The following is a 67,437-nucleotide window of genomic DNA, read 5'->3' on the forward strand; positions in this document are numbered from 1 at the left end:
CATACAGACATACAGACATACAGACAGACAGACAGACAGACAGACAGACCGACCGATCGATAAATAATTTTATCGCAGATTATTTGGTCATTTACAATAGCCGTGAACTCTGACTTATTTTTGTCAGGTCAAATCATTCACACTCAAAGGAGATTGATTTGTTCCAAAAAGGCGTGATATGTTCTAAAAAAACGGCAACACAATAGCAATGCTAGTTAGAGTGCCAGGAGAATTTACGGCCTGTTGTGGGAGGGCAACTGAGAAGGTGTGGGGGGGGGGGGGGGCATCCTGGCTTCGTCCCTGGCTGGCCATGGCGTCGGCAGCAGTAGCGGTGGCCATTAAGTTAATGCTTGCTCGCACTGTAATGGCGCGTAAGAGGCCCACAATCGTCGGGCAATAAATCGGCGGTGGCCGAGTGACATATATCCCCCCCCCCCTTCCCGGGGGCGTCTTATGATGGTGAGAACAGCCGCTAATCGTGATGTACGCTGCATCTCGTGTTGCGGGAACGTGATGGAGAGTCCTTTTGCGCCCCCACCCCAAACTACGCATGCTGATCCCTTCCCCCCACCTCAGGGTGGCTCTGGCCTCCCCCCTGCAGCCCACACGGTAGCCTCCACCGCCAACCCATACCCGCCCCAACCTCCCCATTGCTTTGTGGGCCAGTGGCTGATAGAAATTATTGATTAAATGTGAGCAGCTTAGACTCGGTCAGGCTGGTTAACTCTTGCGTGACTACACGGCTGAATTAAAAACAACAGCCTTGTGCGTTTTTTGCTTTGAAATCACATCCGAGAGGATTTGTCATTCGTCGCCCATCGTTCAATTATGACCGAGGTACAGTTTAGTTGTATTTCACTTTAAAAACCATTATATGAACATCAAATCTTTCATGGTTTTTCAAGGCAAAAATTAGTGCATCCAAAAGATAGGCTGCCAAATGAAAAACAAAGTAATGTATAGTTTATTCAATACATTATAAGAATGAAAATTGTAAAGAGCAGTACATTGGGGAGACTAAACAAATTCTCAAACATTGCAGGGATAATACTCGTGGGCCTCAATCGACAGTACATATGCACCTAAAAGCTAGCAGGCACTCATTTGACGACAATGAGGTTAAAATCTTAGCGAAAGAACATAGAGGGTTTGAAAGGGGAGTAAAAGAAGCAATTTTCATAAAACAACTAAATCCTTCATTAAACCGGTTTGGTGGGGTGAGGTTCAATATGGATCGTTCATACAATAGCCCGCTTAGGCAACATAGGATTAGTAATACTGACGAGGTGATACCGGTCGAAGTGGGGCAATCAGGCCAGTCGTTAGTCAGAACAATAGGAACTATCAGTAAGAATGAAAATTGTAAAGAACAGTACATTGGGGAGACTAAACAAATTCTCAAAAAAACACTTTATCAATATCAGTGGGGCTGCAAGGAGTAGTACACCCCCAACCTGAGAGCAGGGACCTATCATAGCAGAGTCCGGCACCGCCATGTCTGGACAGTAGGGATATATATATAGGGCCGAAACTACCAGTAAGACTTTAGTATGCTGCCGAAGTCTCTTGGATAAAAAGCGAAACGTCCGACACCTCCAAAGAAGTACAGATAACGGCTGAAGAAACCTTCTCATCGATGTCAATATTTTTCTTGATAATACATTTTTTTACGATAGACATATCTTGATACATGGATTTAAAATTGTGTAATATAAAAAAAGTCAGTTGTTAAAAATGTAGATAAAAAGGTGTGTATATATATACACGGGCCCGGGGAGAACATGCAAACTCCACACAGGGAGGCCGGAGTGGGACGCGAGCCGGCGACCTCTGCACTGTGAAGCCGGCGTGCTAACCACTCAACGACCGGGCCGCCCGTGCAGCGTTTTTAACTATTATTATTTATTTTCTGAAGATGCAATGGGCCCAAAAAAGGTGCAGTAGGCCACAATTGTCCCTCAGACCAGACTTTGGACACAGCTCATTTTGCATTTTCCTCATCTGCTGATCCCCATACCCTCCACTTGGATTGACCGTCCCAATGGTCTCCTATAAACACTTGAGGCGTCCCCCCATATATAATTCAACCGCTAAATCCCAGGCTCACCGGTGAGGCGTGTTTGGACAAACGTCTCGGTAGATAAACGCTCATTTGACGAAACAACATCAGCGAGAAGAGAGAAAGGAGAAGCGAGAGAAGCCTTTCTCGGAATGCTAATTCCCATCTGGAAATGGCGGCCGAGGCCAGCTGCTCTTTCCCATGGTAATCAATACACACTTGTAATTAACCAAAAGCGCAATCGGCCAAGTGGGGGGTGGGGGGACAACAGTCCCCCCCATCACCATAAACACCATATCCCACTGGCAGGAAAAAGCCGGCACTCGAAAATTGCCAAGTGGGATAAAATGTTGTTTCTTCTTCTTTTTTTTTTTTTTTTTTTTAATTTAACTAGTTTGACACACAAACACACACACACACACACACACACACACACACACACACACACACACACACACACACACACACACACACACACACACACACACACACACACACACACACACACATTGAGGTCAAATGTTACTTTGTGGATAAATCACAAAGAGCATATAGACCAACGAGGTTCTAACATCCGTGATTACCTCGTACAACATTTTGTGAGCAGGATCTTTCTATTTGGAACTGAAATCCATAAGGAACATGATTCCGCAAGGAACACAAATTCAATATGGGAGAACAAGCAATGAGGAGCAACGAGTAAAAAAAGCATTTTATGAGGAACGTCCATCTATCAGGAGTATTTTTCAATGATGAACTTTAGGTCAAGAGATAAAGTCATTCTGTGAAGGGTGGGCATTCTACCAGGAGGCATCTTTAGATTTGGAACCTTAGCCCACGAGGAACCTCATTCCACGAGTAATATAATTCCACCGTATTTTAATTCTGAACAGATTTAGATCAGGAATAGCATTCACGGGGAACAACATTCTAATCGGAGAATGTTTCAATTGTATTGGTAACATAATGCCAAAACTTAGATCCCATGGTTATCATTAATCCACATTTACGTGTGTGTGTGTGTGTGTGTGTGTGTGTGTGTGTGTGTGTGTGTGTGTGTGTGTGTGTGTGTGTGTGTGTGTGTGTGTGTGTGTGTGTGTGTGTGTGTTCTCACCTTCCAGTCGAAGTGAGGCCATCCTCTGGAACTCTGGCTCCTGCAGCCATCGAGACATCCTTTTGAAGGTTTCACGTCCGGACTTCAGCTTGGCCCAGGGTTTGGGGTTCCTCAGAAGATCGGAGAGCGTCCCCTGCGAGCGGCACAGAATGCGTTCGGCGAAGATGGCCTGTGGGATGCTGTAGCGTTTCAGCTCCGTGATGATCCTCTGGGCTACATCACGGGTGTTGATCTCCTCGCCGCCTCCTCCGCCGCCTCCGCCGCCGCCTCCGCCGCCGCCCGGGGACTCGACGCCCAAGGTGCCTTCGCCCGGGGAGGATGTGAGGGAATGCAGGTGGTCGGCTATCTTGGCAGCCTGCTGGCTGGGGTGGTGGTGCGCCTGGTAGTGCTGGCTGAAGATGTGAGGGTGATGGGCCGACCCGTCCATTTTGTTCAGCTGGTGCCCCATGGACATGTCGCCGGCACCCAAACCCGGGGGTGACATCTCTCGCCCGAAGTCCGATGTCCTGCAGAAGAGACTCCCGCCGTGGACGTCGTAGCCACCGTGGAGCATCTGTCCGGCACACCCACCTCCACCCCCGCCGTTGGTACTTCCATAGCCATGCATGGACCCCAGACTTGAGGAGGGCGGCGTAAGACTCTGGCCCATGGCGAGATCTTTGGCGTAGGGGTTGTAGAAGTTGGCGGAGAGGCTGGCTCGGTCCTCGCGCATCAGCGTGAAACTCCCGATGACGTTGCTGACGGGGAGGCAGGGGTGGTGGTGATGGTGGTGATGATGGAATTTGTCATCAAAGGGCTGCAAGGGGGTCAACGTCGTGTAGGTGCTGCCCGACCCGGACGGGGAGTCGCCGCTGTAGCCCAACGCTGACATGGAGTGCTCGAAGGGCGGCGGGGGGGCCCGCGGCTCGGGTTCCAGAGGGGGTCCGGCACTAAGGGGGGGACGAGGGAAGGCGGCCGAGAGGTCCCGCGAGTGCAGCTCGGCGTGACCATGCAGCGACATCTCTCCAAGACTACCGTCCATCACGGATGGATGTATCGATGACTCCAAATGTATTGATTTGTGGCGGCTAATTAAAGATGTGAGTGGCGTTAAGTACTTCCTCGCACTCCAACGCCACCCACCGGAGGACCCTCTTCTTCTTCTTCAAGCCTCCTTTTGTGCCTGCGCGACACAACAGAACAATTAGCCACTACATAAGCCAAACAGCATTCCAGCCAAATTCATGTTCTCGATCGTTCTTAAACTTGGGTTGACAACGATGTATTTATTTTTTCAAAAGAAACAAAAAACACTTTAAAATTTGACTTCAGCCTATTCAACAACCGATCAATCATTAAGCAGTTACTTATTTTTACAAACGACTACAAGTGACAATGCAAATTGTTTCAAATTTTTAGGCTTTGGGGTGACCTGTGTCCCTGTAAGCCAGTATCAAACATAAGGCTAGTGTGCCAGATCTGGCCTGCCACATGATTTTTTTTTTTTTTTGGGTGGCCCGTGACAGCAAAACAACTCCCACGATGCTAGCTAAAATCGCAACCAAAATTTACAATACTTGTATGTAATAATTAAGACACATATTGTAAGCATTTTCTTGTAACCAAAACCATTATTATTGACTCAGAAGTAAACGGTAATTAAAATGTGGACCACGTCAAAAAATTAGTTTGACACCCCTGCATTAAATATGATCCCACTGAGCACTAGCCAAATCGCATCCCGACATTCAGAGTCCAAAACGATATCAATTCCAACTAAAATGACCAGACTTGAGAACACTTCATGTGATGTCTTCACAAATTGACCTTGACACAAAGAAGAACATGGTGGAATCTGTTTTTGTCTGAAGTCCAATTAGCTCTGGGAGAAATTCCGTCTACTACTTTAACTGTAAATGTATTTTTATCACTTGCCTGGTTACAAAAACATGTACTGGTGGTACTCCCCATTACATGCACTGGTTTAGCCTCATTGCTATGTATTATTAAATCGAAGACTTTCTGTGACACCCTTGGTTAATATATGAGTTGAATTTTGTTAAGACTACGGGTGGACGGCCAAGAGTAGGAATCACATGGGGGTTGGGGGGGTAGGGGGGTGTGAGACCTTTATCCGCATCTAACAGCAAAACGCTCCATGGTTATGTACTTTCTGGTATCTCTTAAAAAAACTCGGGTGAAAAAATGCAATCTTCTGGTAGTTTCTGATCATGCAAGGATGACAAACCAAGCAAAGATTCATATACAGTGTATAACATTTCAGTTGGTGCCATGACCCGGATGATTCTCACGTTATCGACAACTGCACTACATATACTAACCATCCAAACTGTTTTTTTAATAGCATTATGGGCCATGTCAAAAGTTATTTCTCATATATGCTTCGGGCCCACAAAAATAGATAAATACATAGATTAATACATACATGAATAAATAATTACATAAACAAATACATTCTGTATATGATAGCTGTCCATGTTAAGCGCTTAAAAAAATTAGCCTGTAACTATAAAGTGTCCTTGAGTTTGGAAAGGGGCTTGTAAATGAAATGTATTATTATTATTATTATTATTATTATTATTATTATTATTATTATTATTATTATTATTATTCATCCATCCAATTTCCATACCGCTTATTCCTCATTAGGGTCGCGGTGGGTGCTGGAGCCAATTCCAGCTGTCTTCGGGCATGAGGCGGGGGACACTCTGAATTGGTTGCCAGCCAATTGCAGGGCACACAAGGACATAAAAACAGTCACTCTCACACTCACACCTAAGGACAATTTTGGAGTCTTCAATCTGCCTGCCATGCATGTTTTTGGAATGTGGGAGGAAACTGGAGGACCCGGAGAAAACCCACGCGGGCCCGGGGAGGACATGCAAACTCCACACAGGGAGGCCGGAGCGGGACGTGAACCGGCGACCTCTGCGCTGGTGTGCCAACCACTGGACTCCCAGGCCACCCCTATTATTATGATTCTGATTATTATTACTATTATTATTATTATTTCGTCTTTTGTCACATACCAGCAGAAGGATAGATTATTATTATTATTATTATTATTATTATTATTATTATTATTATTATTATTATTATTATTACTTGTTACAGCTTCAGCTGTTGTTAAAACGTGTAAATCAATATGTATTGTATTATATTTTATTGTAAATAAACACATAAACAAACACAAAACATGTAAATACATATATAAATACATAAATACATAAAGAAATGAATACATGAATGAATGAATGAATGAATGAAGGAAGGAAGGAAGGAAGGAAGGAAGGAAGGAAGGAAGGAAGGAAGGAAGGAAGGAAGGAAGGGAGGGAGAGAGGGAGAGAGGGAGTGAGGGAGGGAGGGAGAGAGGACGGAAATAATAACTAGATAACTGACTAAAAATAATAAATAAATAAATAAATAAATAAATAAATAAACAAAGAAAGAAAGAAAGAAAGAAAGAAAGAAAGAAAGAAAGAAAGAAAGAAAGAAAGAAAGAAAGAAAGAAAGAAAGAATACAATACAATACAATACAATACAATACAATACAATAGAATAGAATAGAATAGAATAGAATAGAATAGAATAGAATAGAATAGAATAGAATAGAAGGCGGGCTGAAAATAGGCATAGTGCTTGTGATCCTATATATACCAGGGGTAAATCTATTTCAGCTGTTTTTTTTTTTTTTTTTTAAGGGGGGGGGGGCATTGATGGGTTGCCAGACAATTACAACATAGATAGTGAAAAGAAAGCATTCATGCTGATTTGGCTTTCAGGTCAACCAGAGGATGTCCCAATTGACTTTTGGCGAGAGAAGTGGGCTATAATCAGGGTTGATTAGCACTCAATCACATGCAGGTTACACTTTAGACAAACAAGCAGTCACACGAAGATGCCTGTTTATGGAATGTGAGAAGAAAAACTCCACGCAAGCATGTCGGATTCAAACCTCGAACTGAAGCGTGGGGCACATTTTCGAACCACTAAATCCACCGTGCCGCGAGCAGCATTCCAACGAAACCAAACGCGTTTCACACCGCCGCGTCCAAATCTGCGTTCGGACCAGTATCCCGTTCAAGCACCCCCCCCCCCCCCCATATTTGACCGTATTTCATAGTAGCTCATCGTAAAATGTTCAATCAAAAACAAGCAAGTAAAAAGCAAGTAAAAATAAAAAATAAATTGAAATAGTGCACTATACCTTGAACGTGTATCCACGTTCGAGGCTGCCGAGCATCTCCTTGCACCGAGCGACGTCCAAAACCGCCCCCACCTCCCCCCGTGTCAAGCTTTTTATTTTTGTTGCTCTCCACCCATACACAAAAACTAGCTTGCGTTTATTTCTCCGTTTTCTCCTGTTTTCTTTTTCCCGCCCTTTGTAATTTTCCTCCGATTTGCTCGCGTTGCTTTTCAGCTGCTCTGCGGCGCTTTTTCTTTCATTATCTGCCGAGATCTTCCTCCTCCTCCTCCTCTTCCTCTTCCTCTTCTTCTTCTTCGCTCTGCCAGCCACTTCATCGATCTCGGCACCAACTCTTTCTCCCCCTCCTCCTCCTCTTCGTCTTCCTCACCACCCTCCTCATCCTCTCCCCCTCACCCCCTCCCCACGGTGCGTCACTGCGGCCTTAAAATCTGACAGATGTGCGATGAAATTCCTCCTCCAATTAACCCTTTCTCTCTAGGGTGGATAGGGGTGCATGAGAGGGTGCTTATGGAGGTGGATATGACCCCCCCCCCCCCCCCACACACACACACACACACACACACACACACACACACACACACACATTCTACCCCACCCGTTTCTTCATCTTCTCATGTTCCACTCCAAAATGTCGGATTCAACCATTTAAAAGCTATTGAAATGCACACTCGTCAGGACACTTGATTAGGAACACCATCCAATGTAATCCCTTCATTAATTAATAAAAATATCACAATAGTCACCGGGGGCCGGGGGTACTGGAGCCTATCCAAACTGTCTTATGGCAGCTGGCGGGGGACAACCTGAACCGGTTGAAATCGGAGTACCCAGAGAAAACCTGCACAGGCACAAAGATAGCATGGAAACCTCATAAACAGGAAAGGAAGGCTGGAATCATAACCTCCGACGCTGCCCCGTGAAGGAGTCGACCATCGTGCCGCCCGATGAAACCATGCAATTCTGGGGGGGGGGGGGGGGGGGGGTGATTATGAACATAATAGTGGGGGAAAAAATTAAATTCACATTTTTTTCTCACGCCAATCACCATATATATATCTGCATCAACTGCGTTGTTGAAATAATATTTTGAGGAGCAACATTTGGGCTGATATATTGCACCTTTGTACACAATAAAATGGCTAACGTGTGTATTTCAACCAGTTATCAATCTATCACTGCTCCTACTATTTTGGTCACTTACTAAATTCTGTTATAATTTTTACATGTATGTTATTTGTCATATTTTGATAGACATCGGTACCTAATAAAATGATATCATGACTAATACAATAATTGCGGTGATTTTGATCACACGCTCTTTGCTGACAGGCTCCTATGCTGTTTTTTTCATCATAATAGTCATAGTTAATGTCCCTCCCCCGTCCTCTCTCTCTCACACACACACACATACAAACACGCACATACACACACACATGATTAACGGGCAATCGACTCTGCGCGTGCACTGCAGCTGATGCGGCGTGATCGATCGGCAAGCTGGAATGTGGCTTGCACGCGCATAATGGCCGAAATGTTGAGTGAGGGTCCTTGTAGAAGCTTGCCATTCAAATACTTTCTTTTTTATAGAAAGCTTGTACATTGAGAATTGTATGAAGATAATTTGGAATGGAATTTGATGTTGGGCGATGGTCAGTTTTCCCAGCAACTTATTGGCCCAAAGGTCAGGCAGGCGGCCGATTTGAAGTTACACGCAGAGGATGCCCCAAAAAACAAAAACAAAAGGATTTGTGAGGCGATTCGTTTCTTCTGAACAATTCGAAATTATCTAGTGCAATCGAACAACAATACTTCATCATAACTGGAAAAAAATGGTAACTTGTTATACTTGTACTGTAAATACACATGCAAGTGTTGCATATCCGTTACAGAGACGTTTTGGAAGGAAACCTGACAGTACCGAATTTGTGCTATTGTGTATATATGAAATATTTTGAAACATTTTTCTCACTTGGTGTTATTATATTGTTAGATATTAATTTTAATAGCACACACACTCACACACACACACACACACACACACACACACACACACACACACACACACACACACACACACACACACACACACACACACACACACACACACACACACACACACACGCACACACACACACACAGTAAATCGTTTTTTAAGCATTACATGACTTTATTGTGATACACTCAACAGATTACACTGAAAAAAAGTCTTTTTTCCAATCTATTCAATATATATATATATATATATATATATATATATATATATATATATATATATATATATATATATATATATCTTCTTTTTATAACAATGGAAATGGAACTCCCCCAGCTTTTTGACAATATAAATAATTTAAATAATAAAAACCATATACACATAACTTAAAAAAATGACGGAGCACTGCAGTGTACCTTCAATCCGGGTGTTCCATTGTTAAATTGTCTTCAATCAAATTTTGAATGTTCCCAGCGACGAAAAAAAGCCAAGACAAAACAAATAACGAAATGAACCAAACATGTCGATTGCGAGCATGTCGAATATTGTCAACTCATTTCGAAGTAACGACAACGGAATTGAAACAAATCGGTATGATCGGCGCCTTTTCATAACCTATATACAACATTCAAGACGAGCCTTCGTTTCCCTCCGTTTTCAGCCCTTATTTTTGTTTGTTTTAATGTCTTCCGCTTCAGCGAGCAATCAATAAAACGTCACGCGCGCACGTGCTCCCCTGCTAATCAATACGTGAATTAATTGCGCTGGATTAGTGAGAAAAGGAACGAACGGAAATGTTGTGTTTGTGTAAGTGTAGGTGTGCGCGTATGTGTGTGTCTGTGTGTGTTGAAAGCAGAAATGTATTATTATTATTATTATTATTATTATTATTATTATTATTATTATTATTATTATTATAGACAAAATTATCACATCTCGAGTTTATATTCTAACACACACACACACACACACACACACACACACACACACGCACACACACACACACACACACACACACACACGCACACATACACCGCTAAAAAGAATATAAGAAACGTGTTTTTACAGGATTTGAATGTACTTTATTTTATTTTTACCCCCTCAGCAAAATTCGTGCACGCAGTCACGTCATCAATCGATCATCCGCAGCTGTCAAACACCAGCAACAACAAATTTGCTGTTTCAAACAAATAATATTTATGAATTTCGCCTCCTGATTTTCGTTTTTACTTCTTGGGCTTCTGATTTTTCGATCCATTTATGTGTGTTCATCCTTGTGTTTAAAAACTGCATTTGCACATGCAGTTTTTAAACACAAGGCATGCTATCATAGACCACTATATATATATATATATGTTTGTGTAATGGCAGGGGGAATAGTCATTAAATACACACTGACAGTCTCATATGAATTGTTTTAACACATATGTAGCAAAATAAATGGTTCCGTATATTAGAACATTGTAAATAAAGCACCTCCCTGTTTTCTGTTATTATGCAGTAGATCTGCAAAAGCACCACAAGTACTACATTCATACATTAATATCTCTCTGACAGTGTCAATCAAAAGTGAGCATTAATGAGGAACCCCCATCCGAGCCCCTCAACATTGGATCTCATCACATGTACCTCATGGAGAAGCCAGTTTGTGTGTGTGTGTGTGTGTGTGTGTGTGTGTGTGTGTGTGTGTGTGTGTGTGTGTGTGTGTGTGTGTGTGTGTGTGTGTGTGTGTGTGTGTGTGTGTGCGTGCGTGTGTTGTGTTTCCAGCTGTATCTTAGCAAAGATCAAAGTTCAATTAAATAAAACGTCTAATAGTTTCAACTGCGCCAAAATGTCACTACAGTTTCACTAATTGATTTTTTTTGCATCTTATTGGTCACATTTTGTCTTATCGTAAGACCCACAAGCAGTGCATAAAAATGATCAATTCTTAGTGAAATGGACAAACTAAAATGCATGACAAATTTGACTCATGTAGTCACTGTGAAAAATTTCCTTTTATGCATGTCGCATCTCATACCTGATAAGATTTTTGCTGGCAGGCAAACTAAAACAACAAATGAATCTTAATAAAATCAATGTTTACATAATAATATCAGTAAGCCATTACATTTCAATAAAATATGTACTGTAGGCCACAGTAAAAATGTCAATAACTCCAATTTGTGCAACTTAGTGATGAGCTGCAAACAAAATATTGAACACATTTCATCACGCACACCCAATTTTAAATGACCATATAATAATAAATTGAATAAAAAGAATGTAACGATGACCATAGTTACGTACTTGCTGATCTGCGAGTAAATTATAGGACATATTGTTCTGTCCTCAAATCCGCAGTGCAGCATAAGGAGACTGTGAGAATGCAAAAGAACATATTATGGACGGCAGACCAAAAGCCAATTTTTGTCCAAATACAGTAAGACACTAAATAAAACAACATAAACACACTTATGGCAAGTGGTTAGCAGCAAGTAGCGTATATAACATATGTTACCTCACAGACTGAGAGTGGCAAGTGTAGTGAAATTAAATATATACATTTTTAGAATTATAAAATTATCATATGCAAAGGCACTGAAGTATCCTCACCAGTAGTTGGTTATAAGTAAAATATCAGGTATGTTTCACCTGCTTCACAAACAACAAAAATATAACAGAAAGCAAAATAAATCAAGATTTATGCATGTGTACCGATACTGCGGCATGCTAAAAAATGTGAGTTAACAGGTTAGTTGCAAATAAATACCATATTGAAATTATTTCACTTACGTTACCAACCAACATGTAAGGACCAAAGTTAAATTCAATGGTAAAGGAATATCTAACAACAATATTAGATGGGAAAAAACATACCAGGGCCAACATGTACAGATCTTGTAGCATGCTAACACACTGGTTAGCTGCCAGAAACACACTGAACATATTTCACAAGTAAACAAACATGGAAATTAAAACTATATACACCTGGCCAAGAGTATTAGATTAATCTAATGAACAGGTCAATACAATACAATACAATACAATACAATACAATACAATACAATACAATACAATACAATACAATATACCGTACATTTATATTGATTGATTTAAGGTCAAGGCCTATAAATGTCAACTGATACTGTATTATGCTAACAGCACACAAACTAGATGGTTTGGCTACAAGTAGCAATGTGGAGTTTTTTCACCCTCTCCTTAATTCTCAGTGTAGTGTGAAGAGGCAGTGAATACAAACGAATAAAAGATTTGATTGAAAAAACAAAGGCCAACCGTTTGTACAGTGACTGAAAAAAAATCAAGACTAACAACTGATTTCTGTACCTGTACCTCTAAGTAACATAATGCATGTCTTACAACCAACCAGTAAACACGGAATTCAATGCTAAATTAAGATATAAGTAATAATGAATGAAAAATGTATCAGAGTTTAAAACAAAAACATGTCCTGGTCAATGTGAGAAGAACATACAAGCTAACTGCTTACCTGCATGTAGAATATTGTACATATGTCACCTGCTTCAACTTGCACAGCGTAAACATGTAAATATTAAATGAATAGATTTTTAAAATTTTAGATTAAAAAAATAATGATTACACTAAAAAAAAAACAAATGTGGTAAGATCAACGTGTGTACAGATACTGCAGCATGCTAACAACACCCAAGCTAACTGGTTACCTGCACGTAGCATAACAGACATTTTTTACACCTGTGTCACCTGCTACTTTGTAGGTTAAATAAATATATTCTATGTATTTTTTAAAAAGCACTATTTTACAACACAAACATGTCAGGGCGAGCACCAACAGACACTGCCACATGCTAAAAACCAGAGAGTAACACACTGAACATTTTTCACCTGCATCACCAGCCAAAAAAGGAAAGACACCGCCCGCCTGCAGGGGCAATGTCGGGTGATTCAAGCGCTCCTTTGGGTCAGTACAAATAAAAAGTCATTCCTTTAAAGCGTTTGGCCTCCGAAGGCCACCTCTGCCTTCATCCTCTTCTTCACCCTCTCCCATTTTTTTCATGCATCCCCCTCTTCCTTATCACTGCATGTTATTATTCGCAGTTTTTCCCCCTCGAGCTCTGCATCTAAAAATTCTCTCTCTGTGTGCGTCCGAGGCGAGAGGAGGTGAAGTGCTTGTGTTAGCCTTATGCACAGCGCCTGGCTTCCTTTCCCTCTCTCTCCATCTCTCCCTCCCTCCCTTTAATCAGCATGTTAATAAGAAAGGTAACTAATCAATACATTCAATGGCCTGGATTGATACCATCTCTATCCGCATATACGCACACCCCCTCTTGGCCTGAACACATATACAGGCAGAAAGGTCCCAATAAGGGAAATCTGTTGTGGTTTTTAAAAGAAGTTGACAGCATTTTAATTTTTTTTTTATGTGACTTCCTGGAGGCTTCAGAAGGATTCTACAGCCGGGAAGGAGCACCTTCTGATTCAAATTTTGAGATATTGTCTGAATAAAATATGAAAAAAATATGTGTTGTCATTTTCATTGTGTAATCAAGACGGTTGTGGCTGTGGCATTGATAGTTGTTTTTGGACATGAAAAGGAATTGTATTTCCTGTTTCAGAATTCTCATTTTTTGGTCACAGCCATGACTTGGGACTTCTCATCAATGCAAAAACATTTTCTCGATATGATTAGCTCATCATCAAGGACACACAGAGGTCATAGAGTTTGTCCATCTGGAGAATTTTACTTGTTGCTCTGGAAGAATGTTACAGTCTGAAACGGAGATCTTGATCTTACGTTGCCCTGGCCAGCTATCCAGTTATCTATCTCACTAGTTACCTAGCTGGTTACCTCACAAGCTATCTATTTGCTATATATTAGCTGGCTAGCTAATCTATTAGCTAGCTGGTTAGTTGGGCCAAAGATAGTGACTGTGGGTATAGGTAGCAAGCACCTCCATCTATAACATTAGTAGCTTGTTCTAAAAAAGTGATTGGGCACCATCAATGTCAACAATCTTAGCTATCTATTAGCTAGCTATCTATTGGCTATCTATTAGCTAGCTATCTAGCCTTCTATCTATTTGAGTTACCTCCGGGTTGAGTGAACGCTGGCGCGTGTGGCTTCCGCTGCTCACACACAGAAAAAAATATCCTGTGACTGTAAAGTGACCTTGAGAGTTTTGAAAGGCGCTTATAAATGAAATGTATTATTATTATTATTATTATTATTATTATTATTATTATTATTATTATTATTATTATTATTATTATTATTATTATCTGACCCATTTTAATAAAGCACAATGTGATACGGTCCGACATTTCATTCGTCTCAGGGATCATATTGTCTGGTTTCTGTGGGAAGCCGTCACAATTGGAAAGGACAAGCCCAGCTTGATGCTCTCGGTTATCTAAATAAAAGTTTGTTCTTCTGTAATTGGTCCTACATCTCATTCATTTTGGAAATCTGAATTCCTGGCGGGTGTGGATGAGAACGAGACCGTCCTCCTGATTCAAATTTAACACAGTTATCCGCCAGTGACATGCGGTGAGGTTCATGGCTGGTGAGGCACTGACGTCATCACAGTCAGATTTACAAACATATGAACTCCACAGAGTAGCTTATTCACCATTTGATTGTCAACAGTTAACGTGTTTTGTTTAAAATGTCATGTCAGCATTCTTTATATACTGTATACAAACTGTAGCATAGAAAAACTGAATTAAAAAAAAACGTTATTATCGTGTTACCTTTACTTATAAATGAAGTCTCTCTGTCTCAATGGAGACAGAGAGACTGCCCGTGAAGAAAGTCGTCCTTGATGAGTCCTGTTCCGACTGTATGTTTTCAGTCTTTTGTGCTGAGAATGACCGCTCCACTGATGCTGTAGTAGCTGGAACAGTGAGCACGAGCTGGAGCAACTTTGTCGCTTCAGGAATAGTTTCAATGAGATTCTTCTGGGCCAAAAAGAAGAGAAGCTGTCCAGGAAATTTACATCCATCCCTCACCGTTTGTGAGCTATACAGTCCGGTGTTGGTCTTCCTTTAATTATTATCTCCCGCTTCGATTGAAAGTCCAGTTTAGAAAATTCCTTCAATTTAGATATGTAATCGTCCATTCTGAAAATAAAGCCAAGCAACACGAAAAAATGACTGGATGGTTGCACTTAACTTGCTAACGGTTTACTGTAGCATGCTGTCACTAATTCTATTATTCTGCAGCCGAATCTCTAATCACCAGCGCCCCCTGTCATGAGGCAGGAGAACTGTGTGCCTCATCTATGCACACAGTTCTGATTAAAATAAAATACAATAAAATAAACACTGTAGTACAGTGTTTATAATGTACAGTCACTGTACATTATATACACCAGCTAAACTGTAGAATTTTAGTTCATATACTAAAAGCTTTTGAACACTTTAATAGCGAAATGCAGAGGGACAGCAATGCGGTCTCACTGCAGAGCAAGCCAGCACAGTTAGCATCGTGATCGTGCGCAATCCATGGTGAGGCTCAGCCGGCTGCTTCCTCACCACTCGTCTCCACTTAGTATTTGATCGCTAAATGTGAAAATTCTGCGATTTTGAAAAAAATCCAGAAATGGTGAAGTTAAATGGAAAAGAACGTTAAAGTACAAATCACTAAATAAATATAACTGTTGAATTTATTTTGTCATTTGATATTTCCATGATGACAGGTGAGGCACAGCCTCACCTGCCTCCCCTGACTGCACGTCACTGTTATCCGCTGTAGAGTTCCAGCATTTTTTTTCTCGGGTTGACTGGTTCTCATAAAAGACACACTGCAAAGGTCCTACGCTTCTCATTCATCTTGCGCAATCTCACTTCCTGGTTACCGCGCAAGGCCATGGAGGTCCTTTACATGCAGGCCCCGAGGCCCGGTGATGCTTCCTGAGTCGCAGGGGACGAGAATATTTGAGAGAGGGGATTGCGGTGGCGCTTAGGGCGGAAAACATAGAAACATTGCTGTGCCTGCTGAAGCGAACATCCTCCATCCATTCATCCCCCAAGATATTATTAATAGATGGAAAACACACAAGTCCTCCCTCCTCGAGACATGGAGCTCCCCAGCCGTTCCTCACATGAGAGGCATGGCATGGGATGAAGGCAAAGGCTTACATAGGAAAATGACGGGGAGGGAGCAGTGAGGTGGCCTTCCCGTGCCAGACTGCAGGTTTTTTTTCTGCCGGTGACCCCTTACAAGGCACCCTCGCCACCCGCACCACCCCCTTCTCCCCTTCCCTTGCTGTGCCTTCTGGTAAATTCGCAAGAGGTGTACAGTGGGATGTAGATCCTTTGACATTCATCTCTCTCTTTACATCCCTCCTTCCACCCTCCTCTCTTGACACCCTCCTCCGATCCCTCCTGCTTCTTCTGGATGATTTTTCATGGGCAGTTAAACGATCGATATGTAGAAGAGCGTCGCGCTGGCTGGCGCTATCATGTATCACTGTGGAATATGTGCTATAGAGTAGGGCCACTTCATGTTTATGAAATTATTCTTTTGTTCTGGGGTCTTGACAGCCCTCTGGGCCGAGTTTCTTTTTAAAAAAACGTTAATGTTTTTATTTTAGCGACTGAGCCCATTGGTGTCTGATGAACAGGTGATGGCAAGTAAAAATGACTTCTGTAGAAGTCTGTATATTTTTAAAAGACTGGTAAAAATACAAGACATGATTGAAATCTTACAACCGTAAAAGTTCTAAAGTCTCAGCTGAACTGACATTGTATTATATTCACAATTTTATTTTACACTAATGCAATTATTGTATGGTAGGTGGCTGGCTCGCTAGCAATGGCACAGACTTCAAAGCCAACCAACACTAAATGATACACAATGGATACTTATATCTGGTAAAATACAAGATCAAGACTCTACACCAGTAAGAGTTCAAAAGTATCAACTGAATTGACATTTGTTACTTCTATTTTACACGACACCAGTTTTGGTAGCTCACTAGCAGTGACTCCGACTTCAAAGCCAGCCAACACCAAATTAGCGAATCATACACACCGAAAAGATGCAGCTGAAGAACTTTCAGATTCAACTGAAAATTAGATTTTTAACTATGGCAGATTGTCGTTGCAGTCGACTGAAAACACTTCTCTCAATTCAGTCCAGGATTTCACTCCGGGCTGCTGTCCTCGCTTTTTATGCCTCATTCGGCCTCAAGATATCAATCAAAATTCCAACTGTTGTGTCATCTTCTGCAGAGGGAAATGAAAGAGTTTAAAAGTAAAGAGTTGTCAAGTAAAATACTTTTTCAGTACAGTAAAAATACCAGGGGAAAAAAACACTCAAGTACATTCATGAAGTATTTCTACTTGGCTACCTCCAGCCATTTTGGATCAATACTTCATATAAGCTTACTCTCGATAACAGCCATAAACATTTGCAGTTTCTTTCAAGGAGCACTCAGTACACTGTGTCTATAAAAGCTTGATGCTTTTATTTTGCCATCAACGGGAGACACTAGGAGAGCAGATAGAAAGATAGTCGTCTTCTCCCGGTGCACTATCTGCATGTCGACGGAATCCCAGAGGAGTCCGGATGGAGAATGACCAATGCCCCCCCTCCCCACGACCCTTTGCGCCGCTGTCACCCTCCATCACCTCGCTCTCCATCTCGGACGGTGCGGTCACCTAGCAACCGGGGCCAGGGTTCGCCGCTCGCGGACCAGAGGCTATTGGGAAATCAATCGATACACCTCGGCCCGAGCGAGCGAGCTGCCTGACGCCCCCCGCGCCCCACACTATACCCCAATCCAACACAACCTTCCCCCACCGCCGAAAGCCTCATTCCCCCCAAATGAAGACGATGCGGTTTTCCACACGTATCCGTATGCACATTCATCCTCTCTCCACTTGATGCTGTCTGCACTGCTGCTAAGACACTAGCACGATTAGCAAGGTTGTTTTTTTTTTATCTGAGCACCCAAATCAGTGCGCTCAGTTGTCAACTTGGCAAAGAAGACAGGCGTGATGGACCAAATGAATTGAATCTTGCTTTACAAGCAATGTTATGCACTGCAGAAATTCTGTGAATGGTTGTATTTGCTTTTAGAATATTATCAAAAGTATATTTTTGATACATTTTTTAAAACTCAAACACATAACACACACACAAAAATAACAGAAATTAATACAAAAACAAACAAAAAAAGAACTAAAACCCAAGGGAAAAAAACGTCAAATACAATCCAAAAAATATTAAAATAAATAAACCAATAACCAATAACGATCTAATAATAACGATCTAATAACACGACAAACACATTCTCAATGTAAATTAAATCAACATCACCAGGGACGGTGATCATAATTAATGATTATAATTAATAGATATGCATGCTCATCGCCTAATCTGTACATTGCGAGTGGGACCATTTTGCTGTCACCAAACAGAGGATGCAAAAATACAGATGTCATCAATTAGGCCCTGTGGAGATGAATTTAACATTATTTTAAATTAGAAGGGCCAGGCCGGATTGGATGGACGAGACAACAATAATAGATAGAATATTGGGCATAGATTACAGCTTCATAGAACTAATATTCAAATGAAGTCAGTAAATGCACATCAGTGCTACCGACAGTAGTTAAGGCCCTGACCGCTCACAACGGATCTGAATAAATCAGAGGTCCGCTGTTCCCGCACAGGAACAGGCTGAGATATCTTTCCAGACACCGGGCCTCCGTTAGCATCTGATTTTTGGATCAGGAGGCAAAGGTCCTGCAACTCATCAAATTTCACAGAAGGTTTGCTTTCATACGGTCCGGGAAGAATCGCTGACTGGCCGGTCGACACTTTACATTTCTGGAATTCTCAGCACATTTTGAGCACTTTGGTGTCTCCCGGTGTGAGAATTGTTGACCCACGCAGGTAGGATCATCCAGGTCGGATGGTTCCGCATGTGGATCTAAAATTGAGGTCTGTGACTTGGGAGGTCCACAAGATAATTTTATGATGTGGTGACAGGTTTGTCTTACCATAAAACATCAATTTTATGGTAAGACTCAAAACTTCAAGACAGAGATGACCAATTCCCGTCAACTTGGGACGAGGTTCTAGTGGCCCCTGTAGAATGCATTTCTGCCAAACTTCAACGTTTGGTGAAATTGAAATCCGTTCAAGCAGAACGATATTTGTCAGGCACTGCTTTCATCCTTCTTCAGCAATTCCAATGCCTTCCACAAAGCCGTGACAAGGAGGCACTTTATCGCATACTCGTTTTGGTAGGTCCATAGAAATGAGGGGCGGTATTTTCAACGATTAGGTTAAAAGGACAAAGTCTCTGAAAACAAGCAATCGGTTTAAAAAAAGCGAAAGATTTAGTTTTTGGTTTTGGAGATGCTCCAACTCCAACCTGAAAATCATCAACGAGAATACAACTTCAACTCACGGAGGATGGGACACAAGGCCATCATCACCTGAAACAGTTTAGGTCAGAAGGCTTGTGGAGATGAGGGACACTAAAGGGGCGGGGGGTGATGAAAGGACAGGGGAAGGACAGAGGGCGGAGGAGGAGGAGAGCTGTGGCAACAAACCAGTGCTAATCTCTTCTTCGATCAGAGCCCGTCAGAGTGAAACAGCAGCTAAGCGCTTGGAGAAGGTGTACTGATCCATCTGGACCTCCCCCCTCCCTACATTTAAAAAAAGCCTCAACCCTTTCAAAGCTTTCGCCTCTGCCTCAAATTCTCTCCAGCATCTGAACGACCGTCGGCGTGGTCGTTGGGAGGCCTCCAGATATTCAAATTATCTTGCATTGAGTTGATTTTAAGGAACGTCTGAAGGTTCTGAGATGATAATTTCGCATTTACGTGTATAAGAGCGTGCCCGTTTACAGATTTCCACGACCCCAAACTTTGATGTTCAGGCCATTTCACACGTATCCAGATCAGAAAGCTCTTCATTTTTCCTTTCAATCCACCCATCCACAACTGCACTGAGTTGGTGTGGTTTCAGTGGATACTTATTTGGTCAAAGCCACTTCTTTGGGTGAATGTCAGGAGATCACTCATAGATTCCGACAATATAAACTCCGACCACTGGCGGCTTCAGAGGTGTCAAACTCGTTGTAGTTATGTTTTCCTTTGTAGGGTGGTTAGGAATGTTGGAAAACCATCTCAATGTTTCATCATCTCCACCTATTACTTACACACAAAATCGATGGATCTCTTTTTCTTCTTTTTGGCTTTTCCTTTCAGGGGTCGCCACAGTGAATCAGTGTCCTCCATCTAACCCGGTTTTGTGCATCCTCTTCTCTCAGACCAGCTGCCTTCACGTCCTCTTTGACAACATCCATAAACCTCCTCTTTGGTCTTCCTCTCGGTCTCCTACAGTTCAAGGCTCAGCATCCTTCTCCAGATATTGTCTCTCTCTCTCCTCTGGACATGTCCATACCATCTCAGTCTGGCCTCTCTGACTTTCTCTCCTAAGCCTCTAATATGAGTTGTCCCGCTGACCAGTGTTTGAAATAACGTCTGCCCGGAGGCCCGGGGCATGCAACTTTTACGTCTAGCGTACAACTTTCAATACGTCTCGGCCCAGGTGGCTGACAACTTCATGATTCTCTGTCCATTGAGGTACAAGGTGGAGTGGTATCAACGAACAATTGTTCATTACAGGCAATCAAATCAAATTCCACAGTGTATCTTTAAAGTTAATATCATGATGTAAGAATCCTCAACATTTTCTTGACCTTTGAGGAGAAAAATTCAACAATGTTCATTTTTGAGGGGTACAGGGTGGAAGCAGAATGTGGCAACCCCCATCAACAGATGCACTTCACTTGATGCCAGACATCTGCAGTGCCCCCCACCTTGAGATTACTTTTGTTGCCCACTAAGATGATGCTCCAATCTTTTTTGGAGGGTGGTGGGGGGACCCCCAGATGGTCATCCAGCACGTGGCTGGAGCTTGGCTGTGAAGTGCCACCCCCAGCTGGAGACTGTGGCCAGGTCACTGATCTCTGAGCCTCTTCTGACCCCACCCCGCTCACCCCCAACTTCTCCTTTTTAGGGCCAGCTGCCATCGTAGCATCCTAATGGTGTTGACCCTACCCCCAACCCACCCCTCCTGCAGATCCACCCTCTACGCATGCCAGGCCACAGGGAGTGTCCAGCTGCCCTGCCTGACTCCATTGGCCTTTCACTGGACACCAGAGACCCAGAAGGGGTGAGGGAACAGGGGGTGCAAAAAGGATGGGCTGGACCCCTGCAAAAAAAAAAAAAACAAGGGCGTTGGGTGGGGGTGGGGGTGGCATGGCCACAGAGGCATGACATTGACACGCATAGCAGAAAAGAAGCTTTTAACCGTAAAAGTGGAACAGCCGCCTCTGGAAATTGGAGGCGACAGTAAACGCGCGTGTGCCTCATTGTCCTCTTTACATGTCCGGGGCAAGAGGTGGGGGCGTACTGAAACTAAAGAGCGCAGGGAGGAGGAAACAAGTGTGCAGCCTGGCAAGCAACTGTGACAGCAGAGATCCGATTTTGTTGGTTTTCTTTAAAGAAGTATTCACTTGTAAGTCATTCACTGTCAGACGTGCAAAAATGTGTCCCTTCCACTGCCAGGGTTTTTGTCATTGTCACTCGATTTCCAGGACCCATAGAATATTGAGTTTTAGGACTACATAAACATTCAGTACAGCGTTAGAAACCTTAGACTCTGTTCTTTCATCAGAAAAAAAGAGCTAATTCCTAAATTATATGGGTATATGAGATTGAAATGAGAGTGTCTGTCCAAAAAAAGTCGCAAGAATCATTAGCGCTTTCCTTCCTCACTGATGATTGAAAGAGTTGTACATGTAGCTATCTAGCTGGCTAGCTATCTAGCTAGCTATCTAGCTATTTATCTATCAGCTAGCTATATAGCTAGCTAGCGAGCTGGCTAGCTATCTAACTTGTCCTGAGACTGTGAAGTGACCTTAAGAGTCTTAAAGAGCGCTTGTAAAAGAAATGTATTACAGTAAAGTCTCGTTATATCGATATTCTCGGGAGTCCGAAAAAATATCGATATAACCAGGACTATCGATATATCCGACCCTGCGCGCATGTAATTTTCTCCTTGCGTTCATAGAAATAGTATCGTAATAAGCGGTACTATCGATATAATCGATATCGATATAACGAGACTTTACTGTATTATTATTATTATTATTATTATTATTATTATTATTATTATTATTATTATTATCAGCATCACTAGCTATCTCTTAGCTAGCTAGCTTTCTATGTATTTGAGTTACTTCTTGGTTGAGTGAACGCTGGAGCGTGTGGCTGCCGCTGCTCATCCACACAGAAAAACTCATCCTGTGACTGTAAAGTGACCTTGAGAGTTTTGAAAGGCGCTTATAAATGAAATGTATTATTATTATTATTATTATTATTATTATTGTTGTTGTTAAAATATAAGGCAATTCATACATATTGGTTTATATAGCGCTTCAACAACAGCTGAAGCTGGAACAAAGCGCGAACATGGAAATAAAGGGAAATGCTGCTCCCTTGTGTCAGGGAAAAAAACATTGCCAGAGGCCATGGCCAGCGCTTTATCGGCACCCAAACAAGAAAAAACAAAATCCGAACAAATTCGGGAATGGCACTGTACGTCATATTTTCTATTCCCGAATAAATTTGTGAATGGCAGTGAATGAATTAGTCACAAACTTCGGGATGTATTTTTTTTTCTTGCTAGCAAAACTATTGTTGGTGATAGTCAGAAATGCGATGAGAATTTCAGACCACAAATCCTTAACTGCCAATCCTGAAAGGGTTGAGTGGGTACAAGGGTAGCGATAATACTTCTAAGCATAGCCAGCAAAAGCCCCCCCGAAAAAAATATTAGTGATTATCCTGTGTTGTGATCTGCATTATTTCATGAACGTGCATTCCACCGTGGACTTTGCGATTGTGAAGAAAAGCATTCAACTGTCAAAGTGGAACAGTTGCCTCTGGAAATCGGAGACCACTGTAAATGCATGGTTTCCCATTGTCCCCCTTTACTTATTCCGGGTATTGGCGAGGGTGGAGATTCATCGGGGGTGGAGGGGAGGCAGGACACTAAAACCAGAGAATAAAGGGGAGAGGCCCCGTGGACATCTGCAAACACAGGAAATAAGTGTACAGCTTGGCAAGTTGTACAGGCAGATGACTTGGCATGAGGGTGGAAAAGGGGGAGTGTCATTTTGGGGGGGAGTATATGTATGCTCATGCCTGGCTGAAACTCGGTTGCTCACTGAGAGAAGAAGCTTCTGGGTTGGCTTGCCTGGAGTCAAGTCGATAAATCAATAGGACACACGTCACTGCAGGCCCAGAGAAGCCACATGAAACTGTCATTGATCGGCATAAGGTGGGACGGTGGTGCGGGAGGGGGATTGGTGGGGGAGCAAGCCAAGAGCCCAGGGGGTCATCTGCCCCACCTCACTTCCCTGCCCTTACTCTTGCACAGACCGACATTTCTACACCCCCCCCCCCAAAAAAAAAAAAAAAAAAAAAACAATGAGATGGACCGGGAGTCAAAGGCCGGCGCCCACTGAAGGACACGGTGGAGCTTGTGCCGTCCCGTCAGGGCACCGCATCACTCATCCTGCTCCGATTATGGGATTGAGAGTTGTGGGGTGGGGGTTGTGGACCTGGCTCTTCAGAACAGTTGATTAGGTTCTGTTGCTCTACCTCGTCTCTTTGCCTGGTGATCAATACAGTGCATGGTTAACAGAGATTCAGAATTCCTGTCGGAACGGGAACAGCATTATTGGTTGGGGACGAGGGGGTCAGTAGTATGACATAACGGGTATTGTCCTTGGTGACATTGATCTTTTTTTCTATTCTACCCTCTATCTTTCTCTATCTTTTCTTCTATCTTTGTCGCAAAAAGATCGGAAATATAAAATAACTGCACGGATGCATTCAAATGTTTAGATTAAAATGTTCAGGGATGAAATGAAGTTCATCTTTGTTGCATCGTCTAAGTCACGGGAGTTAGACACAACATTTTTCAAGAAAATTTACCACAATCTATAAATTGTTTTCGACATAAAACACATGGCATGGACTAGCGGATAGAGTTTATTACTATTATTTTCTGGTTGGAACGGATTAATTGAATTTCTATTAATTCCAATGGGAAACCTCAATTTGTGAGCGTAGCAAAAAATTTCAAGCCAAAACATAACATCAGCCAAATCATATCTCAGAAAGTAAACGTATAGATCGTGTGAATTCAGCATACCCAAAGTACGGTTGTTCAGTGGGTGATGCTGAGGGTAAGGGGGAGGGGGGGTCAGTAGACTCATTGACAGTTTGTCTGTCTAACCTTGACCTGGCCGGCGTCTTTGGACCTGGCTGCTCCACATCTCGCAGCACATGCAAACAGACACACGTGCGCACACACACACACACACACACACACACACACACACACACACACACACACACACACACACACACACACACACACACACGCACATACACACACGCATAGCAAGCTAATTGCTGCCGCATTGATCACACTTACTCGACCTCAAAATTGGGGTCAAGCACAAAAGAGCCAGGAAGCAACTGCTGATTTCACACAGTCGTCTGTGCACATTTTACCACCCAGAAAAAAAAAAAGAAAAGCCATCAACAAATTCCCAACATTTTCGTCAGGGCTTTCGAATGTCATTCAGTGTATTGAACTATTAACCAAGTGTAATTTATGTAATTGCGGACGTTGACTTGGTGTTCATTTGCCTGACACTTTCATTAGCGCAATAGGTACACGCAGCGGACAGGTGCAGGATGCATGGCAAGCCTCTGTCCTTCCTCGGTTAGGGTTGCCATAGAAACGGCTGATAGAGTAGGGCTTATCGATCGCCCGTCCAGTACCCCCCCGCCAACCCCCGTTTCCCCCCTCTCGCTCCCCGACCCGACTTTTTTTCCGCTATGATGGCCGTGGATCAATAGTCTGTATATTGTATGCTCCTCTCGCCACAAGAGGAGAGGGGGGAAGCTGAAAAAAGGATGGTAAAAATTGCAAGTGATCGTATTTAACGTGGGCAAAAGCAGATATGCACATTGGTGACTTGTAAAAACGCCCAGAAGGGAGAAAAGCACAAAAAAGACGACCCTCCTGAAGAAGTATTTTTTATTTTATTTTATTTGTTGCTGCCTTGTCACACAGCGTTTGCCAACAGTGGCCAAGCGACCATTAAAATGGTGGTCACAATTAGCCATCAAAGGGGGTCAATTCACCTCACGGACGGAGAAGGTGGAAAGTGAGCGTGGGGGTAAGGGGTGCTGGGGGGATACGGTTGCAGACCTGGGGGAGCTCGTTTAAATCTTGCCCGAGGGTTCCCTCAAGCAAAGGGGTCACGGTTGAAGTCGGCCAAGGTGGGCTTTCCTCTTCCAGGTGTTTCTGTCGCCCCGAGGCACGGTCATCACGAGAGAGAGACACCCATGAAAGGGTGGCGGACACAAAGGCTTTTGAAGACGTGTGGAGAAATTAGCCCACATACAGCTACTTTATTTTTTTTTTAAGCTGCCATCTCAACCATAAGCACCCTGCAAGCCCCGTCCCTCAACAACGGCTTCATCGTGGACCTCACAAATCATCTTGGCATTTCGCCATCTTGTTACACAATCCGTAAAAATGCAACAATTGTTAGAAAAGAGATTTCAAGGCACGGGATAGCAGTTGTTGGTTGGTTACGGTTAGCCCTTATGATACCATACTCCGAACATTTGATTTTTGGAATATATTTGTATGCTTTTATGCTACATTGGCTTCTAAGGAAGGCATATCAATCAAGAAATGCAGAAATATTTGTGGGTTTTTTTTTACTATATTTATAATATTAACCGTAGATAAAATCTCATTCCTCATTTCTATTAGTTTTATATATATAAAAAAAGAGTTTATACATCAGAATACAACCATAGGAAACCATTTTTATGGATATTTAGTAACAAACAAACAACATAAAACTGAGCAAAGTAATTTGCACTCGCTTGGACGCCTGAAGTAATTCTGATGCAATCTTTTGTTGACAGCCGAAAAATGTCATACATCACTAGATATCGGAAGAATGGGTACTACAAGTTAGTACAGCAAATTTGGGAAGAAAGTTACACTCCTTTATTTTCTACGAGTAAAAATTTACGGCAGTACTCATTTGTAACGTCTGTATCGAAAGTGTTAACCTAACGTTGATGCAAATTCACGTTAGGCCATCTATGACGTTTGACATTTTTTGTTCGCCTGAAGTTTACTTGGGCAAAATGAAATGGTTGGGTTGAATATTTTGGTGTTGAAATATCAAATATTCCATGCTCTTTTGTTTTATTGGTTAGTAACAAACATCGTAAAACAAGGTCAAATTAAAATCATACATTTAAATCGTCTACCAAAATTTGTACTTGGGACAAAAAAAAAAACACACCATCAAAAATACAGACATTCCCCTACTTACGAACAATGGTACATATGAACATTTTTACGGGTATGTCGAAAAATATTCGGACAGAGATGCTGTAAGTTACATTTTGTATTGCGCGCCTTTTTCCGAGTCATGCGTAGTTCCGCTAATACTGACATGAGGCACTGTGAGAGCTCTCTCTCTCTCTCTATCTCGCTCTCTCCGTCTCTCTCTAACATGTAGTATTCGCTCCAGTAGTTCATTTACATATCTTTATAGAGCATATACAGTAAAGTCTCGTTATATCGATATCGGATATATCGATAGTCCCGGTTATATCGATACTATTTCTATGCACGCAAGGAGAAAATTACATGCAAACAGGGTCGGATATATCGATAGTCCCGGTTATATCGATATTTTTCCGGACTCCCTTGAATATCGATATAACGAGACTTTACTGTATTTTATTAAATGTTTAATTTTCAGTACAAACCAATACAACTTACTTATACAAGCCTTAAACATACTTATATAAACCTTAAAAATACTTATATAAGCCTCAAATATATATTCTATACAAAATATAGCACTGAAGCAATTTACGAACTAATTCACTTTACGAACAACCGTTCGGAACGTATCTCGTTCGTAAGTTGGGGAGCGTCCATAATTACTCAATTACAAAAAATATATATGTTTATATTACGCCTTTAAAACTTGCACATTTGGATGTCATTCACAACTATGAAAATAAATAACTTAATTTATATCATTTAATTAAAAATGGTGGGATTAAGGAATGCAACAATATTGCCTGGTTTAGTGGGCCACTTTTTTCCTCTAGTTTTTTTCTCAAAATTCAATATTTTCAATTCTTGATCATTTTTTGGACAGTTTAATCCAGACTGTATTGTTATTTATTTTTATTGACCATGTAAAGCACTTTGAGTCCATTCTATGACGAGAGGTATATATAAATACAATTTACTTTTATAATTTACAATTTACAACGTCGTCACACTGGCAAGTGAGATTAGCCGTAAGCGTGCTAACGAGAAGAAAAAAAAAGAACAGCGTCATTCACTGCACTTAGCTACACAATACGTCCAAGCTGTGCATTTCACTTCGAGCAGACACACACACACACACACACACACACACACACACACACACACACACACACACACACACACACACACACACACACACACACACACACACACACACACACACACACACACACACACACACACACACACACACACACACACACACACAGAGTCAATATGTTTGGTGTTGACAGGGAGGAATGTGCCCTGCGGCTCCCATATAAAATTAGCAGACCATTCCCATGTTGGCTCCCTTTCATGCCCCCACTCGCAAAGCGGAACAACACCAACCGTATCAATAATTCAGCCACAATTTAGCCCAAGTGGGCCTCGCATGTACCAGGTCACTTGCAAAGCGCGCTGTTGCGTTTGTGGTCAAACTGTTTGGACAGACATCTTGCTTTTCTGGAGCAATCAGTGCACACCTTCTGGTCAATTTTGCGGGAAGATTTTTTTTTCCTGATTGTATTTATATTATTATTGGATTTTGCGGACAGCCTTTTGGCACAGCTGTGGCTGTCATGATCGATCGCGGTAGATAAATAAAATGCCTTTGAGTCAGCACGATGGCATCTAAAGTAATGCCTTGTTGTTGCGCTAATTGGAGCCAATTGATAGACAATTTTACAATGACAATGATGTTGATTTAATCCACAAAAAAAGATTTTAAAAGAGAAATGCCTTTTTTTAAGGAGTGATCATAATCACCATTATTTGAGAGAGACAGATGAGAAGCATTTAACTTTCACCAATAGTGACTCTTAGAAAAAAAATCAAAACTGCATTCCAGCAAGGTTCTGCTTTTGAACCCTTTACAATTCTGCAATTTGAGAAGACGCAACATCAGTGTTCAAAACTTTGAGGAGTTCTTATTTTGAAAGAAAAGCAGTTGTGGCCATAAAGACGTGCAGTAGCATTCAAAGGTTTGGGGTCTTAACTGTCCTTATTTTTGAAATGCAAGCATGCTGAACTCATTCACTGCCATTCGTGATTTTATTTGGGAATTGAAAATATGATGCAGAGCGCCATTCCCGATTTTTTTTTCTTTTTCGGGTGCCGATAAAGTGCTGGCCATGGCCTCTGGCAATTTTTTTTTTCATCCACAAGGCGGCAGCATTTCCATTTGTCCATGTAAGCCCATTGATTCAGCGGTTGTTAAAGTGCTATATAAATCAATATGTATGTATTGCACTGTGTATTGGACAGCTGCCCTCATTTCAAGATCATATAACTCCAGCACCATATAATTTAGGAATTATTTTTTTTCTGATGAAAGAAGAGAGTCTAAGGTTTCTTAGACTCTGCATTGAATGTGTCACTCAATATTCTGTGTAATTGGCGTGACAATGACAAAAATCTTGGCACTTGAGTGGACACATATTTGCAATGAGTTAATTGTTTTTCTATTCGAAGACAAAAATGAAGATTTTATGAATTAGAAAGACATTCTGGAGTTTGTTTTAAAAAAAAAGAACATTACTTAGTGTGAGGCAAGTAAACCAGGATTTCAAGTTGAGAAGCAGCACTTGACAATCGGGCTCCTTCATCCAGGATTCATCCGCGGAATCCTTACAGCCTCAAACACAACTTGGGGGGGGGGGGTGGAATGAACGCTCCCCCCCACGCAACCAACAACAGGGGATGTCTTCAAGGAGCCTTGGGCTACTAATCTGCTGCGCTGTAGCTGAGATGGAAATGTGCATGTGGACATGGGGGGTGGGGGGTCAGATGCTTGGAGAGCTGCCTTGGCCACACAAAAAGGCCTGGAGACGGGCGAACGCTGCGAGGGCAAAGGAGTCAACCTCCGAAAGAGGAGAACAAGAATGTTGGTCTTGAGGCCTGAGGCGCTTCCGAACGTGGTCCAAACAGACCTGCTGTCGATGAAATATACATCCGACACCACTGGGGATGTACACACATATGCAAATGCCCAAACATAGGGGTCTATACAGTACTGGTTACGCTGGGTCGGGATTTATGTCAATGGAAAAAAGGATAATCCATCTATTTTCCATTACGCTTTTCCTTATTAGGCTCTTGGTTGAAATGTTGTCAATCTCATCAGAATTTTGCCAAGATAAGTTGGACACAGAAACACAAATTTAGTGTGCACATTCCACCATAACGTCCCTGATGCATTGGTGAAAAAGATGCTTTGATCCTCTGCTCTTTCATCTAGAACTGCTTCACGGAAGAAAAAGGGCGCAGAAAATGCTCAAGATTGAACGACGGTCTGTGTCTCTGTGTTGTCATATTTTTTGTTATTTAGGTTTTTGTTCTTTTGACTTCAAGATAGTGCCAAGGGAGTAGCTGCCTTTCCTGCAAAACCTAGATTTTGTTTTTCTACTTCCTTCTTTCCTTTCATCACTTTGTTGCTGTGAAATGTAAATGACTCTATTGCGAAACTAATAAAGGCTTGCCCAGTCCAATCCAAATGAAGCTAAAATGTTTAAACGTGGGAAGAACAACACACAAAATCATGGGCGCGGCGGGGGCAGAATTAAGATCCAAACCCTGAATGTCAGGATTATGAAGTAGACTCACAAACCACTTGCCCATCTCACTGCCTGAGAAGATCATCTTTCCCACAAAAACAGACGCAAAACCAAATCATTGGCAGCTAGCGCTGGTGTCCTAAACTGCTTTGTAGAAACTCATGTACGGTAATGTGATCATCCAAGTACAATATTGAGGGTCGAGGTATCATTAGACAGCATTTTGCCATCCACCGAGCAACGTATTGATACCAAACCACAGGAGGTATCATCACCATTGATTATGTGTCTAATTCTGTTGGATAAAAGGAGGACTGGAGTCGCTCGAGGGCGGAATGAAATAGCAAATCAGATACAAATATAACGCATTTCGGGGGATCGGATTAGTTGGACAGGATGATTACACCCTCCCCTGACAAAGGAAGACAATTCTACCATCAGTCTACAAAAAATGAGAAGGTGCGAAGAAAAAAGTCGCATGTTTGATGAGTAGACACAGTGGACATCTAGTGGACGCAATAATTATAGCCACGGCGTACTGGGCGGCAAGAAGCAAATAAATTGCTTCGAGCAAAACTGGTCATTCGGACTGAGCAATAGAGACTTTTCAAGAAAGGCTGCTTCTCAGAAAATCAAGCATAAAACTTTTTAAAGACCCGTTGCAAAATCCAACAACCCATCATGTCATCGGTGGAGAGAATTCCCAAGTCTTGTGGATCACTTCCTCTGCTGTTGAAATCCAACATTCTAAAAAGCTGCCCCGTCCTGTAATAATGGCAGCAATAATTCTTTTGGCCAATTTTTGTATGTGTGTGGGGGAGGATTGTCTTTTTCTTTTCACATTCACGTCGGCCATTTAGGAAGATCAATAATAGGTCGGAGAACAAGCCCGAACAGGTTAAGTGTTCCTCACAGAGCAATGTGGACTTGGAAAAAAAAAGGACATAAAGTGCAGAAATGATCTACAGTACCTCGGTGTGCTCGCCTCCTGATGAGCAGCCGTTACGACTGGCTGCAAAATTAATTAGAAGCGACACTGGAGTCAATAATTCATCACCAATTTAATAATAAAAAAAGATGGATACAAAAATTAATTAAAATCTGCTATAGGGGACTGCTTGAATTCAGTTCCTCTTCCGCCGTGATTTTTTTGCGCCAAAGTCCATGATATTATGATATTAACTCATTCGCTGCCATTCCTGAATGTATTCAGGAATTGAAAATCATGACGTGGAGCACGCTGGTAAATAAATAAATAAATAAATAAATAAAGTGGTTAACTCATTCACTGCCATTACTGAATTTATTCAAGAAGTGAAAAGCATGGTGTGGAGCGCCATTCCCGAATGTGTTTGAGTTTTGGTTTTTCTTGCGGGGGGTGCTGATAGAACACTGGTCAGACCTCTGGCAAAGTTTTTCTCTCCCACATGGGGCAGCAATTGCCTTTTGTACAGCCACCCCCATTTTAAGCTCCCATAACGCCAGACTCATATACTGTAATTTAGGAATTAAGTCTTTTTTTCTGATTAAAGGTTTCTTATGCTGCATTGAATGTTTATGTCGTGCCAAATGTCAATATTCTGTGGGTCCTGAAATTTGAGTGAAAATGACAAAAACCATGGTACTGCAGTGGGCACATTTCTGCACGTCTGGCAGTGAATGAGTAAAAAATCCTTCAAAAATGTCCAAGGTCAACACTTTTTCTGGGTGATTCACATTTTCGTAAAACTATCGGAACGTCTCATGCATGATGAGGCCATTGCACAGACACACATGTATCTATCGACACACATAGACACATCCTGTCAGAGATCCCTCTTAGCCAATGAGATGACAGGAAGATGCTAGGTAATAGCCAATGGCAAAGCAGTTATAGGTATGTTGCGTTCAGCAAACTCTGAGCTGCAAGTAGCAGTGTAAACTGCATTTTTTATGTCATATTTTGACATTTCCTTCATAATAAGTGGCAACATTTTCCTGTTGAGGCGTTTTGCAACTTGAAAATTTCTATGAAGAGAAGTTTGGCAGTAGAGGTACCACTGTCTATAGACACTCCCCAATTTACGAAGATTCGAGTTACAAATGACGGTACATTTTTGCGGGTACAGTATGTTGGAAAATGTTCGGGCAGAGATACTGTGAGTTAGATTTTGTATCACTCGCCTTTTTCTGGATGAGCTCGCTTGTGATTGGCTGCGTACTGTGCTTCATGCACACACACGCACACAGACACATTAGAGGTTTCAAGGGCTGGATGTTTAGGCGACGGACACCAAGACTGACCAATTAGTGCCCGGCTATATTGAAGTGTTGCCAACGAGTTCATGCCCCGATCCACCAAGCTCGCTTACGATTGGCTGCGAGTATGTGGGCGGGGAGGAAATTCCTCTTCCCAGTTGACGCTGCAGGAGGGCGCAATGCATAACAAAAAGTAATGGCTGCTGGCATGTAATGAGGTAATTACGTGCCAGCAGCTTCAGGAATGGCTTACTGAAGACCCAAGGATATATCTCGTCGTACTATAGTAGGTGTGAATGTATTGTCAAGTCAGCTTTATTGTCAAATATGGTAATATGCATGACATACAGCACAGATGAAATTACTACGACCGTTAGAGTCTGTGTTTGATACTTTTCCGCTCAGTGTTTGATTAAACACACATTCCATACAAAATACAGCACTGAAGCAACTTACGGACAAATTCACTTTACAAACGACCACTCGGAACGTACAGTGAGACCTCAACTTACGAACTTAATTGGTTCCCAGACAGAGTGTGTAAGGCGAAAAGTGTGTATCTCAAAAATACATTTCCCATAGGAAACCATTAAAATAGGAATAATCCGTTCCCGGGTTTCCATAAAATATACTTTTGAACTAAATAAGCCTTAAAACTATACACAACATACCTTATTCTCATCTCTCATCTCATCTCATTTTCCGTATCGCTTATTACTCATTAGGGTCGCGGGGGTTGCTGGAGCCTATCTCAGCTGTCTTCGGGCACGAGGCGGGGGACACCCTGAATTGGTTGCCAGCCAATCGCAGGGCACACAAAGACATACAACAGTCACTCTCACACTCACACCTAGGGACAATTTGGAGTGGTCAATCTGCCTGCCATGCATGTTTTTGGAGTGTGGGAGGAAACCGGAGGACCCGGAGAAAACCCACGCGGGTCCGGGGAGAACATGCAAACTCCACACAGGGAGGCCGGACCGGGACGCGAACCGGCGACCTCCGCACTGTGCAGCCAGTGTGCTAACCACTCGACTACCCGGCCGCCTCCTTACCTTACCTTATTCTATGTATAATAAATGTGCTATTGTAATGAAAGAAGTACACTGCATTGTATCATAAAGTCACTTTCTTTACATTTGTGATGGTCATTTATGGCTTGATGGAATGGCGTTGGAGGTCGAAGGTCAAAGGGAATTGCTGTTTGGAAAGAGAGGCGCATTACATGAGGACTGTAATTAAAGAAATAAACTGTGCTGTAAAATAAAGTTTGATTTACCTTTTTGATGGTCGTTGATGGCTTATGGAAGGAGAGTCACCTTTCATAAGGACTGTTGGTAACTTAACCTCTGGTGCTGTTCGGTCGTGTGCTTCCGCCAGCCGTGGTGGGTGTGTATTATGAAAATAGTGCTTATTATAAGGTTTAATTTTCATAAATTTGACGTTTGTAAGATGAAAAGTTTGTAAATTAAGCTGTTTGTAAGTTGAGGTCTCACTGTATCTCGTTCGTAAGGTGGGGAGTGTCTGTATTGAAAACAAGTGATGCATAGTACCTGTATTTTTCATAGCATGTGCTTGGCATCGAATGAGTAGTTGGGAACGAGCATGTGGACCAGAGAGGTGACGTCTGACTGGACTTGTGTGTCACAGCTTCACGTAAGGACACACCAAAAGTCTATTGATTTTGAGCTCTCTGGGGAGCAGAAGGCTCTCCGTGCGTATGGTCAGGCCTGCGTGAGGTTTGGCTGAATGTGAAGCCTCTAGGCTGTTGTGAAAAACACGGCGTGACCGAGGTCCAAACGGCAAACACACAAGGTGGCCTTTGTGCGCCAGGCATAAGGCCCCGGCACGTGGCGAGAGGTTAGGGAGAGACGAAAGTAGCCAATTTTTGGATATGGGACGTTAGCGTAGCAACTTGCCACTTCGCATTGCAAAATCTAAATGTTCAAAATAAAGTGTCAATCATTTTGTTTTCAAACAACACAAAAACAGGTCAGCTATGTTTGAGATTCACAGTTAAGCCAAGTCCATCAGACACGTGGCGAGAGGATACACTCCACCCCGAGTCAGTTAGCGCCTCATGCTAATTGACATGGACAATGGGGCAAGGGCAAGTTTGTCCCACCCCTTTGCTCCTTTCTTCATTGTCCCCCCCACCCAGGAGACACGAGCCGGGGGCAGGCCGCTCTAATGGCCAAAGCGTGACATTTAAACCCCTGCCCTGAGGTAGTTTCAGGGCGTCTTTAGTGGAAAGGGGGAGCATTGAAAACAGAGGGGGGAAAAGGGTGTACAGACCAAAGCACACCCTGTATGCACGTGCCCCCCTCCGCCCTTCAGTTGGGGGCATTGGCGGGGGGTCAGAGGGGGGGTGTCCATTGTGAGTGCCCTGTCACCGAAGAAAAGCCGCTTTTGCAAGGCAAACAATTCAGCTGTCCACTCGGATCACAATGGAAGCACATCCCGCCGATTTTGAGCATCTGCTTGGACTCACCGGCCAGCGTTCATACGAGCAACTCGGCACGCTAAATCCAAAGTCTACCGACCACCTGCTCTCGGCATCCCCGCCTTCGAGCATTCCCGATTGTGATCAATAGCGTTGACAAGGACAAACGTTGAGCAGCTTTCTTGGATATTGGGGGAGTGGTGGTGGTAGGGGTGGGGAGAGGGGTGCATCATAGAAGCCAACTGTACGAGCCCAGTGTGATGCTGGCGTGAAGAACAGGAACCAGACTGAGTTCGACTTCGAGGGCCTCTAAATCGCAGTCTCTTGAATGGCCCTCTAATGCCCCCTTGTGGATGATCCTGATGAAGGCACAATAACGCAATGGCAGTCCAATGCTGGATTTGCAATGGAGGTCAAAGTGGCCGATTACAATTCACCGTAATATCCCAATTCCTATTCTTTTATTGTTGAGCCTCTATTTTGATCTATATTTCAACTGACCAATGTCCCTTATGGCTGTGACGTGTATGAACTTTGTAAAGTGGCATATTGACGTCTTAAAACAACTTTTTTTGAATCAACTTGAAAATATATCTTGAAGAAACGTGTATACTGGCATTTGGCACCTGTGTTTTTGCCAATTGTCAATTTTTATTTTGTCATTATTTTAACTCATTCACTGCTCTTTGCGAATTTATTCAGTAATTGAAAATTTGACGTCAAGCGCCATTCCCAAATTTTGTTTTTTTTTGGTTGAGATAGGCTCCAGCACCCCCCGCTACCCCAATGAGGAATAAGCGGTACAGAAAATGGATGGATGGTTTTTCTTGTTTTGGTGCCAATAAAGCGCTGTTTTTTCCCTTCCACAAAGGGCAGCATTTTCATTTTTTCCATGTTAGCGCTTTGATCCAGCGTCAGCTATTGATAAAGCACGATATAAACCAATATGTATGTATTGCATTGTATTTTGGACAGCTGCCCTCATTTCAAGCTCAGATAAATCCAGACCCATATAATTTCGGAAATAACTTTTTTTCTGATGAAAAAAGACAGTCTTTGGTTTCTTACGTTGTATTTAATGTTTATGTAGTCCTAAAACTCAATATGCTGTGGGTCCTGGAATTGGAGTGACAATGAAAAAAAACCCTGGTACTGGAGTGGACACATTTTTGCATGTCTGGCAGTTAATTAGTTAATCATTGTGGTGAATTTGAACTTCAAATTGAAAGTTTTTTTTTTCCGAGGAATATTTCTGAGTGCCACATTAAGCAGTTTTCTTTTGGTCCCTCCACTAGCCGCTTTTGGGCGGGGGAGCGCTAATCAGCTCGCAAGCATTTGCTGCCCTTCTGGCAATGTCAAAGGGGTCACAGTTCTTGGGCTGGATGTCCACTACATGGCCGCCGCCACCCCCAAGCCTCTCTGTATCGTTCGACTCCCCCCTCGGGGGGCCTTAGGCCCCGCAGGCACAATCACAGAAGCTGCCTTTAATCTCCGCTGAGCCTGGACTGAGCTCGGCTGCTTGTCCATTAGGCCTTGACCGCACGCCCACTGCTCGGACCGCAGCTATTGACTGGGACACGTCGCGCCATGCTACGATTGGTCGGCCTGGCGTGTTTGCACGGATGATTGATTGGCTTGCGCTGCCCGCTGGACGTGTGTCCCTGAATTTCATTTCGGTATTCATTTGTGGGCAGCGCCTGTGTGCAGAAATGAAATGTGAGAGTGAAGGATTGTGGGTGGGGAGAGACACCTTGTCGGGCTATTGTTGGACAGCAGAGGAAAAAGTAGAAGAGAGCATGAGAAGTCACTGATATTTATATCATGGGAGTAATATTCTCCATTTGAATATGCATTTTTTGTGTGGAAATCTGAGCGACCCTTCGGTGATTTCATTACTAATCGGGTACATCGTTTGAAAAAGTATTTGCCTGCTGATCGGATTCATCCTTTTTTTTTTTATTGCATCATTTCCTCTCTTTGCTGTTTCGGATCATCAAACAACTGCAGACCTGCAGAATTGCTTTGATTCAGAAACACTTGAGGATTTTGGATCATAGGATACTCTGCAGCATTTTCACTAATGCACTGCCATTTACAAATTTATTTGAGAGTTGAAAATATGACGCAGGGCACCATTCCCGAATTTGTATAAACCAATACTGTATGTATATATTTCATTGTAGTATTTGGACAGCCGCCCTCATTTCAAGATCATATAATTTAGGAATTAACTCTTTTTTGAAAGATGAGAGTCTAAAGTTTCTTACACTGCACTGAATGTTTATGTAGTTCTAAACTTCAATATTCAGTGGGTCCTGGAATGCGAGTGACAATGACGAGAACCGTTGTGTCACAGTTTGCCAGGTGGTGATGGCAGATGTGGATCCCAAAAAAGCAGGCAGGAGGGAGGAGCATACGATGGGCGGCGGCCCGATGGGAACGGGACTCGACCTGACGTGAACATGGGCGCGGCACGGATCGTGGGAGAGTGCGATCCCTCTTGCATGTTCACGCGACGTCGCATGGCTCAACGCGGACGTCGAACTGCCAGGCGCAGAGTGGCACCCCGGACGGCCGTATGGGAATAGGTCTCGGCCGGACACCGACGTGGGCGTGGACTGCCCGCCACCGGGGAAACGAGACCAGTCCAGAGCCGCTCCGGGTTCCAGCGGTGAGTGGGGTCTCGGACTGACGTTGACGCGGACGTTGCATGGCTCGTCATGGATGCGACTCCATTCAACATTCACGACGACAGCATGGCTGGACATGGGCGTGCACTGCCACACACCCAGTGTCACCCTGGACGCCACCTGGTAGGAGGTCTCGGCCGGACGTTGATGTTGACGTTACGGCTCGTCGAGTGACGCAATTCAAACTCGACGATGCGTGGGCTAAGGTGGACGTTGCACTGCCAAGCACAGGGTGGAAATGAGACCGGTGCTTTGTACCTGCGGGATCCGATGGTGGGTCGGGTCATTCTGTCACGGTTTGCAAGTTGGTGATGGCAGATGTGCATCCCAAAAAGCAGGCAGGAGGGAGGAGCAGGTTGTATTTGAGAAATTGTATAAAAATAAAGTCAACAGGAACAAAATCTAAAACATCAAAGTCATTCAAACAGAAAAATACAATGTATCAAATAAAGACCAAGAGTAAAAGTCTGCCAAGATGAAACAAACACATGCACACTTGCATATAACATACATCAACAATGACCCGACAGCGAATTGTCGTGCCCGGAGTCCTTTTGAGTGTCACTGATTGTAACGACCAGCACCTGCGAGTCAGCAGGCAGGGCTGACAGCGCTACCCGGTGGTCGCCAATCCGAACATGGCAGTCTGCCAAGGCTCGGGATGACCAGCACAAGTGCAGGTGCAGGCGAGGCCAACAGCGCCACCCGTTGGTCGCCAACCAGATCATGACACGTTGGCAGTGGAGTGGACACATTTTTGCACGTCTGGCAGTGAATGAGTTCATAAAATTTGGATTTTATGAACCTTCATTTTGTCTATCTATTATTTATATCTCGATAACTGTCACTCCCTTGTGACCCTCACACTATTAAACTATTGTAATTCAGTTGAGCAGATTGGTGCGCAATGTAATATATATTTATCCTATACTGCAGGGGTCGGGAACCTTTTTGACTAAGAGAGCCATAAAAGTAAAATATTTAGCAATGTTTTTCAGTGAGAGCCACACGCGCGCGCACATACAAACGCTCGCGTGCGCGCGCGCACACACGCACACACAAACGCCCAGGCGCGGCCACTTTTCAACAAAATATCAGAATGTATTATTTAAAATAACTTTGTGATAGTACTCACCGTTAACATGAATGGTTTGCCGTTCCTCATGATTGGTAAAAATCCAAGCAAACGATCGGAATGAAATTCAATTTGCCGGTCCACAGGCGAATTTACTGCTAGCTAGCCTGCACACGGCTCATAAGCTTCCACACTTGCTATCTGCAATCTACTTCTCGCAGAAGTATGTTGATGCGAAAGTTAACATGGGGCTTGTTAAAATGTCACGGACAGTCGACTGTTTCATCGATGGTGTTGTTTCATTGCAAATTAGAATCAGAACATATTCTCTCCTCTAATGCTCCGGTGCATTAACGCTGAAGTGCACTAGTTGGGCTCATTTAAAGGGGCGTTTACCTGTTTCAACAGGCCAGGCAACAGGCCACTATCATCCAATCAAAATGGCGCTTTCGGCCAACCTAGCTCCGTGACATCCAATCAAAATTGCGCTTTCCGCCAACTGCAGCCCCAACGGGAAATGAACGGCGAAAAAACGAAAATATGTATTTAGTTTTATCGGCGAGCCATATGCAATCATCAAAAGAGCCATATATGGCTCATGAGCCATAGGTTCCCGACCCCTGCTATACTGCTTTCGTATTGACTGTTCCTTGATACAGGTCATTTTTTTAAACAGTACATTGCTGCTGATTATTTTTGTCACTGTTTACATAAAAGTATTGACCATCTATTTCATCATGTATCATTTAACACACATTCTACTGTTTGATTTAAAATATTTTAGCCTCGTGTGTTCTTGAAGTGCACTTCACGTCATGCTTTATGTCTCCCTTCTTAATAAGATTGCGCATAAGCGCTCGAAAGACCATAAAATAAATGCCGCGCTCCACGCTATGCCTGCGTCAAGCCATAAGCAGCCATTTGATAGAGTCCAGCCCCCCCTAACCCCTGAACCACCCTCCTCCAAACCCCCACCACTATTTCCAAATAGAGAAGGGACTGCTTGGATATGCATCACAAAGGCTTCCTCCGTATTGATCGGCAGCGGGTTCGGGCAGTCTATCAGCAAATGTTCCTCTATCCGGGAAAAACAATAGGAGATTAAAAACACACAGCTCGGCTGCTGACGGGCCCAAAGGTCACTTGTGCTGGCGTATAATCCACTTTCACTTAACGGCTTCATTTCCAGCACTTCACATGTAAATGTGGAGTTTAGTGACTTAAGTGCTCGCTGACTACAGAGAGTGCAAACGGAATGGCTGTTTACATGAAACCAAGATGTCACAGGATGCAGATAAAATAGTTCAGCTTGTGAATGATTGTTATGGCTTCCCAGTACATCGTGAAAATGCTCATTAAAAAAAATCACACATGTTCACTGAAGATGTGCAGTCCAACAAAAGCAACAAAAAAGAATACAGTCAAATACAACCAGCCATTCATTGCCAGATGGGCAAAAATGTGTGCACTCCAGTGCTAGGTGTCATGATCTGGTTGGCGACCAACGGGGGACGCTGTCGGCCCCGTCTGCACCTGCACAGGTGCTGGTCATCCCGATCAGATTGGCGACCAACGGGTAGCGACGTCAGCCCTGCCTGCAGCCTCGCAGGTGCTGGTCGTTTTAATCACTGACACTTAAAAGGACCCCCGGCACGACCATCCGGTGTCGGTACATTGTTTGCTGCATGTTTGTTGATATGCATTGTGTATGCTGTGCATGTGTTTGTTTAACCTTGGCGGAATTTTACTTTTGGTCTTCTTTTGATACTTTGTATTTTTTCTGTTCAAATGATTTTGATGTTTTACATTTTGTTCCTGCTGACCTCTATTTTAATACAATTTATCAAACAACCTCCTGCTCCCTCCTGCCTGTTTCTTGGGATCCGCACCCACCATCACCACCTCGCAAACCGTGACACCAGGGTGTTTGTCATTGTCACTTGAATTCCAGGACCCACAGAATATTGAGTTGTAGGACTACATAAACATTCAATGCAGCGCAAGAAACTTTAGACTCTCTTCTTTCATCAGAAAAATAGTTAATTCCTAAATTATATGGGTCTGTAGTTGTATGAGCTTGAAATGAGGGTGGCTGTCCAAAATACAATGCAATACTGTACATACATATGTAACGGAGTTGTGCACTTAGATTATTAAATTATGAAGGAAGTGACGCAACGGCGCACAGTGTGGCACTATGTCCCACCCATAGTTTCCAGAACAATCTCGAGGAGATTCAGGTTAATCACAAGACGAAACCCATGCGACTTCACCCATCCCTTCTGCCATACTGTGTTGCAGAAATAAAAGAAATAAAAAGACACATCCACGCGTCTCGTCTTCATTAATACGGCAGCATCGTGGAGATGAAGACAGTCACTGTTGTGACACCCGTCACACATATATAGCGCTTTAACAACAGCTGAAGCTGGAATAAAGTGCGCACATGGAAAAGGGGGAATGCTGCCCCCTAGTGGAAAGAAAAAATTGCCAGAGGCCAGCGCTATATCGGCACTCAAACAAGAAAAAACAAACCCGAACAAATTCAAGAATGGCGCTCTACGTCATATTTTCAATTTCCCAAGTAAATTCGCGAATGGCAGTGACTGAATTAAAATATACATAAAAATAAAATAAAATGTAAAAAAAATCATCCACCCATGGGTGAAGGCTTACAATAAAATCCGATTAGTTTTTTTTACGTACCAGAGTCCGATTTGCAATTCTTAAAACCCATCTGAGAGAAATAATAGCTTTGTTTTGACATACTTGAAAATAATTTCAATATTAACATTGATGCAGCAGTGAATTCTTGCCAGAAATAAAGTATATGCATATTAGCATTTTGAGTGCTATTTTGAGCATTTTGAGTTGCTGTGGTGTACAGTAGTTTTGTGGCAACCTTGAATGGGATTTTGTAAGGCATTTTTGAATCACAGTATGTTATTTATATTTTTGCTTGAAAGCCTTCATTTATTTTTTGCTAGCTTACAATATTGGACCTTTAATGCTTGCATTGAGAAATGTATTGTGAACAATGCAGAATATTAAGTGGACATAATTTGCACATATGCACACATTTTGTTCACATTAAATATGTGGTCAAATTCGGGCTCTGGTGAAAAAAAGTTGGTCATCTTCGAGCTTGGAGGAATTAAATACTGTATATAGTCAGTAAAAACTCTTTCTGCCTGTGTCTTTTATTGCAGCCTCTAGTCTTTATCTGCACAAGTCAACATTAAAAAAAACAGCAGCACAACAACAAAGTGAGATTGCACACTATTACAACAAGATTAAACCAGAGAAAACTCTTACAACTTCTCAAAACGTGCTGCTGAAACAATCACATTTTCATGTGGTATTTTCAAAGTATCTCACAGATGAGCAACCAGATTTAACCCGGGAGAAAAAAGGAATAAAACGTATAACAATGTGCTGTTGAAACAGTGAAGTTCTCCTGGGTTATTTTAAAGAAGCTCCCAAATGACCATTGACAAACCTAAAATGGAAGTGTGTGTGCGTATGTGCGTGTGTGTGTGTGTGTGTGTGCGTGTGTGCATTTGTGCGCATGTGTGCATGTGTGCATTTGTGGGTGTGCGCACGTAGTGGCTCACGGGTTCTCTTTGGACTCGCTGAACTTGCGTTTCTTCAGAGGCGTCTCCTGACTGCTGGGGATGTTGTAGTGACAAACCTGCCGAGAGAACGTTTCAAAAAAAAAATAATAATAATAATAACATCCCACCCTGCTGAGCGTTGAGGACTGTTGACTCATTCGGAACACAACACAAGTTTTCATGAGCGCGTCACGCACGCCCTCGCAACGGAGAGCGCTTGCCGTGATCTTGCTGCAAAAGCGGCTTGATTTCCCATGTCAGTTTTTTTTTATTTAACATACACTAGCTATGTCCACCTTCGGGGCGGGGGGGCCGCGCAGCATGCCCGTTTTCTCATTTCTCCCGACTGCAGCACACCTGATTTAAATCACCAGCAAGCTCTGAAGCAGTGTTCAAGGCATCAGAGATGCATCTGGGAAATTAAAAAGGGTGGCTGGTTGGCCCCCTTTTGTTTGACAAAAGGGCCAAATTCTAAAATGGAGGGGGCCCGCTTAAACTACATTGTTATACAATAATATATATATATATACTACAATTCTGTGCTATTTTGATATTCTACGGTATAAGACAGAAGACACAGATAACAGACTTAACACAATATTTCTTACTAGTGTCTACTTCAGCAAATTTCTTTGCTTTGAAGATTTCCAATGTGCTGCAACAGCTGACATCATTCCCATTCACCACTAAATTCGAATCATGAACAAGAGTTTGCTGCAACAAATTGTCACTACCCTGCGCAGACTTATTCGATTGTTTCTTAAAAAAAACAGAATATGTACATATGTTTGCTGCCTGTGTTTAATATCTTTTAGAGTTTTACTCCTGTTCTATGCACCATGGGTAAATGAATATTTGATTATCTCTTTCAACAGTTTCCGGTGGATCATGGAAAAGCCCGAGATATCCTCTACAACGTCTTTAGAACGCACTGAAACAAATGCAAGGTGATTATAGCTAGATATCAGTAAGGCAAGATGGCAGACGACGAAGGTCAAAATCTCCGATGGAAAACAAACACTTTACAATTGCTGTTGAACTAAATTAGTTTTTTAGCTATTTTAACAGGAGTTTGTCACATGTGGCGCGGGTGATGTCGCAATATGCGCTGATCATAATAGACTTGCGCCGGTGCTAGCGCAGTGGAGTTACAAAGTTGCGCCAGTGGCTGTCAAAATGCGTAAATGCTGCCAGGGCGCGACCCAGATGCATCCCTGAAACATCTTGATTGTTTGAATCAGGTGTGGTGCAGCCAGGAGAGATGAGGGAGGGGAAAACAGGTAGGACAAAGACCCATTGAGGACCGACTTTGGACAACCCCGACATGCACAGAACGTTAAAGCACATTTTCATACTGTTAAGAATTGGTTCTTCTTACCGTATTGTTCTTCGCAGCAGCTTGCTTCCTCGCGTTCATTGTTCTTTTAATCTGTGGCTGGCATAAAAACACGCGCCACAGTGTGAGGATCACTGTCAGTTACTTTCCAAAAGATCATTGTGGACTTTGGTTCTAATTCTTACACACAAAACCTTATGCTTTAGGGCAGGGGTCGGGAACCTTTTTGACTAAGAGAACCATAAAAGTAAAATATTTAGAAATGTTTTTCAGCGAGAGCCACACGCGTGCGCGCGCACATACAAATGCTCGCGTGCGCACATACAAACGCTTGCGAGCGTGCGCACACACACACGCACGCGCGGCTACTTTTCGACAAAATATCAGAATGTATGATTTAAACTAACTTTGTGATAGTACTCACCGTTAACATGGATGGTTTTCCGTTCCTCGTGTTTGGTAAAAATCCAGATAAACGATCGGAATGAAATTCAATTTGCCGGTCCAGAGGCGAGGTTACTGCTAGCTAGCCTGCACACGGCTGATAACCTTCCACACTTGCTATCTGCAATCTACTTCTCGCAGAAGTATGTCGATGCTAATGTTAACATCGGGCTTGTTAAAATGTCACTGACATTCGACTGTTTCATCGATGGTATTGTTTCATTGCAAATTAGAATCAGAACATTTTGTCTCCTCTAATGCTCCGGTGCATTCACGCTGAAGTGCACAAGTTGGGCTCATTTAAAGGGGTGTTTACCTATTTCAACATGACGGCCACTATCATCCAATCAACATGGCGCTTTCGGCCATTCTAGGTCAGTGTCATCCAATCAAAATTGTGCTTTCCGCCAACTGCAGCCCCAACGGGAAATGAACGACGAAAAAAACGACAATATGTATTATAATATGTAATATTTATCGGCGAGCCATACGCAATCATCAAAAGAGCCATATATGGCTCGCGAGCCATAGGTTCCCGACCCCTGCTTTAGGGTAATGCGAAAACACTTTTGTTTGAGAAGTATCAACACCAGTTTGAAATTTGTCAGACGAAGCGCCAAAACACGCAAATTTGAGAATGCGAGGTGATAGACGAACCGTCGAGTACTGTATGATGCGTCCACTCCTGGTGGTCATGGTGGACACCTCCATGTCGGATGGCCTCTTCAGCACGACCGCATCCATCTGAGAAGAACACTTCTTCATCTCACCACTTTTGAAATCTTGAGTTTTTTTCAAGTGTGCATAATTGTTGCTTTTTGTCATTCTTTCTTGAAGAACAGCGTACACAGTCGCGATGCCACACTCACCGTTTTGCACATCTTCTCACTGGAGGTCAGATCAATCTCTTCAACTGGTGAAAAAAAAAACTATCAAATATCTTATTTTGTAACTTGGATCAATTTTGACATTTGCAAAAACTGGTGTGCTTTCAGGTCCCCCAAAAATCTGAATTATTACCTCTTTCGCTGCCATCCCCGAATTTATTTGGGAATTGAAGTGTGCCGTGGAGCGCCATTCCCAAATCTTTTGGATTTTGTGTTTTCTTACGCAGGGTGCTGATAAAGTGCTGGTCAAACCCCTGGCAATGTTTTTCCCTTCCACAAGAGGGAAGGATATGCCTTTTGTCCATGTTAGTGCTTTGTTACAGCTATCTAAACCAATATGTATGTTTGCATTGTATTTTGGACAGCCGACCTCATTTCAAACTCATCTAACTCCAGACCCATATAACTTTGGAATTAACTCTTTTTCTTATGAAAGTAGAGAGTCTAAGGTGTCTTTCTTTCTGAATTGTATGTTTATGTAGTCCTAAAACTCAATATTCTGTGGGTCCTGCAATTTGAGTGAAAATGACCAAAACCCTGGCACTGGAGTGGACACATTTTGCACATCGTCTGGCAGTGAATGAGTTAAAATAATACAAAGTACAATAACAGTCACAATAAGCAGAAGTGTTTTACCACCCACATGTTTGCATCTAATTAAAAAGAAGATGGACCCTACCTTTGATGTCCGTGCAGTTATTTTGGGGCGTGTCGTCCATATCTTCAATCTCAGACCTCTACGGGTGGTGAGATTAGTGAATGTAAGAGAAGGATTTTGTATGAGGAAGTCAAGTCCAAAAAGTTCTTTGCAAAGTTATGTTTTATGCACCCACGCTCATTGGGTTCTGATTAATGTTGCATTTGTCCATCCATCGATCCATTTTGTGATCCGATTATCCTCACAAGGGTAGCGGGGGTGCTAGAGCCTTTCCCAGCAGATTTCAGGCAGTCGGCGGGGGACACTCCGAACCGGTTGCGAGCACACAGAGACAAACAACCATCCACGCTTACACTAGGAACCTTGGGACATTTTCAGTGTTCAATCCGCCTGCCATGCATGTTTTGGGAATGTGGGAAGAAATCGGAGTACCCAGAGAAAATCCATGCAGGAATGGGAGAACAAGCAAACTCTACACAGGGAGGCCGGAGTTGCAATCAAACCAATCTCTGCACTGTGATGTTAACGCGCCAACCACTCGACCAACCTACATTACATTTGTGGAATAAAATCTAATAAAAAGGGGTAGGGTGATTAAACAGTGTCAGGTCTGTTACTTTATGCACCCGCATTTGCCACCTTTGCAAGAGAGTGTATGTGACTCTGAGAGATTGGGCACGTAAAATGCTCACCTGTGACAGGCTGCCGTCACGTTTGACCCGAAGAAACCATCTATTTCTCCTCCCAGTGCCCTCCTCCACCTGTGGACAAGAAGCCACGATTATTCCTGTTAATCACAACGGCGTGTGAAGTGACGACCTGTTTCAAAACACTCACCGGCTCCAGCCTGTGTCTCTCAGTGGCCATGTCCACCTTGAGCGAATGGAAGGGCGTGACCACCTCTCCAAGGGTCAGACTAACCGGCTCGCGCTCAAATATGAGAATGTCGCCGTCAGCTTCCTTGAAACCTGGTGGCTGGTAGTCGTGCGGCGTGACTAAGGACGATGAGACGAGCACACGGCTTTTGAATCAGTTTATAAAAAATCAGTATTTTTCAGTGTAGACGGTTTACTCGCAAGGACATTAAAGAGAACCAACTAGCCTTTTTGGATTGTAAAGTAATTATAAAAGGGAACAGAGCGCTAAAAACAGAAGTCTATAGGAAGGACACGCACACTGACCAATACTTACTTTTCGATTCTAACCACCCTCTACAACACAAACTAGGAGTCATCAGAACCCTCCAGCATAGGGCTAAATTAATACCAACAAGCATCGAAGGTAGAGAAAAAATTTGCCACAAGGGGGCACAAGCCAGTGTCTTATTGTGCCGGTCCCAAGCCCGGATAAATACAGAGGGTTGTGTCAGGAAGGGCATCCGACGTAAAACTTTTTTTTGCCAAAACAAATATGCGAATCAAACCTCTGAATCCCATACCGGATCGGTCGAGGCCCGGGTTAACAACGGCCGCCATTGGTACTGTTGACCTTCAGGGTGCCAGTGGAAAATGGACTACTGTTGGTCGAAGAAGGAGCGGAGGGAGGTGTGCCCGGAGGAAAAGAGAGAAATGGAATGCCAAGAGTATAGAACTAAGAGTAGGAACTTTGAATGTAGGAACAATGACAGGTAAAGGTAGAGAGCTGGTTGACATGATGCAGAGAAGGAAGGTAGACATATTGTGTGTCCAGGAGACCAGGTGGAAAGGGAGCAAGGCTAGAAGCTTAGGGTCAGGGTTTTAGAAATGGAGTTGGGGTTATCTTAAAACAGGAGTGTTTTAGGAATGTCTTAGAAGTAAAAAGATTATCAGATAGAATGAGTCTGAAGCTAGAAATTGAAGGCGTGATGTTCAATGTTGTTTGTGGGTATGCCCCACAAGTAGGATTTGAGCGGGCGGAGAAGGAGAAATTTTGGTTGGACTTTGATGAAGTCATACAGAACATACCGAGAAGTGAGAGGGTTATAATTGGTGGACACTTCAATGGACATGTTGGCGCAGGATACAAAGATTATGAGGAGGCGATGGGCAGGTTTGGACTCCAGATGAGGAACGCTGAAGGACAGATGGTGGTTGACTTTGCTAAGAGAATGGAAATGGATATTGTGAATACTTTCTTTCAGAAGAGACAGGAACATAGGGTGACCTATAAGAGTGGAGGCAGAAGTACACAGGTAGACTACATTTTGTGTCAACGGCGCCATCTAAAGGAAATCAGTGACTGCAAAGTAGTGGTTGGTGAGAGTGTAGCCAGACAGCATAGGTTGGTGGTGTGTAGGATGACGCTGGCAGTGAGGAAGATGAAGAAACCAAAGGCTGAAGTGAGGACAACATGGTGGAAGTTGAAAAAGGAAGAGTGTTGCATGACATTTAGGAAGGAGGTAAGACAAGCACTGGGTGGGCAAGAGGTTCTTCCAGATTACTGGCAAACTACAGCGAACATAATCAGAGACACAGATCGGAAAGTACTTGGTTTATCGAGTGGGAGAAAGGTAGATAAGGAGACTTGGTGGTGGAATGGGGAGGTGCAGGAATGTATACAGAGAAAGAGGTTAGCAAAGAAGAAGTGGGACACAGAGGATGGACGAGAGTAGACAGCAGTACAAGGAGATGCAGCGCACGGTTAAAGTGCAGGTGGAAAAGGCCAAACAAGAGGCCTATGATGACTTGTATGCTCGGCTGGACAGCAACGAAGGCGAGACTGATCTTTACAGGCTGGCGAGACAGAGAGACAAAGATGGTAAGGACCTACAGCAGGTCCGGGTGATTAAGTATAGAGATGGCAATGTATTAACAGGTGCCAGTAGTGTGATGGCAAGATGGAAAGAGTACTTTGAAGAATTGATGAATGAGGAAAATGAGAAAGAACAAAGAGTAGAAGACGTGACTGTTGTGGACCAAGACGTAGCAAACATTGGCAAAGATGAAGTTAGGAGGGTGCTGAAGAGGATGAAGGGGGGAAAGGCACTCGGGCCTGATGATTTACCAATTGAGGTATGGAAGTGTCTTGGAGAGGTGGAGGTGGTGTTCCTGACTGGGTTATTCAACAAGATCTTAGATGGTGAACAGATGCCTGAAGAATAGAGACGATGTGTACTCGTGCCCATTTTTAAGAACAAAGGAGATGTGCAGAGTTGTACTAACTACAGAGGAATAAAGTTGATGAGCCATACAATGGAACTGGGAAAGAGGAGTTGAAGCTAGACTAAGAGCAGAAGTGAACATTTGTGAGCAGCAGTATGGCTTCATGCCAAAAAAAAAAAAAGAGTACGACAGATGCAGTGTTTGCTTTAAGAATGCTGATAGAGAAGTACAGAGAAGGTCAGAAGGAATTGCATTGTGTCTTTGTAGATCTGGAGAAAGCGTATGACAGGGTGCCCAGAGAAGAGCTGTGGCATTGCATGAGGAAGTCTGGAGTGACGGACCACTTCCACCTTTATCTCTTCTCCCTGTAGCATCACTCTTGCACTTGGATCCCTCTCATTCACACATATATTCCATCTTGCTGCGACTGATCTTCATTCCTCTCCTTTCCAGGGCATATCTCCACATCTTTAGTTTCTCCGCCACCTGTTCCCCGTTCTTGCTACAGATCACAATGTCATCTGCAAACATCATGGTCCAAGGAGATTCTTGTCTAACATCGTCTGCCAGCATGTCCATCACCATAGCAAATAAGAAGGGGCTCAGAGCTAACCCCTGACAATAGAAGTAATCAGTGGAGACGCAGGGAGTAGTCCTCTGCTCACCCCAACCTGAGAGCAGGGACCAATCATCACAGAGTCCGGCACCGCCACGTCTGGAATGTAGGGATATATATATAGGGCCGAAACTACCAGCAAGGCTTTAGTTTGCTGAAGAAGCATCTTACTTTAAAAATGTTTCTATGTATAAGGCGCACCTTCATATAAAAAAGCATATTGAATATGATTTTTTTATACTTTATTTTTATACATGCACTATGTAAAGTTCTTTTTATAATACATTTTTGCACAGTTATACATTTCAGTCTTCTGACATTTCGATTATGCATAGAATACTTTGTTTTTATCTTTTCACCACCCACCCCTTTCAATTTTCTCGCTGTAAATTGCAAATTTCACAATTGTGGGACTATTAAAGGCTTTCTGATTCTGATTCAATGAATGAAAAATGTTATCCAGATACAATATATAAATATACTGTGTATAAAGGTTTTCCAAATATTAGGCACACCAAATTATAAGGCCCAGTAGAGGCCAAGCTTATACAGTAGAGGCTGAGGTTACACACGACTTCTTCTCCAGGGGGAAATGGAGCCCGTGGCTGCTGACAATAGTTGCGACAACTGTTGCGGCCCAATATGACTTCACATATAAGGCGCACCTGCGTATAAGGTGCAGGGTCATCTTTTGAAGAAAATGAAGGCTTTTGGGTGTGCCTTATACACCGGAAAATACAGTAGTTGATTGTTTGTTTTTTGTTTTTTTGTGGTGTTTTTAAAAAGTCAGACAGGCAACGGTCGGTCCTGAATAATTTCATTTAAATCCTGCAAGCATTTTATTCCAATATTTGTTCATCATCTTGTTCATCACTTTTAGTATTAAAAAAACATCCTCTCTGAAACCCTTTACCTTCATCATAGTAGGTCAGCGTCATGTTGAGGAAGATTTTGTTGGGCAGTGGGCCGAGGTTCTGCATGAGGATGTAGAGCTTCCTCACCAGCAAGATACTCGCCTTCTTTGTGCTGCCAGCAGCGATGGCAAAATCATCGTTTAGAGTTTTGACAGAAGGAGAGCTGGGAGTGGCAAACAGTCAAAGGGGTGAAGTTATCGCCTGTTTTTATGCCGTGTTGCTCTTCATGTTGTGTGAAACAGGAGCGGGCAGGGGAAGGCACCCACCTCCTTCCAAAGTTCATCTGTACCCCTTCTGTATTGTAGTGAATCCTGAATTGATAAAGCTCTGTCACTTTCTGAAAATGGAGAAATGACAGATGTTCAGTAATGTACAAACCTTGACAGTACAGTTTTTGCCTGGTGTTTTGTCACAATTGAATTGCATTACCTGTGGGTCATTAGGGTCAGTGGTAACCTGCAATCGTGCCAGAAGTTGACTCAAAATTGTTACAGACGATTCTCAGGGAAAGACTATTTCATCGAAACATCTGTCTTGAATTACTTTAATAATGCACTCGTAAGGCTCATAAAGTCATACACACATGCACGGGCAAAGAAAAGCGTACTCACAGACATAATGATAGTCCGCAGCTGCAGGGAATAAGATATGAGACTTGGTCTGAGACAAAATTATATGACAAATCATGAACCTAAAAACATTGTCAAATGTGGCTTACATATTTCATTTGAATGGCATCAAAGCATCCCGTTATCCTTTGAAAGGGAAACAATGTTACGAGGATGAGACATTTAGAACACATTCTACTTGGAGAGGTCACTGTCCAAAGAGTAAACTGATTGGTAGATTATTGTTGAAAGTGGTGATTGACAACAGAAATGAAAATTTACCACGTAAGAATTGGAATTTCACTCTCAGACCAAATCTGAACTAAACCAATTTGGTTTCTGTGTGTTACATACTTAACACAAAAAAAAGAATAATAATGATAACTATCGTGTCTTGCACTCTTTAGCAATACAATGTTAAGGCTATGTTAGGTACTAAATACTAAATATGATTGCAAAATGCATTCATCAATGTATCAAACTTGTGGACAGTTAAGCGAGATAAAGAAATAATTTGTATCAGTTAACCACTTTATGAATATCCTGTCATTGGTCTAGCAGTATGCGCGGTACACCAACATGATTTCTATTCAATGGATTGTTGTTATTTTTATTCAGTGAAGGAAAGAATTATTATTGTATGTATGTGGGTAAATGTTGGTCATAAGAGTTCATTGTTTCATTATTCTGCTATATTTTCATGAGGACAGCGATTTTTATAAGGACAACAAGTGCACTTTGTAAAGGTGTTGGCCTGCCGCCTGCATGTGAGAAGAAAGATGCAGACGTTTACCATTCAACAATCTGACAGGCTCCAGGACAACTGCGCTCGTCCTTGAGCATCATCACTTTCTGATCTGTGGGAAGAAACGTATTGATTTGGACTGAAAATCTAATGTTAATGAAATATTCATTGTTTTATTGGTGTTGATCAATTATTGGAACCTGTTAACATCATTAACATCGGTAAGATCATTCAATATCTTGACCGCAATGATAACACTACTATTAATGACCCAATGTACCCATTTTGGGCACTCTAGCACCCTCTATTGACCTGGGACCATTGGTTGTCCAACCTTCAAAATATTTGCTCTCGTAGGCTCTTTCTGGAAAAAGTCCTCGAAGGTACATGATGCTCGACACGCCGATAGCCAGAAGATTTTTGATAACACTGACAGACTGCAGCTCAGACACAACGCGATTGGGCAACAGTTGAGGCTCCTGCGGAAAATACACAAACTTGATTAACACAGAACCATTGGTGCATTTACACTTTAGGACAAGTACACGATAATTGACCTTTTTCTGCTGCATTATACAGAATGGGACAAAAGCAGGCGCGAATACACTAATATTTTAAAATTCTCTTATAATTTGCTTGGTCTTAAGTGTGCATGTTAATTATTTGGGATGCAAGAGTAAAAGAGGAGCGAGACAAGGGATCAAATAAAAATTGGAGAAGAAAGGAACAATGTGTATGGTAAACGTGTGTTCAGTTGTGTCAATAGCAGCTCTTTGAATGAATACGCCTGTGGGTATAAACCAACTGAACAGCTTCGACTGTGTCATCCTTTAAGCTTAAATAATGTATTGTGGATTTAATTGCATAACTACCGACGTGTCGACAAAACAAAAAAATCATCAGATTTACCATTAATTTCAGATTTGGTTGCGTTAAATCATTTTCATACATTGGTGATAAACACAAATGCGTTATAGTTGTATTAAGTTCATCCTGCTCTACTTGATATATAATTTAAAACGGATTATTTTCTTACAGTGTGTTGTAGGTGTTCAAATACCTGACATGTAACATGTAAAAACAAATTCGTTATATTTACTTTAGACATCCGCACTTGTTGTAAAAATGCCATGTCATTTGTGAAGAAGAACCTCAGGACGGCAGTAATCTGGAAGGAAGAGTACGTATTAACTGATTGCGCAGGTTTAGCAAATGAAGTAGCTAGCACGTGAGCTCCGTAGTTATCACAGCAAATCTCTGCGAAATAATGATTCAACACCACTTTACTGAGCAATTAAATACATTTTTAAAAACTCTAAACATTTAACACAGTTGGACGATTCACTTTACCAGGATAAACTGTTTATTTAGTCGGAAATGTATATGAATCAAGCTAACTGTAAAGTTTGGTTGACAGGGATCAAATTCAAAATGTAACCAATCAAGCAGAGGAGGCGTGTCCTTCTTCAGGTACACTAAAATCATGACAGTAAAACCCCCTGCCCCACCGTCCCTTCATTAGGTTAGATTTTGGTGATTTGAGGAAATCAGAGAATAAAATTTAGTCAATGTGAATCCCGATAGGTCAGATGTTTCGCTCCCTGATTGGGTAAAAATGCTGTATTCGTGGTGTCTGGACAACTTCTGCGTTTCTATTGGCTACTATATGTGTCGCTCACTAATACGACACACCCCAAACGGTGATGTCATTTATGAACACGCCATTTTTGTTGGGGAGCAGTCGTCTCTTAGAAAGAGAGGATTATTTTGTATACAGGTTCGTCAAACCGTCGCTTTTTATCATTTAAAAGCTTTCCGGCTTTTCTGGCCACCGGATCACCAGTTAGTCCAGCCAACCCACAAAATGTCGTCGGAGAACCTTGACTCGGACACTCAGCTGGACTACGAGGACGAAAAACAGGTGGGTTTGGTGGCTGCTATTTTATCTGTTATGGGCTAACTCAACGCTCGCTCGGCTAACTCGGGAGGCTGACGAGCTCGTGTGACATCAGTGTCACACCAAATGTTCCATATTGTACAAACTTTAACCACACGAAACGTTATTTTTTTGTCATCGCAAAAGTGGTTCGTTTGTTTCCCTGCGGCAACAACATTGGCTGGTCTCTTGTGTCATTGGCTGCGGAGCCGCGGCTACTCGGGCCTCATTGGTCCTCCTGGAGCCAGTGGAGACTATCCGGTTGTCTTTAAAAGTTTTTTTTTTTTCGAAATGAACAATTTAGGAACGTCTTGACCCATTCGCCACGAGCCCCAAGGGACAACTCTCGCCATACGTTGACAAAGCAATGAAAACGATGCAAATAAATAGTGACAGTCATGCGTCTGTCGACTTGTTTTGCTATACAAACGGTTTTAGGGCCAATATATACTAACGCAGTCATTGTCGTCGTAAGAGTATTCAACATATACGTAGAATTATATCAGTAGTTACGCATTTGCCCACACATGAGTATTATTTCTGCCCTCTAGTATGACAACTCTCCCAGTCAGCGAAATTGTCTGGCCCAGCTCCGGCACGCACGCACGCGCACACACACACGCACGCACGCACACACACACACACACACACACACACACACACACACACACACACACACACACACACACACACGCACACGCACGCACGCACTGGCCCGGATACGGCAATGAATGACGGTCCAGAAGTGGCCCGGATCCGGCCCGGATCCGGCCCGCATCTGGCCCGCATTGAATAACCAGATCCGTCCCGACGCCGGGCTAGACAGGTTCCTGATGTCAGCCTTAATTCAACCTTAACTGAACCATTTCTTTCATGATCCATATTTCACCCTTATTTAAAAAAGGCAAAAACAATTGTTATAAAAATATTTTATTGTCATAATTTGTGAACCTCACACATAACTCCACATATACCGTAAAACTGCACTTTTCTTTATTTAACAGTGAACACAAGAGTCCAAACTGGAATGCATGTTGTTCTTGAACTGCAAATTTCTATCCATCATATCGTTGTACTCTCCATGCCCTCTTTTCACCATCCAAAGCCCGATGTAACCATCTTTTGATTGTGACATTGATTTCCTGGTCTCATGCTCGGCAGTTAGGTCTCACAGCGGCTGGAAGAACTGTAAGAAAACACGGATGGACAGTGTGTCAGGAAAACAAACATTTGTACATGACATTACCCTTCCTTTCCTTTCCTCTTACTTTGATAACTTTGCTGCTGTGAAATGTAAATATATCCATTGCGAGATGAATAAAGGCCCATCCAATCCAATGAATGATCAGTAAAAATAACCATTGAAATTTCTTACTCTGACACTGTGAGGTGGAATATTTACCACTAAAAACAAAAGGTGAATAATTTAGAATTAAATAGTTTATTCTGAATTTGAATTACATAACTTAAAGTTGAGTGACTCAGATATAGGATGGATTTGTATATTATAATTTTAATTATATTGAATAAGTGAATCTGAACTGTACAATTTGAATTTGAAAAGGCCAGTTTTGAAACTGTATTTGATCATCACTGATAATTAATTCTGTTTATTTTCATTTTCAGTCTCGCAAATACAATACATATTGATTTTTATTGCGCTTTAACAGCAACTGAAGCTGTAACAAAGCTCCAAGGAGGGAACCAAGCAGGACAGTGGTCATTCAGGGCCAAGTTTGTACAATTCTCCAACAATGAAGACGGATTTGTATCAGCTTACCTCAGCATATGTACATAGAGGTTTTGCGATGGTGCCCCAACTTGTTGATTATACCGTCAGTTACACCCAAGCTGACCATCTGACCAGCACCGGCGCTGAGGGACGCATAAAGATCAGGCATGTCAATATGAGTTTCATGCACGATGAGGTAGAATATAAAAAAGTTAGTTTCAACGTCAGATTTTTTTCTGTATCTGGTTCGTATCGCTGCAAAGTGAATCCAAATTAATTTTATTGTAGTTCAGTTCAGTGGTTTTTTTATCTTTCCTGAAATCCTCGGCAGTTTCAAGCCCAACCCACCAGTGACGTTGAGTTGTTTACTTTCAAAATGCGCACGCTTCAGTCTCGATTAAATACGTACAGCACGTGAAAATGTTCGCAAAAATACACTTAAATAACCCTAAAGTTAGAGCACAATATATTAAAACATTTCCCTTTGCTACCATAAAGAGTCATATCATATGCCCCCGTTTTTTTGCTAATGTTATTTGTCATTATTAGGGCTCTTCGAAATTCAGTCTTAACTCTAGACAGAAATGTTTTCGTATTATACACGCTGCCTTAAGCATAAAATACATTTACTTACTACGTCTTTTCTGATGTCTCACTGGAGCGTGTTTGGTCCACTGCAATCATCGAGCGTCGTAGTATACAGCTAGTGACTCAGCGAGTAGCAAAATCCTTCCTTCTCGCCCCACCCCTTCTTCTTCTTCTTGATTGGCCTGTGGCAGGTAACGTTCGCGCAGCATCATCACCCACTGTGTCGGAGTCTAGCAAAACTTGACTGTTGTATGTACAGTAAATATTAAATATATATATATATATATATATATATATATATATATATATATATATATATATATATATATATATATATATATATATATATATATATATATATATGGCTTGATATAAGTACAGTACAGCTTTCGCAGATGGTAGTCGACTTCGACACAATCCTCCTATCAGAATGATTTTACTGTGTGTGTGTGTGTGTGTGTGTGTGTGTGTGTGTGTGTGTGTGTGTGTGTGTGTGTGTGTGTGTGTGTGTGTGTGTGTGTGTGTGTGTGTGTGTGTGTGTGTGTGTGTGTGTGTGTGCGCGCGCATGTGTGTGTGTACGCGTGCATGTCTCGAGTTCTGGTTCAATACTGGCTAGCCATAACTGAGCCGGAGTTGTAAATTGATTTCAGGCCCTAATCCGGTTTGCCATAATCGGCCCACATCCAGTTTGCCATAATCGGCCCACGTCCGGTTTGCCGGAGTCAAGCCATGCCTCCTTTGCCGCGTCTGGGCCGCAATCGGCCCACATGCGTTTTGCCAGTGCCGACACAAGGCTGGCTGTGCCGGCGGCCCAGATGCCATTGCTGACTGTGATGTTATTAGTGAGGCAAAAGCGTCAGCGCACAGCCCCAATGCGTATGTGGAACGATTGCGTCTTGTAATTGAAGCGGATTTATATGGGACAGGAGATGTGAGAATCTGTTTTGTCAATGGATGCTACAGTTGCGTGTTTGCTTTCAACATTTAGCTTGTAGTCAACTTGCACATTCCACCATGATGTCCGTGATCCCCTGGTGGAAATACACTTTGATCCTCTCCTCTTTCATCTGGAACTGCTTCATGTAACAAAGAGGGTACATAAAGTGCTTAAGAATGAATGACTCTGTGTGAATTTGTGTTGTCGTATTTGTTATTTAGTTTTTTTTTTGTTTGTTTGACTTCAAGACGGCTCCGCGAGAGTGGCTGCCTTTCCAGCAGCTCATTTGTTTTTCTACTTTCATTCCTTTCATCACTTTGCTGCTGTGAAATGTAAATTTCTCCACTGCGAAACTAATAAAGTAAAATCCAAATCCAAAACTGCCCCCTCCTTTGTAACGTTTGTCAATTGTTACCGTACGTTGTCAGAGGTGAACGACCACGATGCCTACAAGCAGGCGTTGTCCGTGTCCATGTTGTCCACATATCCTTCATTTCTTCCCATTAATAGTATGTGCCATAGGATCACTGTATTCTCATGTTTTTGTCCTAAATTGAAAAAACACTGCACTGTCTAACTTTTCTTGATGACAGAATATATCGCCCAGTAGGTTTCCCACAATGGATCCAAGTGATTCAGCAAACCAACACCCGCCTCGTCATTCCAGATGGACTCGGTTCTGCATCTTTGGTGTCCTCCTGAGTTGCTTTTTTTAAATCTCTGAACAAACAAGTCTCACTCACACAGTGCATTTGCACTCTTGCAAGCACAGTTAGGTCCAGAAGTCTTTTTTTAACCCCTTTGCCTCCCCTCATTTTGTTTCGTGATCTATTTATACTCAAAAAGCTCAATGCCATACTTGCGGTAGATCTGCTTCATTTGACATATAGTATCAAATTAATGGAGCAAAAACCTCTTCCTGTTTTGAACTAGGTGTGTCATGATGCCACTCAACGTCGGGTGCTTATCGGACTCGTTTGTCTTGTGGGACAGCTGTTGAACCACTTGCTTTGTTCATTAAAAAAAACATGCTTACATTGTCTTAAGCCGTGGAACCTGGTCTCAATTAAGTCAATGCAGTTTGATTCAAACAGACTGCAAACAATACAGGGATATATGAATTGTTGACATCATTAAATTTCATTCCGTCACCCAGTGAGTGACCCTTATAAGAAATAAATGCAATAGAAAATAAATGGGTGCGTATCCTTAGAAGGTGTTCCAAAGACCTGTAACGTTCATTGCTGTTTTGCATGTTTGAAAATTGAGGATGGCTGTAAATAATCCCCTGTCACATGAGCAGCTGTTTGTGAATATTCTCCCTCCTTCCTTCATGTTGACAGAAACATGCATTGATAAGGATGTGGACTTGTTCACACAGGACTCACAGGAGAAGAACGGCAACCCTGTGCAGGCCGAAGAGGCCAAGCTGAAGGCCAAGTACCCGGGTCTTGGTCAGCGGCCCGGCGGCTCCGACTTCCTCATGAAGCGGCTACAGAAAGGGGTAAGACGGAGATAAACGGTCATAATGATTTGCTTAAAACGACAAAGTTGATCAATTTGAACATTAACTCATTCACTGCCAGACATGTGCAAAAATGTGTCCACTCCAGTGCCAGGGTTTTTGTCATTTTGACTCCAATTCTAGGACACATAAACATTCAATGCAGCGTAAAAAACCTTAGACCACAGGTGTCAAAGTCAAGGCCCGGAGGCCAAATCTGGCCCACCACATCATTTTATTCGTCTCGCGAAAGCAAATCAATATGTCAATATGCTCGCTAAAGTCAGAACAAAAATTTCAAATTGTCCCATGTAAACCACAATAACAGTCATTATATTTTACTTCAAATTAGAAAACGAGGTCTTCATTAATTTGTTGTGCGCTCTATATGTAATATGTGGAGAGAATTAAACATTCAAATGTCTTTCCCAAATTCATACCGGCCCTCGGAAGGAAACCGTAACTAGAATGTGGCCCGCTGCAAAAAATGACTTTGACACCCCTGCCGAAGACTTTCTTCTTTCATCAGAAAAAAAGAGTTAATTCCGAAGTTATTTTGGTCTGGAGTAATTTGAGGTAACAGTGGGGGGGGGCAAACACTGCCAGAGGTCTGACCAGTGCTTTATCGGCACTACCAGCATGAAAAAACAAAACCTGAACAAATTCGGGAATGGCGCTCCATGTCATATTTTCAATTCCCAAACAAATTGGCAGTACAGTGAGACCTCAACTTACAAACACCTCAACTTACAAACTTTTTGTCTTACAAACGTCAAATTTATGAAAATTAAACCTTATAATAAGCACTATTTTCATAATACACACCCACCACGGCTGGCGGAGTGATCAGATGTTAAGTTACCAACAGTCCTTATGGAAGGTGACTCTCCTTCCGTAAGCCATCAACGACCATCAAAAAGGTAAATACAACTTTATTTTACAGCACAGTTTATTTTTTTAATTACAGTCGTCATGTAATGGGCCTCTCTTTCCAAACAGCAATTCCCTTTGACCTCCAACGCCATTCCATCAAGCCATAAATGACCATCACAAATGTAAATAAAGTGACTTTATGATACAATGCAGTGTATTTCTTTCATTACAATACAATAGCACATTTATTATACATAGAATACGGTATGTTGTGTGTAGTTTTAAGGCTTATTTAGTTGAAAAGTATATTTTATGGAAACCCGGGAACGGATTATTGCCATTTTAATGGTTTCCCATGGGAATTTTTTTTGAGATACACACTTACACACTCTGTCTGGGAACCAAATAAGTTCGTAAGTTGAGGTCTCACTGTAAATGAGTTAATTCATGTTCAACACAACATCCCAATTCCATTGCTGTTGAATTTGCAGAGCTGATCCAAAAAGTTTGTATTTGCATATTGTCTGCAGTGGCGTACAAATGTATCAAATATTTTGACTTGTATCGCTGAATGTATTGGTCTCACAAGAGTACAAAGAGGTGCACTAACATGGCCCACCGCTCTCGTCTCACAGCAAAAATACTTTGACTCGGGCGACTACAACATGGCCAAGGCCAAGATGAAGAACAAACAACTTCCCGTGGCGGGGACTGACAAGAACCTGGTGACCGGCGATCATATCCCAACGCCGCAAGACCTCCCACAGAGGAAATCGTCATTGGTGACCAGCAAGCTCGCCGGCTAGCCTCTCGCCATCACACCAGCAGAACACCCCCCTTGCCTCACCTGTATCCCTCTCCGGTCCCACCGCCCTTACACCGTGTCGTCACACCAATCGCCACCACACCCATCTTCCCTCAACGTCCAGGGCAGACTTGTTGAGTGATCCTCGCGTTTGTGGGTTGGAAGGAGATGGCGTCCTGTTCTGTCCTCTCCTGAGCACAGCGTGCGCACCCCCAGTGTCGCTCTGGTCTCCTCCTCTTGTCTTGGTTGTCCGTATTCCAAGATGGTTGCCATCGGCGAGTGTATGGCTTCGCCGGGGACTTTGTGCACTTTGTAGTTTAGGGATTCGATGTGCGTCAGGGACTGCTGGGGAAGAATCCGGCTTCAAGCTTCAAAATGCGGTTCGGGGTTTCAAACTGCGCACATCCTTACTTGCTCGTATACCAAATTTCCATAGGTGAGATGGGAGTTGACGTTGCTTTATTTGTTGTTCCCTCGGGGGTGAAAAAAAAAAACACGCTGCATGATTGTATCCGGCAAGAAATCCTAACGGGAGAAGGGACCGCCTTCTTCATGCTTATTTTTTTTGTCTTGTATTTTTCTTCTTTGCTGTCGGGACAATCCACAGCGCAATTGAGTCGCTGAACTTTATCTGACTTGTGTTTTGGCCAGCAAACACCGTTGCACTTGGTCGCATGCTCCTCTCAAGTCGTGCTCACAGCAGGCATGCCCTTTGTGCAGTTCAGTTTTGTGCTTTGAGCAGAAAATCAAGCTTCACAGTGGCAAAAAGAGTTATTTTTACTTCTTTTTTAACATCCATTCTGACAAAGTTTCTCTCCGGGGGACTCGTCCTGAAAAAGCACAACAAACCTAAAAGTAAAGTGGGACATCGCATTACAACGGCGGTTGTCATCTCAGATGGAATATGCACCGCTTCAGTTTAGTTGGTTTGAAATCATATAAAATATGAAAAATAGCCTTTAGCAACCAACCTTGTTCATGTTTCTACAAATAAAGTTTGATTTTGTACGGAAAGCCAGTTGAGCGTTTATTCAATATCCTTGATATCCAAGTTAAGGTCCCTTTCAGCGCATCGGGAAAAAAAAAAGTTTTTCTTTCCCCCACTACAATTGCCATTTTCACGGACACATACAAGTATACTTTAGTAATATACATAACGAAGTAACAAAAGCCGACTTGATTTGGAAAATCAAATTGGATTTGAGAAAATTGAATTGTTGTGATTCAAGGACGGTACATTTCAAAATGTATCGCACCCTATGTTTCGATTTGTATCATAGATTCTTTTATGAAGGTACAAATCAGGTTTTTTGTTTCTCTGAATTGCATCATAGGTGTAGAGCTTTTTAAAATGCCGTTACTTATAAATAAGTATTCCAAAAACTAGAGCCGTACCATCATCCATGTATCGTAATCCCAATGGATCGGACCAAATTGAATTGTTTGGCTTCAAACTGTAGCGTTCTCGAATCGTTGAGTGACTCTTGTACCATATTAAGATAATAGTATGTCGTCTTTTATCATTGAGATGTACACCGCTACACCTAATTTGAATTTTGAGGATGCTGAATAAAACTTCCAACTGCTTTCCATCATCACTGATTTATCCGCAACCTGATGGCAACCAAATCCCAAATTTTGCTTCATAAAACTAGGCCGCGGCTTTCCCGTAGGGGTTAGCTCAACACACCCACGCCTATTCTCAGCAGAGCGCATCTACGTGTCGTGACGCATCGTAGACTCCCCGAGCATGTCAAGCAGCTCTGCCGCCGTGACCAATTTTGAGTTTAAAGCGCATGATGTTGAGGACGAGCCTTTCAGGGAACATTTGTACTCTTGGCCATAGGATGCATGCGAGACACATATGAATTTCGAAAGCTATTTGAAAAGTTCGGTCACATCTTTGGTATCCACCTTCAGATCCACGCACTATTCCTCTCTTCTTAGAAAATTTCATATACGAATAGAATAACATTACTTATTTGACTTCGTAATTGCCATGACAAACAGAGATTCACTCTGTAATCTTGATCTTCAACTCAAAAAATGTGCTCATATCAAAACAATCCGGGAAAACAATTACCTGGTGATTTAAAGGACAACCGACACCATTTTTTTGTTTCCTAACTGACATCAGAATAATATTTTATAGCATCTAAAATACCCAAAACACACAGGCTGATATTTGTAGTCAAATGCAAAATACCAATAAAAATTACTTAGTGTCCCAAAACTACCACAAAATTATCTCGGAACTGGGGATATTCACAGAAAGTCCCGCCCCCTTGTTCGTGACGTCACGCCAGGATACTCCTTTACAAACTGCCTTGCTCCAGAATCAAAACAATGGCTTCAGACAGTTCAGATTCGGAGAAGATGCTTACTTGTTACTCATCCAGTTATGAGTATGATTCAAATAGTTCCGAAGAGGAAAGCATAAATGTTTGCATTTGATTAAAGAAGTCATTCCCTATCAATTCCAGCCGTCTGGACTCCAGTGTAGCGCCAGAAAATGCACAAGATGGCGCACAAGCGCCGATGGAAATGGGCTGATTTGTCTGTTGGGAATTTGTGTCAACTTACACCTTCTTTATGCGTGTTACCGAAATTGGCTGGGACGCACAATGATTCACCATTGCATTATGTCGTTTTCCTTCTAATTTCGCAGTCAACACGGTGTTTTCGGATGAAAAAAAGTACCCAAAATAAATTGTGTGTCGCTTTCTCGGTCAGGGGCTCCCTCCGTGATGTCACTTAGGGCATCATCATCAACTCGAAAACAAGACCTCATGAATATTCGTGCGAGTCTTAAAACGTAAAGTATAGCTATATGCGGTAGAATCTTTGTAAAATATGCTCAGTAGAAGTCATTTGAAGTGATTTTACAAATTATTGGCGCAACTTGTCCGGAAGTGTCGGTTGTCCTTTAAAAGATAGATAGATGTTACTGACACATGTTATTGACATTCGATAATTAGTTGACAAAAAAGAAACATTGTCCGTTCATTGGTGAACCAAATAGAATTCACTTATGTCAACTGTATTACCAGTTGCACGCAGCTATTAATGAGTACAGTTTTAACTCAGTACAAACAATCCGAGTAGCGTAAAGTAAAAAAAAAAGTCAGGTGGTCCATTGCGGCTTTTAACCAAATGACTTTCCAAACTTACTTTGTCAATTTACTAAGTGTCTCTATTGTTGGTGAACATACGCGTGAATACATTGTAAAATGATTCATCTGAGCGTGTGTGTGTGTGTGTGTGTGTGTGTGCGTGCGTGCGTGCGTGTGTGTGCGTGCGTGTGTGTGTGTGTATGTGTTTAGTGTGTGTGTGCGCGCGCTCGTGTGCGTGCGTGTGAGAGAGAGAGAGAGAGAGAGAGAGAGAGAGCGACTGACTGGCACCTCAAATATTTGAAAGTCGGCTTGTGTGCGTGTATATCTTGTATAAATCCTGATGGTGGCAGTGTCTTCTCTTTTTGTGCCGTGATACTGGTCAAAATGTGTGGAATTTGCCTTGATGTTATTGAACGCCAGCTCAACAACTCGCTGTTTGTGTTGGAGAGAAATTGGTGATACGCGACCACGATGGGAGTTGTGACAGGCTTGTTCCAAATGGGGCAGTTGCCATGTGCCGAATGTAAATATGATCATCAATGAGCATCTCCTTGATCTCCGCTCTTGTGTTCTCCTCTTCTATCAGAAGTGTGTGTGTGTGTGTGTGTGTGTGTGTGTGTGTGTGTGTGTGTGTGTGTGTGTGTGTGTGTGTGTGTGTGTGTGTGTGTGTGTGTGTGTGTGTGTGTGTGTGTGTGTGTGTGTATGTATATATATATATATACAGTAAAGTCTCGTTATATCGATATTCAAGGGAGTCCGAAAAAATATCGATATATCCGACCCTGTTTGCATGTAATTTTCTCCGTGCGTGCATAGAAATACAGTAAAGTCTCGTTATATCGATATCGGATATATCGATAGCCCCGGTTATATCGATACTATTTCTATGCACGCACTGAGAAAATTACATGCAAACAGGTTCGGATATATCGATAGTCCCGGTTATATCGATATTTTTTGGACTCCCTTGACTATCGATATAACGAGACTTTACTGTAGTATCGATATAACCGGGACTATCGATATATCCGATATCGATATAACGAGACTTTACTGTGTGTGTGTGTGTGTGTGTGTGTGTATATATATATATATATATATATATATATATATATATATATATATATATATATATATATATATATATATATATATATATATGCCCTGGCTTGGCATCACTGCAGGGAATCCAGAGGCCTCCATACTTCAAGCACAAACATATTCCAAATAAAAAAGTTTACATGACACAATGCGTGGGAAAGACAGGATTAAGGACTTCTCAATGTCCTTTGAATGTTGATCTTCTGTGGATAGACACGGAGAACGTTTTATTTTTGCCAGTATTTGAAATAAAATTTTACACGAATCAATTGTTTATTTTTCTTCATTTAAATTCAGTTTCATGTAGTCTATTGATGATTTCTTAGGGAACAGATGAAGAATCACATCCATTATCACACAGTGAGACGAGACCACCTATGAACATGCATTAATTAGTTTTTTTACTCAACATAAAACTATGTGTAATAGACAACCAATTTTTACACAATTCAATTTTTTTTGTCTGCACCATGGAGCAGACGGAGACCGAGCTTATGCCTATATCATCACAGTATAAAACAAAAACATGCTTGTTTACATCATAATTACATGACTCTGAAATGAGTATCAAACAAATTGCAGAAACTGCCTTGTCATATACCACATTAAAGGTGTATATTTTTGCTCCGAGGTTAGTTGAGCAAAAATATAATTTGGCAAAAAAGCCTGTCAGATTTGCTGTGCATAAATCTGAAATCTGAAATTATGGATATAGGTTCAGCATGATTTTAATGCGTTCAACCAATGTTCATAATTAGTCTTTTCTAAAAATTCAACACTTTTTCGGTGTGAAAGAAAAGGACACAAGCGGACGGATATAAATGAAGACCACCAAAACAAGGTTTTATGTCGTCTTTTGTGGTTGCCCAGTTTTCCCCCAAAATCCATATTCACCCCGTTTTTTGTGGTTTTAGCATTTTTTTTATCAAAACCTGGTTTTACCCCGTTTTTCATGGTTTCCAAAGTTTTCCGTTTTTCACCAAAAACAGATTTTGCCCATTTTTTTTTTTTTTTGCACGTTCTCAGTTTTTCACCAAAACCCGAATTTACCCCTTTTTCTCTGTTTTCAGTTTTTCACCAAAACCACGTTTTGCCCTGTTTTTCACAGTTTACCAGTTTTTCACTAAAAGCCTGATTTACCCAATTTCTGAAGTATTTTGCGGTTTTTACCAAACCTGATTTTACCTTGGTTTTTTTTGCGGTTCACAGTTTTCAGTTTTTCACCAAAACCAGATTTCACCCCGTTTTTTTGCGCTTTCCCACTTTTTCACCAAAACCCGAATTTACTCCGGTTTTTGGTTTTTCACCATAACCCGGGTTTACACCATTTTTCACGTTTTTTGCGGTTTTCACCCAAACCTGGTTTTACCCCATTTTTCGCGGTTTTCAAAGTTTTCAGTTTTTCACCAAAACCAGATTTTACTCAGTTTTTCGCAGTTTCCCAGTCTTTCACCAAAACCTGTATTTATCCGTTTTTTTCTTGTTTTTCAGTTTTTCACAAACCAGGTTTTACTTTTTAATTCTTTGCCGTTTTCAGTTTTTCACCAATCCGTTTTTAGCGGTTCATCAAAATCTAGAAAGAGCTTCTTTCGATTTTGCCATTCATGCAACACTTTCAATACTTTCCAAGGTGAACTTCCTCATAAGTGTTGCACAAAGGCATAATCATAAAAGGTTTAGTATAATATAGATCAAATCGCCTTTAGTGTGGGTCACTGACCCAAACTGCATCTGTGCTTTCCAGCCTTAATAGTCTGCTTCTTGGAGAACATAATGTTTGGACCGGTTGGGTAATATATTGGCAATAAAGAGACAAAAGGATGTCATAAACGTTGATTAAAGCTCTGGTTAAAAGACACAGGGCGGAGGAGCTCTGAGTTATGAGTGCTTTTCAGACTGCGTTATTGTTTCAGTGACAGTGCTCTTAGCCGAGTGGTCGCAGGCAAGTGGTAAACATCCCTCAACGTGTGAGGAGTCATTAATCCCAGGAGCCGGGCTGTGGCTTCACCAGCAGTGTCTGTAGCACCCAGAAATCACAGCCAGTTGGCACCAGTGGGTCAAACGGAGCGACCAAATAAATGGCTTGTTCTCAGAAGTCCTTTAAATCTCTTCTTGTACGCTGAAAAAGTGCACATTAATGTGATGGGACAACTGTGGTTGATGTGAAGGCAAAGCAGGGATGGAAAAGATCGAATAACTCTTTGTTTTGTTACAAATTTATGCAACTGCTCGACTGGGGTAATCATTGTCTCCAAAATGAGCATGGCGTAAGATGGGCATAAGAATGGATGAGGAATGAAAAGGGTAGTGTGGAATTGATTGTTGATTATTGGAAAGTGAAGCACTGCTGATTCATTTCCTGCATATGATAGTTGTCCATATTAAGCACTTTAAAAGTGCTATATAAATCAATATGTATTGCATTGTATTTAGTTACGAGTAGTTTTTGACGCCGTGAAGTTCAGCTCTATCCATCGTGATGCGGACAACTCCTCCCCAAGACAAGACTTTCACTGTTACTAGAATCAGAAAGCCTTAATCGTGCCACAATTGGAAAATTTGCTAATAATTGCTCTTAAAACGATTCCTTGATTATGAGCGGAATTGTGAAATAATGTGACTGTTGATTCATTGCTGATTAATTACATTGGTTTGGATTGGCCTTTATTAATGATGCTGTGGACTGCAAATTTCCCCATTGTGGGACTATTAAAGGCTTTCTGATTCCGATTCTGATTCTTATTAGTCTCACATTTTCATTTCATATGAGAAAAGAATGGAAGAAGTAGAAAAGTAAAATACAGAGCTGCAGTAAAGGCAGCCACTCTTGCGACAAAACAAAGACACAGTCATTCCATCTTAAGCACTTTCTGCACCCTCTTTGTTGTATGAAGCAGTTCGAGATGAATCAAATCATGGGACATCATGGTGAAATGTGCACATCTTCTACAAGCTAAATGTTGACAGCAAACACGAAGCTGTTGAATCCATTGACGAAAAGAGATTGTCACCTGGCCCATGTAAATCCGCTTCAATTCCAAGCCGCGACAGTTCCACATACGCATCGCCACTCTGTGCAGATGCTCCTTTCGCCTCATCGCGGGCTCCTCAGTTCTTAATTGTT

At 42.2% G+C, this 67,437-nt stretch overlaps 3 protein-coding genes and 1 long non-coding RNA gene across 4 annotated transcripts in view; 1 reads left to right on the top strand and 3 right to left on the bottom strand.

The window, feature by feature from the left end:
* Positions 1-7,710, bottom strand: part of onecutl (one cut domain, family member, like) — a 15,072-nt gene extending 7,362 nt beyond the window's left edge. The window contains exons 1-2 of the mRNA XM_088998546.1: positions 7,381-7,710; positions 3,174-4,335 (exon numbers count right to left, since the gene is read on the bottom strand). Coding sequence (XP_088854672.1) covers positions 3,174-4,194 — 1,021 coding nt within the window. The 5' untranslated portion in view covers positions 4,195-4,335; positions 7,381-7,710. The remainder of the gene's footprint in view (positions 1-3,173; positions 4,336-7,380) is intronic.
* A 34,316-nt stretch (positions 7,711-42,026) lies between these two features.
* hormad1 (HORMA domain containing 1) lies at positions 42,027-52,956 on the bottom strand. The gene is made up of 15 exons (XM_088998673.1): positions 52,824-52,956; positions 52,059-52,203; positions 51,773-51,836; positions 51,090-51,126; positions 50,983-51,003; positions 50,801-50,827; positions 50,638-50,708; positions 50,371-50,534; positions 46,599-46,756; positions 46,454-46,522; positions 45,783-45,840; positions 45,086-45,129; positions 44,874-44,960; positions 43,815-43,871; positions 42,027-42,513 (listed from the first exon to the last, which is right to left on the bottom strand). Exons 1-15 carry the CDS (start codon positions 52,854-52,856, stop codon positions 42,433-42,435), a joined length of 1,116 nt encoding a protein of 371 aa, XP_088854799.1. The 5' UTR covers positions 52,857-52,956; the 3' UTR covers positions 42,027-42,432.
* A 472-nt stretch (positions 52,957-53,428) lies between these two features.
* On the top strand, positions 53,429-60,658 carry ensab (endosulfine alpha b). Its single transcript, XM_088998672.1, has 3 exons — positions 53,429-53,645; positions 58,299-58,421; positions 59,930-60,658. Exons 1-3 carry the CDS (start codon positions 53,589-53,591, stop codon positions 60,098-60,100), a joined length of 351 nt encoding a protein of 116 aa, XP_088854798.1. The 5' UTR covers positions 53,429-53,588; the 3' UTR covers positions 60,101-60,658.
* On the bottom strand, positions 53,665-56,203 carry LOC148896383 (uncharacterized). The gene is made up of 3 exons (XR_016115285.1): positions 56,027-56,203; positions 55,441-55,535; positions 53,665-54,846 (listed from the first exon to the last, which is right to left on the bottom strand). It is a non-coding gene; the product is annotated as an uncharacterized LOC148896383 (long non-coding RNA).
* Positions 60,659-67,437: the final 6,779 nt, after the last annotated feature.

Source organism: Hippocampus bargibanti, linkage group LG06, assembly GCF_051943395.1.
Source record: "Hippocampus bargibanti isolate YZ-2025 linkage group LG06, ASM5194339v1, whole genome shotgun sequence".
Classification (NCBI taxonomy): Eukaryota; Metazoa; Chordata; class Actinopteri; order Syngnathiformes; family Syngnathidae; genus Hippocampus; species Hippocampus bargibanti.

Bases quoted from the DNA above. Each gene is read 5' to 3' on its own strand.
- hormad1 (XM_088998673.1), bottom strand. From the start codon at position 52,856: ATGGCATTTTTACAACAAGTGCGGATGTCTAAA. The intron at 51,004-51,089 runs GTAAGCCACATT...TATTCCCTGCAG, and splicing joins ATGCCATTCAAATGAAATAT to CTGCGGACTATCATTATGTC. The intron at 50,709-50,800 runs GTAATGCAATTC...CTCCATTTTCAG, and splicing joins CTGACCCTAATGACCCACAG to AAAGTGACAGAGCTTTATCA.
- ensab (XM_088998672.1), top strand. From the start codon at position 53,589: ATGTCGTCGGAGAACCTTGACTCGGACACTCAGCTGGACTACGAGGAC. The intron at 53,646-58,298 runs GTGGGTTTGGTG...TTGTTCACACAG, and splicing joins ACTACGAGGACGAAAAACAG to GACTCACAGGAGAAGAACGG. The intron at 58,422-59,929 runs GTAAGACGGAGA...CTCGTCTCACAG, and splicing joins TGAAGCGGCTACAGAAAGGG to CAAAAATACTTTGACTCGGG.